Raw genomic sequence first — 72,089 nt, 5'->3', positions numbered from 1 at the left:
AACCTCTATAATTTTCTTAACCAATGTCACCTCAATAAGTTCAATAAAAATGAAAAATAAACAAACTCGTTTCTCCTGTAGGAAACAGACATTACACGAGATAAATAAGCCAACAGCACAGTCATTAAACAAGGATGAAAATGTTCAGTGATGCTGTCTGTTATGAGAATATATTGCTAATAACCTCAAGTGAATTAGCCCCTCATAATCTGCTTCAACCCCCCTCCAGCATACGAAGAAGGCTGCCATTTCAGTAAGCACGGGGACGTACAGGCTCAATGCAAATCAAATAATCTCCACTGTCCACATTACCCGGAGTCTCATAGACACTACTGAGTAAAAGGTGTGATTTTCCTGCCCACCCCCACTCCCTGTCAATCACTGAGTCCCAACACTGTATGCACGCATGCATGTGTGTTTGTATTAGAATCCACCACTAACCTCTTTCCTTTTTAACTAGCCCATATTTGGTGGTCCAAATCCTGTAATTCAACTTGGTGTCTATAAAGTCTTAAATTAGCCAATGCTCTTCAACAAATAACACTTCGGCAGTGTATGAGCTTCTAGTTACCTAAAGAGAAATGCGTGACTGTGCTACTTTCTAACACAGTATCTGATAAGCTGTAACTCCCTGTGAGAGCAAGGCAGAAAGCCAAGACTGTTTGTTTTCCTAGTAAGATGTTTAATGAGATCCTTACTCCTGCAAGTTACAGTGGATCCCAGAGAAAAGCCAACGAATGTGCATTATTCAGTACTGTGAGAAAATAAAAGATGACCTCTGGCGCTACATGTAATTCTGTGTACAGTAAAGGCAGAACTGAAAATACTAGTCTTCTTTCATTGTAATAAGGTTGAAAAGTGATGTTCATAAGAACCCAGATTGTGAGTCAATAAAACTCAGGTCTGGGTAGATATGTTGGTGCAGAACCTATGATTTCTGTCAATGAGCTTGGGAGAATTAAAGGGAAACGGGACTTATTTGGGTTGACAAGTACCCGCAGAGGTAGAATATACATGGAGAGAAGGCAGCCCACTACCCAACCACATGGTCTGGGCAGAGTTAAGAAGCAGCAGATGACCCAGGACACTTCTCAAACCCTCAAAATTCAAGTAAGAAATCTATAAATGCTAATATGAAATATGGAAGTGAAAAATTGTGTTTTATTTTTGCTTCTGAGATCAGAATAATACACACATCTCCACTTTGCTTAAAATATACCCAAATTGAACACGAATTGAAGTTGCAATGAGTATGAGGGGAATTTTTGGTTTTGCCCGATTAAGCACACGGTTGTGAAGCATAAGTGGATCCTCATTACATCATTATGTAAAGGACCTCCTCAGGACCCTTGTGTTGTGTTTGTGCACATTGATCATCCTGGACATACTCACAACTGTCGGATATTTCAAGCTCTTCAGATCTGAAAATGCTCAAGAGCTGTTGATAATAGTGTTGCTTGGTCACTTCCTATTTCTAAATGATGTCATGAAGAAGTTGGTCCTAGTAGAACCATAAGACATGGCTTACTAGTTTTACTATTGGACTTGGTTGCCCTTCTTAATTATAATGGCAAAAATGCTTAGATTTTCTTTTCAAGGCCTAATTCCGATTATTTTAAAAAATTGGCCATGGTGAATGAGGGAGCCACCCTTGTGCGGGGTTGCTGGCTTTGCGATTGTGTGTGGGAGGGGGTCATCAAGCAAGAATGCAGGGGACAAAACTGAGCTCCTGCCTGACATATTCTGCACACAAGTGAGAATGTGTGTGTGTGTGTACATGCTGTATATATAATTTCAAAAATCAGTGCAGTAACTTAATTTAAAATGCCCCATGTTGTTCTTGTTTTTCTAATTTCACCCCAAACCAGTGAATACTTGGTCTGCACAGTGAGGTGGAGTCAGGTGCAGGCGAGTAACCACGCCGGCACTGGGTTTTCAGTGCTGACAGAGAGAGAGGGACCTGACGGCAAGTGACCATGACCCAAGTAGACACTGCAGATCCGTCACATACCACGTCGCACGGGCGGAACTTGTCATCAGTTAACGTGGTTTGCAGGTGTAGCATTTATATATGTTCCTATTGAAACCTCATAGGGTCTGCTATGTATGATAGCGGGAGTGAAACAATGAAGACAATTCTGAGGGAGGGGCGGAAACGTTCCAAAGCACTGGTTTGCCCTCTACCACACCAGGTTTCATCACACTGTTTGCAGTTATACCTGAATGTGTCCATGTTGTTGGGAACGCCATCGTGCACTTACTTCCATTAGAAGTTCCCGACTTTCTCTGCTCTGTTCTGCATGTGTTCGGATGAAAAGACCGCGAGCTGTGTGAACTGCAAAACACCCACGTTCACACAGAGTCCAGTCACAGAAGAGGAATTTTGCCAATTCCTCGAGGCTTGAAACAACCTAAGGTCAAAGGAAAAAGCTAAAGGAACTAATTTATATGAGATTATTTTATTCAAAAGAAAACAAACGAATATAAACAATGAGATGTTTAGTCTATCAAACTTGATGACACCCACTTTCCTTCAGTTTCTTGCAATAATTTCTGGCTTTCTTTTTATTATTTTTTCTTTCTTTTCTATTGTAGCTTCACCAAAGCTCAACACTGACAATCCTTAAAATTGTTAAATCATGATTAAAATGTGGGGGGTTTCATGATGTACGTGGATGCATCACTCTTCTTCCTCGCCAAGAGTTCCTTGATATCTTCAATCGTGCATTAGGGATAGATGGAGATCTAAAAATATTGCATCATTATTTTCTTTTGTAGCAAAGAGGACATATTTGCCCACACATTTTTATAAGATGAAAAATTAGCAAGCCCACATAAGAGAGGGAAGTGTCTGCTAAGCCAGGCCACAAAAAAGCATTTTAAAGATTCATCAGAAATTGGAAACTGTCCTTTTTCTCATAGTCTTAGGATCTATCCTTCTCCAGGATTAATTAATTAAGTTTGCTGTACAGAAAAGATAAAGTTGACAACAAGAATCTGTAGAAAACTGGTTTAAAAGCATTTTTATAAACTGCCTTTTACCCCCTGCCTTGCTCTCAAGAGACGTTCCTCCTGCCTCAGGTGACTCAAGGTTAGCAAATGAAAGCTCAATGGAGAGCGTGGCGCGCAGTCTGTCTTCCCAGCACCAGTGTGTACAGAACGAGCTGCTCCATTGCTGCTGCCGGAAGGAGGAGTTCGCAGGGATTCTAATCGTCAGGAATCCTACAAAGGAGAGGCACTTTTACACATGCAGGGTGTTTTCGTTGTGTATTAAGTCATCTCATGATTTTTCTCATTTCCCCTACTAATTCTTTTCCTAGTCCACATAGTTCTGAGTACCCCAATAGACCAATTAAAATTATATCAAGATATGTACAGATATGTTCTTTTAGAAAGAAACATAACAGTGATAAATATTTAAATTATTAGATGCTTTTTGTATCCTTCAAATTGCCGTCATAATGACTATAATTTCTAAATAACCTTAAAAGTAAGTCCAGTATTAAGAGTATTTTATATTAATAACACTTTAGAGACCATAGACCGATGGAATCAAAATGATCAATGATATTACTACAAAGTTGCCTATGTAAACTCTTTATCAGATAGCAAGTACGGTAAATAGGTGTAAGGTAATGTAACAACAACGCGGTTGTCTAGAGTGCTAAGTTAAAAACGGAATGTGAGGCTGTCTTTTTCTTTAACGAATGAATGCTAAGATCGATTAGCTATACCTGCTATGGGAGAGAAGTAGTAGCACTTCTGCTTCAGATTTGTCATTTCTGATTTAAAGTTATGCTTAGAATGATTTATTATGTAGAAAGTAAACTGTATTTGATCAGCTTCTATTAAAAAGTTTTCTATATTTGTCACAATATTTCCAGTGTGTTCCTTTCACTGAGCTTTTCTCTGTGCCTTCCACTCGTTGTGGATTCAATTCCAGAGAAAACTTCCTTCCCCTATGCCCATGGCCCTATCCTGGTAGTCTTTATTACCTGCACCCCCTCTGCTTTCAGAAAAACACAATGTATCCATCTCAATCATTTCCTACAGCTCTAAAGCAGTCATTTCTGTTTGGCCACGTGAGGGTTCTACATCTGGGTCGCCATGTTTTGTCACACGTATTGGCTTTCTGTGCAAGGCATGCTTTTTCCTATATAGCACAGGTGGTTTCGTCTCTCATTTAAAACGTGATTATGCCACAGAGAATACAGGCTATCTGGAAGGTCAGCTTCCTTCCCCGAGATTCTGTGCCTTACCCCAGTTTCAACATACTGTGTCTTTGTACCCACCCCTACGTCTTGCTCTCCTGACCCAGAGAGAACACACCCATCTTACTCATTACAGCCTGTCTCTCACTGTGCTTCTGCTCCGGTCTCCTCCTGCCTCTCCAGGACTGTGGCGTGGAAAGTTTCCTACTCTTCCCCGTCTCCATTCTACCAAACAGTGCCTTTGGCAAATAAATAGTCTCAAATTGACTCCCTCTTAAAAATCACAGCAACAACCTCAGAAACACCTCCCTAGACTTTAAATTTTATCTAGTGACAGGCCCGTCTCTTCCCCTCCCTTCTCAGGCAAACTTTTCCAAAGTGGGGTTGTATCCTCTGCTTCGCAGGGAGGCAGCCCATCACCATGGGGACAATAATGAGCCTGGAAGTCAGTGTGGGCTGGAATCCCGTGCAACCAATTCCCTCCATATAATATGGGACACGTTATATAAACTGTCTCTGAACGTTTCCATAGCTATAAAAGGAGATAGCACATGCTCAGTTCGGATATGTGAGAACTAAATTGTTTAAGTTATGTAAGGTTTGCCGTATACACAAGAGATGGCTTTTGTGTTATCGAGTTCATTCTTCTTTCTTTTTTTTTCTGCTTCCTCTGTCCGCTCCCAGCAGTGCCTTCAGTCAAACACCCATCATCTCTCACCTAGATTAGTCAACAGCTTCCTAGTTTGTATTATTGTCTATTACCACTTGGTTCTAATGCATTTCTTCACCCAACTACCAATGTGTTTATTATTTTCAAAATAAATCTTCCAACCTGGTGAATAATTTGAAAGGATTCTTATTGCCCAGCCATGTTCCATAAAGTTTTATCTAATTATTTGCATGGGAATCACCTGGGAGTGTTTGCTAAAAATAAAGATGACAAAGCCCCACCCACTGAATCAGGATCTTTGGTCAATTTTTATAAAACACTGCATCACAGGTTGGATTCCCACTTATTCTGCATGCGGCCCATCGTTCTTGGCCACATGATGTTGTACCACACTGAGCTTCCACTGAAGTTTCCCGAACATGGAGCATTCTCTCGTGTTGTATTGTCTTTATACACGACTCTCCAGAAATCTGCAATATTTCCACATTTGTTTACTTAAATTTTTAAGATTCCCCTGCTTCAAGAACTTTCCGTTGACAAAAGGGAAACCTTAGGCACCGTAAAACAGAACAAAACAAAAAAACCCTTCCATCTCTCTCTCTATCCTTGTATGTGTTTAATAGATTAAACACATAAATGCTGCTTATACTTTTGTCTATCATTGTATGTACCTCACTTTAATGTCTTTCCATCAAATTGTAAGAAAACTGCATGGAAGAGTCTTTTATCTTTCCATCCTTAGCACCTAACACTTAGTATTATTCATAATAAAGACTATACATTGATTATCTATCCTCAACCCAGTTATTTAGCCATCCATCCATCTAGGTAATTGTGTATGTATTTATTTACTTTATACCTATTTACTTATTGTTCATGGATTTATTACAGTAAGTAGCAGTTAGTTCAGATAAGTATATAAAATATATGATACATTTATCAGCTATGGAAAAGGCAATGAAGAGAGACAACCTTATTGAAGATAATGTACATTGAAATCTACTACAGTGACTTATACGCCTGTTATGACAAATGAGATTTGTCCTTTACGCAATGACCATGATCCATAAGAAAATCAATATTATCAAGTTGCTCAGTGAGAATCCTCCCGGAGCTCAGCACTACTGAAATCAATAAAGGAAGGACCCCACCTTCCTCCACATGCTCTGCTGTGTTCTAACACAGCCCCAGCCCTCCTGTGTTAGCCAGCAGTCAGACGGAGCTGTCCGAGTTCTTGTCCACGTAATGTAGAAAGGCATATGGTTTATTCAATCCAGGGACAGTCTCTAAAACACCTTTCAGACGATGTCCCCAGCTCGTGCTCCTCCCTCTAGTCCAGGTGGGGAGCAGCCGCTGGGCAGGGGCCTTGGAGGCCCTGGTGCTGAGAAAGCCACTAGACAGAACAGGCCCGAGTCTCTCAATGACCAAGTGGAAGGCTGCCCAGCGAGACTCAGATGAAAGAAATAAGTAAGCTTTATTGACTTAAGTAACTAAAAATTATTTTGTTATGTTTTTTATCTTATAGCAAGTATTCAATTTTAGCTAAAAAGAGTTGTCGCAGTGGATGCCTCAATGAGTTCCTTAGATTTCTGTTTTCATCATCATGTTTGCCATAAAGTAATGACGAAACAAATGCATTTTTTCCTGAAGTGGCAATAAATTACTAATTGTACTGATTTCTAGTGAGCTGGTGCAATCAAAGAATATACTTCAATATGTGGAAGATTTGATGGACTGACTATGCATTTCAATGTAATCATCTCTTAGTAGTATGTCTCTCTTCTTGGCTTTTGATAAATATTCAGTGACTGTGAAGTGGTGGGTATCCCTTAAGTTTAAAAGAAAGAGTGAATTTATTTAATATATCTCAATTTTCTTTCCTGTGGCTCTAGTTAACAGAGTAAACAGAAAATGGTGGAAGCAGAATGGAGGTCAGAAATCTTCCACATATGAAGAAGAAGCACCTGGTTTAAAGTGATTTAGGAACAGAATTTCAGGCATGGTTTTCTTTTACCTTAAAGCTGTAGCAGCAGCCTTTCTGTAATTGTGATTCAAACTGAATCCTTAGTGTCAGCTCCAAAATGCCTTGAGGACATAGGGTGTCGTTAACTACAAATGTATCCAGTAGTTGGTGAAAATCAAGCTCTCTTCTACTAGTAACCCCAGTGCTATTTTCCCCATCTAGATATTGGGTAAAAATCCTAGAAACAGAAATGTCTTTATGTTACTTTCATCTGTGATCGCTTTACAAGATGACTTGTGTATTTTGGAGGTACTGGTGGCTTAAATGTAGAGTCAGGATTCCCAAAGAGTCACTGTAAATGGTCACAGATCAGGAATGAAATCATTGGCAGGTGATCCTTTTATCAGGGCTTAGTGATTCGATTCAATATGGGTGCAGATTACATTTTATATTCTTAAAACATTTTTACTACAACCATCATCTCTTTCACCAAAGTTAATGCTGTGGTTCTCTCGCAGTTCTGAGTCTCTGATGAGATTTTGAACACTTGCTGCTTACAGCTAGTGATCTGAGTGTGTGACAGGGGGCCCTTCCCAGGGTCTCCCCCATTCTCTCTCGTCCACAGAGGCTAAGGAAGGGGGGAGGCATGTGAAAAAAATAAAATAAAAGAAAACATTAATGCAGAAATGAAGTGCTAATAAATATTTACTGTGTTCTGAGTAAAGGATTGGGCCAATTTTCATTTTACTCAATGTACATCTCTCCTTAAATTAAAGGAAGAAAAAATTCAACAGCAGAGAATGTCTGGAATCACAATAAACAATGCGAATTTAGGTGATTGGACCTGAGACCCAGTCACATCCTCCTCACTTACTAATATGCAGGAGGTAGAAGGGGGAGAACCTATAGCCTTTTTTCTTTAAAAAAATGCGATAGCTTCAATTACTTAACTAGGCCACATTTAAGTTGGATATATAAAGTCGTGAGAGCAGTTTCCATAAATCACCCATGGGAAGCAGTTTTTCTACCTCAGTCTCACGACCCTTGCCTTAAGGGAATGAAACCGTAGCTTCCAGTCATTCTCTGCCTTGTCCGTTTTAAGTACCAGGTATGGTCATTACCAGCCTTTCTCTCATTTGCATGCGTCTTGGCCTCCACTTCATTAAGCTGTCACTGTCAGGCTAAAAGAAACTGTTCCTTATCTGAGCTGATAGAAAGCAGTAAGGCTAGTTCCCTTGTGTCTGCATCTTTCAGTGAGAAAGCAAGACTGGGAAACAGATTTATAACAATGCATGGATGCACTTAATTAGAAAAGACAGTTTCAGAGCAATGACATGCCTTTTTCCCCTCCGATGCGCCGTCCACAGAGATAGGTCAAACACACAGTATTAAAGCTTCACAAGTTTTGAAAGCTTTTCCAACTTCTGTCTCTTGTTATTTTTGTTGCTGTTGTTCTTTTCATTTTCCCCTGGGTTGTTTGGTTTCTATTTCCTTTGAATAAGGAACATCCTCTCTAGATTGCTGTGTTGGGAAGAAGGTTCTACATGGTGGTTTCCCCTTACATTCTACCCCTAATTATTAAAAGAGTAATAATAACAATGAAGGATGAAGCTGCAAGAATGAAAATGCTTTGAAAATCATCCCCAAACTGAACTTATTCACTTTCTTGGAGGAAAGGAAAATAAGTTTAGCAGCTTTAAGCTTTCCATCGTTACAGGCAGCATAATGAAGGAATGTGACCCATCATATGTGGTAACCGTTGTTGCCTGAGCCCACAGGTTGTGAGTGTCAGGGTCATTCAATCCGTACCCATAATGAGGCAATAAATGCTCTATTTCCAGATTTTATTCACCAGATATATTTTCCTCAGCAAAATCAAGCTAGGGAATACATTTCTATTTGGTGTCTAGGGATTTTCTTGGGTCCACCATTCCCTCTACTCTACAGACCTTTTCAATAATATCCCAGGAAGAGTGCATGCAGCTGGTCTGCCATTCCCACTATGGAGACTGTTCAACTGGAAGGCAACACAGAACCACAGCATTCAGATGGCTGTCGCGCTGATCATGGCCTTCCTGGGATAGCCGTTGCAGACCCAGTGTATGCTGAAATACTGAGACAACTGCCATGAAGTTCACCACACCTGCAACCCCACATCTTCTCTCTACCCCAAGCACATTTGTTCTGAGACACTTACTTGGGGTCCCCTGTGGTCTAAGAATGTGGTCCGTACCAGGAGCATGCGGGTGAGCAGCACCCGATGTACCCTACCTTTAGGAACCTTGCAGTTCAATTTGGGGTACAAAAATATGTAGGTTATTACCAACTAATGTGAAAATAATGTGATTTGTAATAGGATAATGATATACACAGATGTATGTGAATATACATAAAAATAATGCCTCATTTTGTGCTAGGATTTCTGGGAAGCTTTCCTGAATAAGGAATGATGTGCAATCAGATTGCTAAGTGATGACTAAGAGTTAGGAAAGTTAAGAGGTGACAAAAAAATCAAAAACAAAAAAAGAAAAGGAAGAAAAAAAAACATGGCTGAAATTCAAATTTAACGTGACTGTTCCATTACTGTGCTGAGTACATTACAGTGTTTCTGTATGTATTCATCACAGCAGTCTGGTACAGTAAGAATTCCTAAATTCAGAGACTCAGAGATAGAAGCAGAGTTTCCATGGTCACACAGCCGATAAGTAAAATATCCATGTGATGAACACGTTTCTCCCTCACCGGACTATAATCGCCAGAAACTGTGGAAACACTAAGCATAGTATGCACTCGATTTTTGATTGTTCAATTAATAAATGTGGAATGATTCCAACACCATTCACTTATTGTTATATTGTGCTTTTATTTTACTAGGTAGAGAAAACAGTTTGTATAAATGCCTGCCGGCAAGATAAAACAAGATTGATGCTTTTAGAGATCTGAAGGTACTTTAGCTTAACCCAAACTTTTATTTCTTATTTAAAATTTCCCAAATGTAATACAATACATTGGTTTTTTTGCTCTTAAATTTTATCTACATTGCCTGGTAAGACAGAAGCCTGTTACATATTATTAGGTGTATCTCTGCAAATGTGGTTTTAAAAGAAAAAGTTAGATTTGAGTTTCAGGGGAGACATTTACTAGATGTGTGATCATTGAGCAATAAAAATATGAAAGGTTTCCCATGTGTAAAATGCCATAAAATGCTCTCTCTCCTCCAGCTTATTGTAAGGTTTAAATCGAACTGCCCGTGTACAGTCTCCATCACAGGAGTTGCCAATACTGAGCACTCAGCAAACATTACTATTCTTTCCCGTGCCCAATTTTTGAATTGAAGTTATTACTTTCCATGAGTTGCTACTATTTTGCTACATCAGTCTGTAAATCAGGTGTTTCCAACCTGCACAATCATTAACATAAAGTCTAATTTTGGGGGTGGTAGAAAATTATGTCATGTAAAGTTGATTTTTAAAAAAAATTTTTTTAACTTTTTTTAATTGATGTTTGAATACAGTTGTCTCCATTTTCCCACCACCACTTTCCCCCGCCCCACCCACCCGACCTCCCATGCTCAGTCCCATCCCCACCTTTTTTTTTGGAATGTAAACGTTAACTTTGATATCAATTTCTAGTCATGTGACTTATTAGAAGGGAAGCTCCAAATTTGAGCTTATATTTCTTTTGAAGACAAAGAACACAAATAATAAATATACAGCCTCTGTAAGCCATTTACTTCAACAAGTACATGTCACACTTAATCGGTATAGGTGCCCTGCAGCACAGAACTCTTAAGTTAGGGTTAACTAACTAACTAGGTTAAGTTAGCCTATCACCTGGTAGGGACTGTATAATAACTAGTGTCGTGTTGAAAAGAAATGATAAAGAGAGGGTGGGACAGATGTTTTGGTATTTAGAATCACATTATTTAAATATGGATTCACTGTGGTTGTTTTGAGAGAATAAAGAATTAAATATGTTTGAGGATTTACACCTGAGAATAGGGGGAATGGTGGGTTCATTTGAGGAGGGAGAGAATTGAGAGGATAACCGGTTTCAGGGGTAATGAGGAGCTTAGTTCTGTACATACTGGACTATCCACATGAGATGGCTATTATACAAAATTACACAATATTGTGATGTTAATTATACAAAAAAACCCACGTGGAGTTTGCTCTAGAAATGAGAATACCAATGCTGCTTGAAAAAAGTAATTAAGAAGGAAACGGGATTCCCATGGGAGAAAATAGAGATTAATTGATAGGTAGGTAGGTAGGTAGGTAGGTACATGGATAGATAGATGGATAGATAGAGAGATAGATAGATTTTTTTAAAAGCCAAAGATAGAACAAAAACTAGAGGAATATTTGTACTTTGAACAAAGAAACCTAAAGAGAAAGCATCAAAGAAAGAAAGAGTAATAAAGAAGAAGAAAAGCAAGAGAGGAAAAACGAGGTCAAAATAAAGGATTACTAGAATTAATTAAAGACTAGAAAATTCTCAGTTGCTGAAAACTAAAAAGCGACCATTGGGTTTAGCAAATACATTTTTGTTCATTACATAGTGCTCAATTTTTACTGCTCACCTCATACTGTTTAAATTATTAAACATATCAATATGAGGGACATTCAAAGATGTCTGCAAATAGCAAAGAGTTCATAATCCTCTTTATTAGGTTTTTTTCCCCCCTGTATTTCCTAAGTACAGAGCCATCATTAGAGCAGATACTCCTTACTTTCATTGGTCTAACTTTGGGGAACTTTGAGAAAACTTCAGGGAAAACTTCAAGGATATTTTGCATATATAGAATAAGTTTGCTTGCTAGTGTGAATCCCACTGATATTTTCATATTAATTTATTATGGATGGAATCCTATTTTTATTATAATTTTTTCAATGTAATATCTTAAGTTATGGTAGAATAAAAGAGTAGTAATGTGGGTAAAAATCAGGAGAAATAGTCAAAATTATAATGTTAATCATTATTGAAGCAATATCCCCTTGAATCTTTAATATGTCTCATAATGAAATTGCATCTTGTGTCCAATGTAAGAATTTTTTTTGTTGTTTTAAAAATTAAACTTTATGTAACTTTGGTCTGCAATTACAAATTTTCTCATTCTACTTTATATTGCTTTGGTTGCTTAGCAAGATTTTTCTTTCCAAGATACTTATGTTTTCAAATCTTCCAAAAGAGTTTACTGAACATGATTTTTTTAAAGAAGTCATAGTTTTTAATTTGTTGTCCTATATTATTAATGCTTGAGGAATAATTCAGATAAGCAGTTTAGAGGAATTTTTAGCTAAGTATTTTTCAAAATTATGATTAACTTTAACTACAGTCTTTTGGTTTATATGGCAAATTTCATTGCTAGAAATTATGGTATTTTCCACTGTGAAGAGGCAGGAAAACACCAAGTAAACAAATATAGAGATAAAATACATATAGGCAAGAGGAGGCTGGCTTTAGATGACATGTAATGAGCAGCGTCCTCTCAGATGATGTGATATCTACAAGGAGGTGCCACTGGTGGGAGGGGACAATCAGAGATTGTGGAAGGAACGTTCAAAGGGAACATTTAAAGGAGCCTTGTGTCTTGAATTTCTTCACCTGTTAAAGAGGGGCCATGAAAACCTTTATACTCATTTTTTGAGAATTAAATAAAACACATGCAGGACTAAGCACAGTTGTAGAGACATAAGAGACATTAAATAAAGGTTATAACACTCTCCTAAGCGGTAGTACTATTAAAATAGGAAGTGAGTGCTGTGTTCACATCGCGAGCACTGGTGGGATTTTAGGTGGCGCTCCAGCTAGGAAACCCACACTGTCTGTGTACTATAGACTGGTAGTTGCAGGCCGATTGGTTATTAAGATCATAGAATCTCACATTCCTCTTCTGAAAAATGGGATCAGCCCTCTTAGGGAAGAGATGCTGCGTAATTACTAAGGAGTAGAAGCAGAGTCTAAATCCAAAACCCATGCTACACCATATAACTGCCTGTCATCACCTGTGTCTATGAACACATTAAATTCTGCCTGCAGTAAAATGGAATGCTAAAAACTATGTAGATAACCCTGTGTCCATGTAGGAAACTTAGGAAGTTTATCCGGTTTTGAGATAGAAGTTCACAACCTAGGGTAGTAGCTGGGAGAGGTCTCCCAGGGGACACTTGGCAATATGTAGAGACCCATCTGGTTGTCACAATGAGGGTGAGGAGGGGAAGAGTTATAGAAATTAACATCCAGCGAGTGGATGCCAAGGACACAGCTAAACATCCTATAATACTCAGGATAGCCTCCTACAACAAAGAATTATCCTGCTCGTTACATCACTGGTGTTGAGAAATCCAGGGTGAAGATAATAAAAAGGTATACATTCTATTAATGGTGGAGGAGGTAGTGTATGAAACATCGAAGGTATAAGTATACTGAAAGGGGTGAAATTTAAAAAAAATCAGGGATACACAGAAAGTAGTTTTCTAAGCCACAGCAGATGAGAGTTTTTGCTTTCTCTGGGAACTGCAGTCTGTAAGAATGGCATGAGGGATGGCCTCTATAAATAACTGCTTTTCGATGTAACTCACCCTTGGAAATAGGATATTGCTTTTCAGAAGTTGCAATATGGAGGAAGGAAGCAAGCTTTAAAAACTAGAGTCTTTGCAACCTCACACTCCTCATGTCTAACTTTTGAAGTATGTGATGACAAGTCGATGGAAGATCAATGACTCTGTCTCAGGAATGCGAGATAAAAATTCAGAATACCTCTACTAAATCTTATTGCTATTTATGCTTCTGATTAGGAATTTGAAACTTTTAATAATTCAAAATCTTGTTTCTCTCCTGCAGTGGCTTTTTGTCAGTTGTTTGGTCAGCCAAAAAATGGAAAATTCTTTCGTGCCCTTACATTTTGGCAGGGCCCCTTGTGGCGGATTCCATCTATTTCAAACACGGTGAGCCAGTAAGACAACAACAGGATGGAAGTGAGAGTCGACTGACTCCACTACAACTGTGAGACATGATCGTCTCCTTAGGTGTCTGACAGGAAGTAGGAAGAGCTAACCTTGAACTGGGGCACGGTGAAGAGCATGAACCCTGGAGCCCAACTCCCTGGACTCAAGTCCAAACACAGCCTTTTACTATCTGCTTTTCCTTCAGCAAGTTACTTAATACAGAGCTCCACCTCATTCTATCGAACACTGTCAACGGCCTCAATAGTAGCACTTGCTTCACAAGGTTTTGGTGAGGAAAAACATTCTGTACTATGTGCAAGGTTACTGAAGGAGGGTCTAATATATTTTCGTGTAAGCTTTACACAGGAGTGAATGGTCAGCTAATGAAAAACTAGCAGCTGTATTTCAATTTATTGCATTGTAAAATCACATACTCAAAAGCTATGGAGTATGTTGTTTTAAGAATAGCTAAACAAAATCTGCTGGGATTTGACAATATGCATATTAACAATGCAAAGAGAGAAACTTTTCTAACACATGGACCAAAAAGAAGGACCAAAGGTAATGGGCCTCCAGGACCTAAGGTAAAGTGGCCTCAACTGATTTGAAATACAGGGACCCTGAAAAGAATGATACCACAGGTAAACATGAATAATAGCAACTCTAATATGGGCTCCTCCTTTGTAAATTGTCCTACATACACCATGAAGAGTTCTTCCTTTGGATAGTACTTGGATTTGCCTAAGTAACAGCAATGTTCCAGGAGACACGTTTTGGAAAAGGATAGGACCGTCCTCACTGACAGGGTAGGACATGCTTGGCACAGAGCCGTACAGCTGTGTTATCTCCTGGTGCATGTGCCAAGGAACACATGAGCCAGATAGGGTCAGGGTCTCTTGTCTGTTCTTGAGTTGGGGAGCAATTTCACTATGCTCCTAGTTGAGTTAGAGCAATTGGCTATTTAGGGATTGAAATGGCATTAGTTATCTCTCTCTGTGTTTGGAGAAGGGCACAGAACCTTTGTGAACCCCTTCCATCAGATCTAGCGGCCTGGATCATTTAGGACACAGCTGGAGAGGAGGAGAGAATTCATTATCTTTCTTTGGAAAGGAGTAACACTCCTTGGACCCATTACAGAGCACCGATTCTGCTCTTCGTTTTGCTGCTGGTAATGGAGAATAAGGTTGTACCTAAACTCCAAGATAAGAAAATGGGCTAGCAGCTGGAGAATAGGAGATTAGCAGAGAAGGCAGACAATTGAAACCTGAGAAAGAAGACGGGGTCAGCCAGTGCTGGAGGGGTCCTGCGTAGCCCGTCTGCGGGAATCTCAGCACCACACAGCCAGACTTCTGGATACAGGCCAACCGGGCTACCCGGTTTAATTCAGTGGCTGCCCGGTGCTCACACTCAGGCTGGGATTGCCACAAAGGTTCTGACAACAGTGCAGTAATGAAACTAGCACCAATGCAATAGGAGTTGTTTATTCACTTATTTAGGTTTCCCCTGAAGTAGAAAGAAAATAGGAGTGAGCAGCCACCCGGTGAGGCATACATACAGAACGTCACGAAATCACTTCCCAACTGCTAGCTAAGTAGACAAGTAACAATCATTCTCTTAAATGATAAAAAGAAATGTAGTACATATATCAAGAAAACTCTTTGACTTCTCCTACCAGAAACGTAAGTGCCGGTATTTGTTTACGTTTTAATGTGCTGGAGGGTTTTTTTTTTTTTTTTTTTTTTTTTTTTTTAATATATTTATTGATTATGCTATTACAGTTGTCCCATTTCCCCCCCCACTCCACTCCATCCTGCCCACCCCCCTCCCTCCCACATTCCCCCCCCATAGTTCATGTCCATGGGTCATACTTATAAGTTCTTTGGCTTCTACATTTCCTACACTATTTTTACCCTCCCCCTGTCTATTTTCCACCTATCATCTATGCTACTTATTCTCTGTACCTTTACCCCCCTCTCCCCCTCCCACTCCCTTATTGACAACCCTCATGTTCTAGTTGTTTGCCTAGTTTGCTCTCGTTTTTGTTTTATGTGTGGTCGTTAATAACTGTGAGTTTGGTGTCATTTTTACTGTTCCTATTTTTGATCTTTTTCTTAGGTAACTCCCTTTAACATTTCATATAATAAGGGCTTGGTGATGATGAGCCTCTTCAACTTGACCTTATCTGAGAAGCACTTTATCCTCCCTTCCATTCTAAATGATAGCTTTGCTGGATATAGTAATCTTGGACGTAGGTCCTTGCGTTTAATCTTGGGTAATGTAATTATGATGTGTCTTGTTGTGTTCCTCCTTGGGTCCAGCTTCTTTGGGACTCTCTGAGCTTCCTGGACTTCCCGGAAGTCTATTTCCTTTGCCAGATCGGGGAAGTTCTCCATTATTTGTTCAAATAAGTTTTCAATTTTTTGTTCTTCCTCTTCTCCTTCTGGCACCCCTATAATTCGGATGTTGGAACGTTTCAAGGTGTCCTGGAGGTTCCTAAGCCTCTCCTCATTTTTCCAAGTTCTTGTTTCTTCATTCTTTTCTGGTTGAATGTTTGTTTCTTCCTTCTGGTCCATACCATTGATTTGAGTCCCAGTTTCCTTCTCATCACTATTGGTTCCCTGTACATTTTCCTTTGTTTCTGTTAGCATAGGCTTCATTTTTTCATCTGTTTTTCGAATAGATTCAACCAAGTCTGTGAGCATATTGATAACCAGTGCTTTGAACTGTGCATCCGATAGGTTGGCTATCTCTTCCTCGCTTAGTTGTATTTTTTCTGGAGCTTTGAAGTGTTCTGTCATTTGGGCCATTTTTTTTTGTTTGTTTGTCTTGGCGCGTCTGTTACTTTAAGGGGCGGAGCCTTAGGTGTTCACCGGGGCGGGGTAATGCTGGTCGCTGCGCTGTGATGCTGTACGTGGGGGCGGGGCCGAGAGGGAGCAATGGCGCCCGCTTCACTCTCCTCCGGATTTCAGTCTTTCACTCCGCTACCCACAATCAAACTGGGCCACTCTGGTGCTGGTTCCCGAGTAAGTGGGCCTGTGCACACTCTAGGCCCCTGTGGGTCTCTCCAACAACCTCTCCTGTGAGGCTGGGAGTCTCTCCTGCCGCCCCAACCCCCAGGGGCGCTTTCAATCAGAGGTTTGAGGCTTTATTTCCCCGAGCTGGAGCCCTGGGTTGCGCAGCGGTCTGCTTCTCTGCCCGCTGTTTGTCCGGTTTATCTGTGGGCGAATGTGGTGCCGCAAGGTGCTACCCGCCACTCTGCCTGCCCCACTCTCCGCCACTCTGAGTCCGGCCCTCTGGGTTTATCTGTGCAAATGTGGGACCGCAGGGTCTGCTAGTGCTCGGACTGCCTGCGCCATTTGTCCCACACTCCGCCAGTCTCAGTCCCGCCACAGCCACGCGAGTCCTCTCCACCCCAGTGCCGTCTCCGCCCCTCCTACCAGTCTGGATGAATGATTATTTTCTGTTTCCTTGGTGTCAGTCCCCCTTGCTGTTCGATTCTCTGTCAGTTCTGGTTGTGCGAGGAGGCGCAGTGTGTCTACCTACGCCGCCATCTTGGTTCTCTGCTGGAGGGTTTTGTTTTGTTTTGTAGTGAAATTAAAGCTGAGTTAACATTTAAAAAATGGCACACATCATTGACCAACGGAGACCTTTCGGTTGTGTTCTCACCGTCGCAGTCTCTGGGACAGGCGCCTTCTGACTGATGAAGGCGCCTTTTGTTCATGGTTCCACTGACAAGTATAAGCAATACTACTATTTCTTAAATAAAATACATTAAAAGTTTCACATCATCCCTTTCCTTATGCACAGTATTTAAAAGTCAGATTCATGCAGTTTAATTTACATGGCATTCACCCTTTTCCATTTATAGTTCTATTAGTTAGAGCAAACATAAACAGTAGTGTTTCCTTAAAATTTTAATACTGGTTTCTAGGGTATTTAGGGAGAACTTTGTCAATAAAAGACAAAATCTTAAATTCCCAACTTTTAAAAACTGACTCTGAAGCTTGCTTGAAAATACCTCAGAGAATTTTAAAATTAAACCTTTAAGAGACTGAATATACATATTCAGTCCTCTCATAAAACTGGGGTGAAGAAAAATACATATGTATACACTAACATTAAATATATATCACTGGTACCACAAGCATAATGTGTAGAAAAAAGTCACTGGTTATATTTTGACTTTAAAGTCCTGATAATTTTTAAACTTGTAATAGCACAATTATATATTATTAAACATGTTTATAATATGTCAATAATTTGCTCTCTTAATTTAATAAACACTGACCTAAGAAAATTATCTTGTTTTAATTACATATTGCTTAATTATTTCCCCAGCATACATTAACTTGATATGTTAAATATTCAGTGCCTACATTTATAACTTAAAATAAAATGTGCCTTTCATAGCTTAATATGTTAAGAAAGGAACACACATTCTTTATTAAGATCCACAACTGATAAAATTGATAAATTTTCCCAGTGTTTTAGGTTGGTTGCACGAGAAAATAATAAGGATAATGATATGATGTCAGAATAATGTTATATATTATGGCAAACTAACACCCTCCAGGGAGCTGAACTTCCATAAAACTCATTTCATATCTCATCTATTATGGAGGGTCTGTGAAAAATAGTTTACTCTTCCCCTTCTGAGATATTTGGCAATGCAGGCCTGGCTCCCGGAAGCACAGAGATTAGATATTGTCATTTTCAAAGGGCAAAATCTGTGAAAACTGTTTTCTAATTTAAGAAATGTCTGAGTGATAAAAATCTCTTTATGCAAATAACACGGGAGGAACAAAACCCAGTCATTTTTCTGAGCTCACCAGATAGATATATTCCTTTCGTTTTAAGCAGTATACTTCTCAGAAGGCCTATTTCATACAACACACACAATCAGGGACATATGCTCACATTGGAGATGTTTACTTCTTCAAAGCATCCACCCTTGGAGTTGTCTAGCCCTCATCAAGAGAAGTCTCCGCCCGGCCGAGGAGCTCAGTTGGTTAGAGTCTCAATGCACCAAGGTTGTGGGTTTAGATCCCCGTCAGGACATGTACAAAAATCAACCAATAAATGCATAAACAAGTGGAGCGACAGATAGATATTTCTCTCTCCCATCCCCCCTCTCCCTCTCTCAAATTAATTAATAAAGGAAAAAAGAGAAGGGTTTTAATCATGTCACACCTAGGAAGTACTATGAGAATTTTAAGTTCATGCTGTATCCAGAATTCTAGTTGGTTATGATGAGGTTCACATTGAACAAAGTAATTATTTGTATTTTATCATTTTACTTTCGGGTTGCCATGTAGTTCCCATTGCCTAGTCTCAGAACTTGCTGATGGCTCAAGGGCTTCTGTGAACCCCTGATACGCTGCAGTATCCCCTGAGTGTGCAGGAGAAACAAAAGCTTTCATGGATCCCGGCAAAGGAGACAGTATAATGCAAATGCCTTTTAACAGGTCCTTTAGAAGATCTGAAGACCTTGCAAATTCCCTTTTCTCCTGAATTGACAGGTTTATCCTTCACAAAGACACCTTGCCTGGAAGTTGCCTTCCATCTTAACGTGTCTGGTTTTCTGCTGACTCCCTGGGCTCCCTTCCTCACCTATACAAATTCCACACAATCCTCTGGGTCCAATTTACATACAGCCCATGCGCTAGTCTGTGACATTTCTGAGAAGAATTAACCCTCTCTGCCCTGAGAGCCTCTTTTCCCAACTATGTCCCAATTAACACCTGTGTTTTGCGTTTCTCCCTTACACACATCTCACCCCCCTTTGCTCTAGTGAATGCCTACAAAGCTTTGTTTATTTTGTGTCTCCAAATGTCTGGTTCCTAGTCGTGCACAGAGGAAGTCACATGGATTGAGAGAAATCAAATGGTTTTCAGTTTATTTCAAACCATGTACTCTCCATGAATTCCATGACGAAATGAGGGAAGGAAAAGAATAAAATAAGGACTATTTGATCTGATCAACCCTTGTCTACCAAGCTTCCTTAGATTTTTTTTGTCTTCATCAGGAATTCCTTTTTTTTTTTCTTCTGCTACTTTCTCCTTTGGGCAACACTATTGGAAAGTAAGCATTCACGAATGTTATTACTTTTTCTTATCTTCTAGTATCTTGTGTGGAACAGCACAAATAACTTTTTGATGGAAACTTAACATTTGGCAACATGTTTTTTTCATTCCTTGAATTCGTATTGTAACTACAAGCTCGAACATGCCATCTGTAATGTAGTTTTGTTGATTTTCTTTCAGCAGATGTGAAAATGAAAAGAAAGCAGTACAGAGGTTCTTACTCAGTTGTTACTTTGCTGTAACTTTCATGGCTACAAAGGTAACGCAAGTCCAACTATGTATTTCTACATGTGCTATCACTGTATTTCTGGGCTTTTGGTTCTCTACAGAGTTGGAAACTATTAGGCAAAAGCTAGACCCCTGCTGTGCCAGTAATGGTCCTTCTCTTCCCACGGTGCATGTCTCCCAGAACAGCTCTTTCTCAGTCTCACCACTTCGTGCTGTGAACTCCCTCCTCCACACACTCCTCCATCTCTTACCTCCATTCCAACTGCTGGCAGTTGGGTTCTTACCACCCTCTTTATTGTGGTCTCCTTCCCACTCACAGGTAATGAACCTCAGCTGTTTCATAGGATGATCCCTCAACTTCCTTGGCATACCTAATACTAGCCTCTCCCTTAAAATTGTGGATACTACTACAATCCCTTGAGTCTACAACCCTATTTTTCCTGTGTCTCAGGTATATGTGATTGGGAAGTGATCTTAACGTTCTCTGAGATCTCACAGCCACTTCCTTACCACTAATCTTCCTCTCACAAGCCCTTCTTCTGTGATACTTACTTACTTCACAAATGATTACACACTGTCGCTGCCGTTCCTAGCTGCAAGTGTTCCAATTGCTCCCCATCATCCACTGAAATCTCTGGTGTACAGAACCTGTGATTCTTTTGTAACCAAACTCCTTCCATTACTAGACTCGATGTTCTGTCTGTGTGGAGGTCCTCCCAGTTCTCATTTCAGAGTTCCTTGAATTTCATTAATGTCTACTCCACTTTAACAAACTCTAAGATAGTATGATTCCTGGAACCAGAATGCCTACCATAAAATATTCATAAGATCTTGGCCATTTTACTGAGGATTTACATTTATTGAAAGGGGATATGTATACTTGCTCTGCCCAACTTTTAGGACTTGTGGGATAATCAAAACACACGAAATATGTGAAAATGCCTTGTGCACCATGAAATCTTCATGAATATAAACTACCGTGAGTTTGAAAACTTTCCCTCCGTCCAGTTCCCACCACTGTGGAAGTATGTGATATGCTTGTTGGTGGTCCCTGAAGAAACTTTGATATTTGTATCAATGGTTATGTAAGTCATTTGTTGAATTTACGACCTAGAGAGATTCTTTATGTGCAAATGAGAGCGCTAATGGGAAAATAATGGTGCCCCAGTGCTGAAATGGCACTGGCTGAGAGGGTTTGGCATGCTCGAGGATTCTAAAAATAAAAATTCTGAACAAAGAAATCACCTCGAAAATCCCTCTTTTACCTGAAAAAGCAAACACAGCCTTTCTCTTGAAAAACATAGCAATATCTCAAAAGCCTTGTCTAATTATCATTTGGCTGTTTATCAAATACAAATTTAACATGGTTAGGAGTAAAAAAATGGAGTAAGAGGAGTAAAGGATATGATTATTCTAAATATATACATGATTTATATATGTATATGTATATATGATTTTACCTCCTTATGTTTTCAAAAATATAGCAGAAGTACATTTATTCTTTTATTCACTTATTGAACAAAACATATTCTGCATTTATTGTGGGCTGGGCGTGATACTAGTTGCTACAGACAAAATGATATGCATAATCATTCATAATCACAGCCATCTCAAAACTTAGAAGCTAATGGGAGAGAGAGTAGTCAGATTCACAAAATGAAATGAAAAATCACTATTTTTGGCAAAACTTGTAATAGGGTGATTTGACTTGATCAGAGAGATCAGAGGTGACTTCTTTGAAAAAGCTATAAAGAAGAAATCGTTGCTAACTAGACATAGAGAGGAGAAAAGAGTATCCAGGCAGAGGTAGTGATAAATGCAAAGGCCCCGTGATGAGGAATCATAAGAAGTACAAAGCACAGAATAATATTTAGATTCCTGCAAAACAGAGCGGGGTAGGGGGGGAGCATCATGAAAGAAGAAGCTGGAAGGGTGACTAAGGTATGAACTAGACAGGACTTAGAAAGTCCATGATGGAAGGATATGATTTCATCATTATCTTATTTTTATTTTAAAATAATGGATTGTTTTCATTGGGTGTACATGTTTTTAAATAGATAGCTCATGATTTGGTTTTCCATATTTCTTCTACTACTGTTTATAGTAATAATATAAATTTTCCTTTTTAAAACTTTTAAGGGAAAATAATGAATTGGTTTAAAGAAAATACTATATGGTAAATAAGAATATAGGTGCTGCTCAGATATGGCAGAAACCACACAGGTGTCACAAAAATGACTCACATTTGTGAAACATCGCTTGAGTTTAACGTGTGAATTTTTTGAAGGAAAGAATTGAGTTTGCAGAGACTGTTCATCATCAAGGTTGGGTTTTTTATTATAATCAATCAAATCTTTTAAAGGAAAATGACATGGTAACTATAATGCTGACACCATTGTAAAAATGGTCAGATAATTTGTAAATAGAACTCGTATATTTCAAGACACCTGTTTATTTATGACACATGAAACATCGGGCCAGATATTGATCCCTTTGAGTCTTTAGGGGCACTTTATTATATAACATGTATGTTCCTAGAACAATATTTGAACGATTCTAATCTGAGGGTCCTGGTTTATGGCAAACCTAAAGAGCAAGTTTGATCACTGAGTATGTTACCTCTAGTAGGAGGAAAGTGTTCACAAATTTCTACACTCTTCATTACAAGATTAGTGGTTTGGAAGAGAATTTTTCTGGCTCAATAAAGATCATCCAAGTAAAGGAAGGTAAAACATTGAGAAGAGTCTGTTCTGAATATAATCCTCACCTCCATGCATTCCCAGTGTCTTTCTATATTGTCCTCTGTAATAATTTATTTGTAAAAGTTGGGACATAAATGACTCGTCCTAGTTTACCCGTGGCATCTCTGGCTGTGTGCTGACTGGGTGCCAGGAATTGTGCTAAATAAATTCTGTACATTCACTATCTCAACAGCCACAGCAAAACTATGAGGTTGGGACTTTATTATCCCTATGTTAAGATGAGATGATTGAGAACCAGCGAGTATCAGTCATTTGGCCAAGTGCATGCCTAGTAAATGCCAGAGCCAGCACTGGAACAAACCCCAGGAAAATGTAACTCTTTAGTGTTTGTGCTCTTCATCAGCCTTTGAGATGCCTGCTTTTCTCTCCCTCCCCCACCCACCACACACAATCACACACACACACGTTCCACAAACTGACGTACATACAAATCATGTATACACATAAACATACTCATATAGGCATTTATAAGAATATAAACATCTGGAAATACTATAAAAGGATGTCTGTAAACTCATGACCTTGGGTGATTGAGTGAAACACATGAAGAGGAAGCGTAATTGAAAGTGAATGTGCTTCAGCTATCACTACCGTGTCATTCTCTGGGGCACTAGCTGCTCCGGGACCTGCTCTCCGCCTATTCATCACACACACCAAAGGTTCCTATTTCTACTGACCAGAACCCAAATGTGGGCACCAACGACCCATATTTACTGAAAATTACTGGTCAGCATATAGATCAATAAATATTGTAAATTCAGGTTATAAGTCAGATTCAGGAAGGACGTTGGCCAGAAAGCCACATTGCTTGGAATAATTTCTGAGTTACTGGCACTGGATAGTGCCGTATCGATGTATTGATGAAAACAACAACAATAATCCACAAGCTTAAGTGGCGTCTGAAATAAGGGAGTGAATTCTCAGGCTATTAATTATGCAGGTAGATTTTTTCAAGCATAAAATTACTACCATACATTTAATTATTTTTGCAAAAATTATCTTTTAGGGTGCTTTCCAGGAAAGCTCTAAGAATTGAAGTGATGCTCTTTTTTTGAACTAAATGGATTTTTTTCCATGAAGGCCCTATAATCAAACAATGAACCACAATACCATTGTCACATGTTAAAAATAATTCCTTAATATTCTAAAAATTTCCCAATTGTTTAATTGTTTTAAGTTTACTTTGTTTTCTCAAGAGCAAAAAGGACCATATTTTATGATTAATTAAATATCTTTTAATGCAGAATTTATCATTTCATCTCTTTAATGTTTCTGAATTTTTTTTTGTTATTGGAGATTCATATTATTTTTTCTGTAGCATCTCTCACATTCTGGGGCTAGCTGATTTCCTCCCACCGGTGTTTTTAGCATGATTTTCTTTCCCTGCATGTCCTGGGATTTGGCAGTCCACGGGACTGATCAGATTCCGTTTCCGTGTTTGTGGCAACGTACTCTCTGAGTGGTGGTGTATATTTCCATATGGAGTCCCATAGAGCCTCTTGTCGTTTTGTCCTATTATCAATCATTGATGATCATTGCTTATATCCTTTATTTCATTACAGATTGAAAAATGATGTTTTTCTAATTTTAAAATTTATCTTTCTTCATCAGAGAGAACAGTTCTTAAAAGGAGGGACATCCCCATAAAAAGTCTGCTTACTTAGAAGTTATTTAGAGAAGGCAGAATGAACACCAATTCTTTCCCTTTACAAGATACTTGGTTATTTAGCTTTTTAAAAGGTGACCAATAAAATTTTTGTTTGTCTTTTTTCATTGTTTTGAATTCATGGATTTAAACATTTGTAATGTATTTTAATATATCGCAGTTATCCTTGACATTGCTCAGATGAGTCTGTCTTTGGCTACTGGGGGTCTATTCAAATTTGCTCCTGAGTCCCAAAGACATTATCCTGCTAGGCTTTGGTGACATTTTTATTGCTTTTATGATAAGATGATCCAGGCACGTCTTACACATTTCCTCTCTCAGACCTGGAAGCAACCTTTTCTCCAAGGAACCCTAGATCCTTTCAAATAGCAAAATGGTATTGAAAGACTACAATTAGGACAACAAAGGAACCAATTCCTATTGGATGGTCATTGATTCAAGATCTTCTCAGTGGCAAGAAATAGAAAATATGCATAGGAATGAGTGTGCATGTATTTTTAAAAAATGAAATACATACTATGTTCATTTTACTCTGATGATATTTTTGATTTTTAAATATTTAAAAAAATTATTTCTGTTTTATAATTTAAAAGTTCAAAATATAAGTAGTATATATGCAAAGAAATTCAGCTCATATCATTCTCACCTCCATCCTATTCTCTGCCTCCTCCACTGATGAGTTTTTCTAAACTCTACGAGTTAAACCTTGGAGATAACCTGACACAGAGTCTATATATTTTCCCTCACATTTGAATGGTCATTCCCTAGAACTGGAACTCACTCCAGCTCCATAATCTTACACAAGGGCTATTTTTCATTTTTTACTCAAACAGTACACTATTGATAGGTATTTGAGTTATCTCCACTTTAAGTGCTTTTTTTGTTGTTATTATTATAAACAGTGCTAAAATGCATAACATTAGCCAAATCACTTATGTTGTAGTACTACCATTCAATGACTTTATTTTTTATAATCATCATTTTAAGGTAGGTAATTACTTCACTTAATAAAGACAGAAAGTTATTGGCCAGAAAGTAAAGTGCTAAGAATATAATTTTATTTGATTGACCAGTTGGTTGATTGATCCGTTCAAATAATTGTAATGCATACTGATGGAAGAAATTAGGACAGAGAATGGGTAACCTCTCTTCAGATTTAACTTGTCAGCAGGTCAGTGACAAAGGCTGTGGTAAGGCATACACCCCTCCCCCGCCCCGGTGTGTCCCTTGGACACAGGCTGACACAAGTCTAATTCTCTGATACAGTGCCTCTGACTTCCTGATGTTCACCTATTTTTTTTCTTCACACCTGCCCCTTTCCTGTCCATTGTTTTGTCCATAATATAAAATTTAAGAGAAAAATTAATGTTCAATCATTTCAGTACTTGAGCTATAGAGTAAGGTGTCAATTTCACATTACTCAAGTAACTTGGTGCACGTTTGAGGTAACAATATAGTCTTTCAGGCACTCCCCCACTGTAATGGGAAAAAATCCATCTCTTTCCCTCTTTAAAACTCAGCCACCTTCCATCCCCGTTCACCTGGCCTAGTCTAGGCATCTTTGTCCCTCACTCAGACAAGCAAATCCAGCTGCCTCCAAGACCTTGTTGTGCTTACATACATGTTTCATGGGGCCGTATGGCTCCCCTATTTGCCTCAGAGAGTTCTTATTTGTCCCTTCCTGACATTTAAAATTATTTAGAGTGTCCCCATTTCTCTTTGGGATTGCCTCTGACTAGACAGTTCATTTCTCAGAGAGAGTAAAGGTGATTTTTAAGCCAGAATCAGGGATCTGATTTTCATACTGTTAGAGTGCTTGTATGGAAATAGGACATCATATGTGAAGCTGTGAGTCCTGACTTCTCCTTGCTGAAGCAGCAATTCAGTTCTGCAGAACCACTAAAGAGGTAGGGTTTGTATCCAATTTAATCTTTTCTTTTCTTAATCAGTCCATAGGTCTTGTTCAATGCTGGTGTTTATTATTTTTTCCATCCAAAATATGATCATTTATACATCATTTGTGCTCTATGAGAATCCTAAGAGGATTGTAAGGTAAAGTTGGGCAGAAACATTTTCACTCACCGTACCCTTGCCTCCCGTGCCTCTCCTCTGCTTGGCTCCTTTCCTGCTCTCCTGAAGCCGTTCTCCCCCCACTCCACTTGTCTCCTCACCAGGACTGGGGGCCTTCATGGGCCTCTTCCACCTAGACTCAAATGTAAAGAGGTGTAAATGGTACCCATTTGGTGATCAAATCAGATTGTTTTGCTTGTCTCAATATTTCATGCATAATGCAGACATACTAGTATTCTTTGTAGTCAAATGGCTTGTCTTATTTATTTACTTATTTTTCAAAATGCTTGCTGTTTAGAAAGAGTCTAATGAAGTGATTCTCAGCCTTGACTGCATATTGTTCTACTTGCCTGGGAAACTTTTCCATAACCCAGGAAGGAAGACAGGCCACTTCAGTCAGGATCTCTGAGGGTGCGACCCAGGAATCAGTACTTCGTAAAGCTCTTCAGAGGATTCCAAAGTTTAACCGAGAGGGAAACATTGAAAAATACGTGTCTCCAAGGCTCAGACGTTTGCTGTGGGAAAGGCGTGGCTAACAAGAAACTTTGCCATGACCCTGAACAGAAAAACGTTTTATGAATCAGTGTCATTAACCAGTCTATTGCTTATAATTAAGAATAGATGAGGTAAAATACTTCGTTGAAGAGTAAAATATAAACTGCTCCTATATTCTATTTTTTAAAAGAGTTAAGTGCTAATATTTAAACTACCTCTCCAAGATACAGAATAAAACCCCTAGAAATGATACTCAGCTTACCCAAAGAATTGGACTAGTGTAGCATTCATAATAGTTATCCTCCAAATCTATTTAGACTCCTATATTCCATTTTATAAAGTTTTACTTTTATCCCCATACAAACTTTAATGGAAATTGCCCATATGCCATACAATGCATGGTTGACTTACTTTACACTTGCTTAACAGCCTTATTCCATGATTTACGGGGACTTTTGAAAGGGCAAAACAGTCGAACAGTATCTTAATAACATGATGATTTTAAAAGGGCACTCAAAGGCGCAATGTGAATATGACATTTTCACATTGATTAGTAACATGAGTATAATGCACATACTCCAACTAAAATCTGAATTCAGCACATCAGTTTTGCTAGTGACATAAACAGATTTTTTAAGCAAATGGTAAGACTTTACTTTTAATAAGGAAATGATATTTTCACACATGAAAAATAAGGTAGCATTTGTGTACACTTATGTGCCTGTTCGAGTTTGAAAAGTCAAGTTACTTTCAATTCACATCATGAACATATTAAAATTTTTATATTTTTGAGTTGTAGGAGGTGTTGCAGCTGCTGCATTATGCATTGTGTGTGTTCAGGGACTTAACTCATGTGCCTGGAGCATATGCTTTTTGGAAAACATTTTAGTAAACATTTGGATGTTGTCATACTTATAACTCTGGAGAGAAAATGCACTCTATTGTTCTAATTGTATTTAGCATGTAGCTTATGGTATTATATTTCACTTGAGTCATATTGGTATAAAGCCATTATATATAAGTAAATAATGAATGTATATGTGTATCTATACATATCTACATGTATTCATATGCCCTCAAAATCCTTAGAGAATCTATACCAAAGGTGTTTACGGTAATAGTGACACCCAATTCTTATTTCCTTTAAGAGAGTAATGATTTAATCAACTGTTGAAATGGACTTAGTTGACATATCCTGGTTTATAGATATGGATTTATTTTAGTTACAATTTAAAAAAATGATACCTGAAACATCACTAACATGATTCCCAAAGATAAGACACAGTCTGTTGCTTTTGAAGATCTGTTTTTACACCAAATATGCTTGTGTTCTATTATTTTTAACAATATTCTATACTCTAGACTTCTGCAATATCTGAAATTGAATGTAAGTAGTTGGCACGTGTTCCGTTTCTAAAAATTTCACATTTTCTGTAATGCAGTAACAAACACAATACTGCTAAAATCTCGTTCCTGTTGTGGACATAGGCACCGTGGCAGTCAGGGTCTCGGGGCCCTGCCTGAGGCAAGGCCGTGAGAGGAGAGAATCTGTAGACAAAACCTCCCTCTGCAGCAGAGCAAATGCTCAGGCCTCATCCGGAGCACCAAAAGAGGGTCCAGTGCGGTGGGCAGAATGTCAGATCACAAACCGCCACTCCGAGAGCGCTGGGCAGCATAACGTGAGATGCTTGGGGTTTCATGGGGAGGCGGTGGAGCCAATGAGGATTCAGGGAAGATTCCTGAAGGGGTGTCAGCAGCACAGAACTTCACCAGGTGATAAAGGGGCAACAGCCAAAGAGAGTGTGGAGCAGGACTGAGTAACTCGGATTTGGAATAATAGGAGAATAAAACTAGCAAAATTAAGGAGCGTCTGAAGGTCCACTACTGGAATTGGGACAATAAGTAAGGCTGATGCCATCAGGTATGAGGAAGGATTTAATTAAAGCAAGGGACCCGGCTTAGGGTCAGACTCGCTGGACCATCAATTATTGGTGAGCACCTACATTCATACATATGTCTTAACTCAGAACAAGATTTGGTGCAGATACACTGGGCAGAGCTTTGGGGATATAAGGGGCGGAGTTCAAGTGGTCTGGGATGGGAAAGAAGAGAGATATAAAGGTTGTGAACCAGACAGCATTTCCTATGGATACCAGAATTCAAGAAATGTGGATGCAATTCAACAGTCTGCCACCGCCCTTCTGCAGAGTGCAGAGCAGTCAGGGTTTGGGCCTCCAGCCTTCCTGCCAGAGCCTCCGTGGGTACTGTACCCACCAGCGATGTGTACATTACACCTGAAGCATACAGAAATAACTTCAAACGTTTTGCTCTAAGCCGTCAAGAAATTTTATGCACCTAAAATTTCGTGTTATCACGTATATCAGGACAAGCTATAAAGAACTTACATGCTCACTTTTATTTTGCCTAAGCAGCCTGGGGGCGATGTATTTTCTGCAGATTCAAGTGTACACTACCTATCCTCCAAACATGAATTACAACAAACAATAAGCAGTAAAGTACCTAAAGTTTTGTTCTCCATTCACATGATGGCAAGTTTGAATTATAGCACAACCTAAACATTTGTTTTATTTTCTCTTGTGTTTTACTTTAGAAAATGTGCATGCTGTAAAACAGTATAGAATCATATATAAAATTATCGCATTTATAATAAGAAATTGATAATCTTAAGAAAAATGTTCTTATTCTTAATGCTAAATATAAGATAAATATAAATGAAACTGTATGTTTTAACTGATGGAATTCAAAGGAAAAGCAGTATAACTGGGTTCGATACGATTGGTTTCCATTTCTAAGAAAATATAAAGCTCAATAAATGCAAAATTTTCAACAGCGATATAACAAATGGTATAATTTTCCCCAACTGTAGTCATTAAAGTTATAATTATTGCAGAAAAATAGTTCTGTAAACCTTTCTTCCCCAACTTAAATTTTTCATAAAAGTACAAATAAAACTTCACAGCTTTCATCATATAACACACTGTCCCAGCTTTTAACAGCTGAATCATTCTTTTGTTGTTTCAAACAAAGAAGCCTCCTTCCATTTGAACCAGATTGTTTTGAATGCTTCTTTTTCAAAATTAAGTTTTATCTTTACGAGAAGGTGAAGTTTTTAATCATCATTTACTGAGTAACAAAAGAGGAGGTTTCCTTTTAACCTCTTTGTAGTTAAAATGAAGAACAGACTTCTGCTATTTAGGACACACACAAAAAGTCATACATTATCACCTCATTCCGGACCAACATAAACTTGTTAATAACTGCAGTTTATGAATATTTATCATGAAACAAAGTGCTTAAAGGGGCAGTACAGCTTTGATTTTCAGGTAGCATTTTTAACAACTGATTAATTTGTGTGAATCTTTAAAAATATAAGCTTAACTGACTTTGTCATATCTTTCATGAATCTTTCCCTCCTTTCATTTCAAAATGCCTTAAGAAATCTTTACTGAAAATTACTCAAAACCCTTTCTGCAGACAGATTTTTGGTCCAAAGCATCTGTGGGATGCAAAATTAGGCATCATCGAAGGCAGTTGAAATAACTATTGTTAACCGATCAGACTTCCCTAAGTGAAAATATTGGAAGACCAAACACAGGCCTTTGAAATGTGATACAGTCTTAAGAGATGTTATAAAGTGAAATAAATTTCCACACTCCAGAACCTCAGTTCCTTCTAAGTGTTTGAGTCCTTAGCCATTTTCCAGCTCCTTCTCTTTTCAATTCTAGTGCTTTTCTGTGTGTGATCTATTTCCCTGAGAAAACTTTTCCACTGAGAGGAAAGCCTGAGAACTCTGAAGTTCAGATGAATGATAATGAGCGTTGTCGAAGGGGCCGTAAAATTGAGTCCTTGGTTCTGGCTGCTGAGCCCAGAGCTGCAGGAGTTAATTGTGTGAATGGTAATGAGGCCGAGGAGGCTGCAGATGCTCGCGTGCCTTTACAATCCAAATCCCACCAACCGGCTCCTCCCACAGAAACTTTGAGGGACATCTTGGCACCCTGGAGATGGAACGAGACCCAGCCATAGCCACATGCCACCTGCTAGACCTATTGTTAAAAAAAAAAAAAGAAAAAAGAAAAGCCCATTACAATAACAAAGTTGTTTGCTGTCGTTTGCAATGACTTTATGGCACTGGTTTTACCATACTAGAGGAATGGAAGGAAAAGAGGAAAAGGAACATCTGATTCTTTATAGAGACACATTGGTACCCAAAACAGTTCATGACTTACACAGAAAGACTGATGTTCTGTATATGATGCATGTTCTTCTGGTAAACCAGGCCTGCCTTTCCTCTTGTAGCTCCTCCTAGGCTGTTTATTCTACATCAGATTCACAAGGCTGTGTGGTTTTTGATAACATTAAGAAAAGGGGTCATTTTTATCCCTACAGAAAGACCAAAAGAGGAAAATGTTAGGATGTGGAATTGTAATGCATATTCTTTCCTTAATGAAAATAAAACCCATTGACTTTTTGAATAGTCTTAGCCCAAACAATTTGTTTTATCAAGTCAGAGTTATCACTCCCCAATCATTTAGTTGCTTAGATTTCTTAAATATCTTGGACTAGACAGGTCAGAATGGCTGTTTTAAGAGAATGGATGATCTGAATGGAGGCAGCCAAATCAGAGGTGACTCTCACATCTGGGCACTTTCGGGGGGTGTGGCAATGGTTCCCACGTGGCTACTCAGGACTTCCCAGGATGACCACGACAGGGCAGGGCTGTGACAAACTCTATTACAGGTCAGTTGCTTTCACTCTTGAGGTTGTACGCACCTGCTTTGCTGAAAACTTGATGTTCTGTTCCTTGGAGGAAAAAGGGGACCTGTATCTAGCCTTGGAAAACAGGGTCTAGTTCCACGGTGACTGCAGAGAGGGAAGGCTTGTCACACTCTGCTGCCCTAGGAGGGAGGCTCCAGGTATCTCTGGATGTTAAACAAATGCTGCTGAAGTTCTTGCTTCAGTTTAGCTGGTTGACCCTCATGATTAGAAATGCAGTTCATTAGGCTGGAATTTCTGAATTCACTGTGGACAACCTTGGTGATCTTGCATTAATAATACAGATTTTTGATGGAGATATTTACATGCTTTGTAAGTTTATATCATTATAAGTTCAGGTTTTGACTGTATAAACTCTATGGTGCTGGATTGTGCTGTTTGTAAAGACACAAGATCCTATAGTAAATAAAAAACTGTGTTCTTTTCATAATAATAAAATATGTGCTTTTGACTTACTGAGAAGTCAGATATGGAAGCATGTGGGAGCAATATGTAAATGCCAGGCAAGCTGTTTATACTGGGATATGCTCCTGCATAATAATTATAATCCAATTCCAGCAGAAACCTTTTGAATTTTAAACATTGCAGAGTTACAGCAAAACAGAAAGAACCACAGCAAATGTTGTACTTGCTGATTTTGAAAAAGGCTCAAATATGTTAGTTTTTCTTTTTTCTGCAAATCAGGGGTTTCTATGACTTTAACACGATCCAGCAAAATCACTTTTAAACAATTTTACTCTGTTTTGGTTAACTGCTCTGGATAAAAATGAGGGCATCAGATTTGCTTTTTCATATTCCCAGTGCTGAAAGAACACCTTAACACAGAAATGCGTAGCTCTTTTGTCTAAGAAAATTGGTATTGGAGGTTGTGGAGAAAGAGAACATTATTTTATTATTTCATTCAGTTAAAGCTAGAAATTCTTTACAGACCTAATGATATTGCAGACTAGATATACATCTTAAAATTTAAAGAAAAATATCTCTGTTGTTATTTATTTGGATGATTAAATTCAGTACTTTGGCCGCATAAGAAAAAGCATATTTGCTTGCCTTAAATTATATCACTTTCTTTGCCAGAAATGTTAGTGTCTTTCATTTAGTCTCGCAACAGAAAGCAGAGTTTCTAGAAAAGTGTGTCAAAATGAGTAATATACTCTTGAGTACTCAATGTTAGCAGGATGTCCAGGTGCACTTTTTATGTCTTCTTCCCAAATTGAGGATTCAATACTTTGTACAGAAAGAAATGTTTGTGGAGAGTGACTTATTGCCTGGAAGGCTGGTGATGGTATGAACAATGTTGCAACATCAAAGAGCTGCTGAGTGGGAAGTGGGTATCTTTGATCTCAAGTCAGTATCTCTTGCACTGCATTATGTTACTCCCAGAGCCAGTCCCTGGTTAGCTTTGCTCAAACACTGAAGTGTTTCTAATTAAAAAGAAAAAATAAGGATCTGAATGTCTACTCTCCTTTTCTCAGCTTCCTAGACTTTCTGTTGGCACCTTTTACCTGCAGATGATTCAGTTGTGTTTCTTTTTGGATGGGCCTGGTCTCAAGAGAAATGTCACATGTTAGCTGAAAATGTCATAAGAGATCTGGGATACTTGGAGTCGGAAAAACAACACCTTTACTTTTATGTCCTCTGCTTTCCCCAGATCTCCCTAAGAATCACTTCAGTTAGTCCTGTAGCTTTGGTGTAATATTCGAGGATAACGTCTAAAGGACAAAGCGGCAATGATTTTGTGTTGCATGGGATGCAATATTTTTCCATGATACAATGTCACCTCGATGAGTCCTGGTATCTTTCCCTGTAACTTCATAGTGTTGAAAAAAGGAAGAATTCACGAATGGGACAGCCTTTTTCATTTAATATCTAAGAAACAAGTAGTTATTTCTCTACAGGAAGTAGATTTTAGAGGTAAGATATACGAATTCAATATCAACTGTAAATTAGCCACGTAAAAATGTATTTAAATTTTGCGAGTCTCTCTTTTTCATGAAGTGATTCTGGGACTATTGTGGCAGACAACATGTGCTCTCTACTTAACATTCCCTCTCCACTCCACTTTGTTAACGGGACCCCCGATTTTAGCACTTTGTATGAAGTCAAGGTGCTATTCCTATAACTGAGGGGTAAAAAACTTCCTTAGTCTGGGCCAGTCATGACAATTCCACTCTCCTTGCTAGAGACTGATGAGTGGTCATGTGACACAAATCATGTGACCAAAGAGCTTTCAGTAAATAGCAGTGGAAGGCTTTGAGAATTTTTTTTTTTTTCTGGATGAGGAACCCATGCAAGAAGGTGAAGGCGGCACATCGAAGGGGGCAGAGCAGGAGGATGGCAGAAACCTGGGTCATGGTGGCATTACTGAGTGACTTATTCACACAGTCTCAGAGACATCTTATCTCTGCCTGTCTTGTGTCCTGAGGTAATAAACTCCTTCGTGTTGTCACTGCCTGCATTCTCTGACCTGTATCCCACCTGTTTCTAGTAATTATAAACATTTCATTATTAATGTTATAATAAGAATTAAATGAACAAAATGTAAAGCACTCAGCACATAATGGCTTTCAACTAACTACCTTTATTTTTATTGTGTTCCAAGAACTTAACATTTCATTTCTATGTGAGATGTTACTATTTTAGATAGTATTTTTTAAAAAAATTTTATCAGTAAATCTAAATGTAAAACTCTTAAGTTTTCCCTCTCTACCATATTTTGGAGTAGATATTTGCTACAATGTTTTACTACTCTGGGGGAGGTATTTTCTAAAATGCTTTCCTGTTTAATGGGAATTTTTTTTGAAATTAAATTTCATTGGATAGAGAATATTGGCTATAATTGATTAGTTGATTTAGTTTATAACTAAATTAACTTGCCAAAATTTAAAATAATGTGTAATAAAGAGGCACAATGTTGTCATGAATGGTGTCCCACTGAGTGCCTTGTAGGGGATAGACATTATTTTCAATAAAGGTAGGTCTAGCAACTTTCCTCAGTTTTGTTTCAACTGAAAAATGTTCTATATGATTAATATATATTTATTATGTAAAAAGTATGTAAACTGTTTAATTCCTTTTTACATTGGTGAAGGAATGGAAAATATACACATTTCCGGGACCAGTTTTATAGCTACATACACACACACACATATATTTTAGTAATCATTTATTTACTTTATTTTGTGAAATTTGAATTACTCTTGATAAAATTTCATATTTGACAAAACACTTTGAGCCTTTTATTTTCCTTGTAAAATTAAGCATCCCCCAATTCAATAACATTGCTCTTACTGCTCCGAAAATCCTAGACTATTCTTTGTTGAATGTGTTTCAACCAGCGGATGGTAACTGTGAAGTGAATCATTTCCTACAAACTCTAAGTAAATGAGACTGGGCACTGAAGTTGTGAATAACCTAACTGTATTTACTAATAATAAGTTCTTTGTGCATAATTGATGCTAATTCAATAGACATTTCTTTAAGCTTAACATACCATATTAAAGCTTCCCTTCACAACGTTTTAATATAATCTCAACTATCCTAAAATCGCATTGACTTGATTTTCATTAGTTCAGTGAAGGCTCATAATTCTAAGTCATGTTAGATTCCCTTTATACTTTTAGAAATGTTATCTTAAGGGTATACACCAGCTTATGTATAGTGGAATGCTCCTAGTTGGGAAAAAATGGTTGAATAAATTAGATATTGGTTAGGAGCATCCAGAAATATTGTACATAAAGTGGATTTTAACATGTACCTCAAAGATTTGAGCATCAGCAATGGGCTTTTCATCACACTTCAATTTCTTTTCTAAACCCTAGCTAGAAATAGTTAAGCATAAATGAGCAACATGCTGCAGATTTGCTTTACCACACCACTGAAAGAAATATTGGCGCCGGGAAAACATAAACTCGTCATTTATGTATACTGGACAGATGCAGAGCACTCAACCGGATATTCCTAAGCATACACATATATACAAATGTACATACACATAATGACTACGGAAATATTTTTGCCCGAGGAAATAGCTCCTCGAAAAGAATTAGATTTCTTCCTGAGAAGTACTCCTCTCCTGAACGAAAACTGTACTGCCTCAGTGGATTAGGACAGGGTGATAACTGATATAAAACACTGGACCCAGAGAGAAGCTTTAATTTCGCCTCCCTTTCTACGGATTTAACTAGAGAAGTTTCCTTCTATCAATTCTACTTACACTCTTGAATGAGTGGCATCTAAACCCTGGCCCTTTCTGTGATGATTGATCTTCAGCGTATGCCAATTGTCTTAATTCCCCTGTGGGGCAGGCTCGCACAGCATGTAGGATGTGAGTACCTTCGTGTTAGGTTTCTGCCACTTCGGACAACAGATTACCCTGCATAGCGATGTGTCTGAAACTTGGATGTGCCTAGAAATGAGCGGAGGATATTATTGAAATGCAGAATCTGCTTGGGAGGTCTGAGTGCTGAGCGTCAGCATTTCTCATGGGCTTCCCGGTGACGCCCACACTGCAGCTCTGTGGCCCTTACCAGGTGCAGCAATGCTTTTGAACAAGAGCGAAGACTCAACTCACTTGAGGCCTTACCCTGCCCTCCCAGCAGCAACTTTTGGAACACAGTTTGTAGGCTTAGTTTTCTGCATCAGCATCCTGCCCTGAGGAGAAGGAATTTAAGTGACTCTATAATAGTTCAGATGATTAAATCTGAGAACAGCCTTGCTGCCACCCTGTTTAACTTTGTGATCGGGTCTCAGATTTTGACCAGGCTTCCAGTATGTGCCCATTTTCAGAAAACTGGGTCTTAGGTGCCTGTCTTAATCTCTCATCCCATAACCTGCCTGACTCGAAAGGCCTAAGGTCCTAAAATGCATAGCAGCTCACCTGCCTGCCTTGCATAGGAACTCAGCTTGATTGCCTATTGCCGGAACCAAAGTCACCAGCTGGAACTTGGGGTACTGCCTTTGGCAGGGCATCCCAATTATGACTGCCCACTCAGACAAATTTGACCCAGCACCTGCCACTGTATTTTGTGGACCCTGGCTCTTCCTGGACCCAGAGATACTGCCTCCTGGCACCTGCACAATTGTGCCTCCAGGTGTGGGCCCTCCTGTGGGCGTCTGTCCCATCCAGTTTAGATCAGAATCCTACTGAAGGCTATTTCTATTCTACACATCTAAGGGTAGTTTAAGATCCGTTCTCATTTCCCCACCCTTGATCTTAGGTTGATAATGTTGTTCCAATAAAGGGTTCATATTGTTCAGTGATTTTCCATGATTATATTCTTAAATAGATTAGTAAGTGGAATAATATGTTGTTGGAGAACAACACAAAGAGATGTAGTATGATTGATAAAAGATCTAATAGTGGTTTTTTTTTTAATGAAAATCTTGTATCCTACACCAAATATGAGATAATTAAGCACCTGGTAGACTTCTGTTAGCTGTAGTATTAGATGTGTTCCGATGGTTTAGAGTGTGGCGGTATACTTAGGTAGAGTTGATAAATCTTTTCAAATTTTGTTCAGTGAACCAGCAAGTTTTTGGGATCATCATAGATCAGTGCTATTAGTTTTCTCAATTTGGTTTCAAAGGTGACCTTCATAAATCAAAACTGGAGAGAGATTCATCTTCACAGCATACAATTGTATAAGCATCTAACCCAAAAGTTTAAAAAACAGAAAAGGCCCTGGCTGGTGTGACTCAGTGGATTGAGTGCTGCCCTGTGAACCAAAAGGTTGCTGGTTTGATTCCCAGTCAGAGCACACGCCTGGGTTGTGAGCCAGGTCCCCGGCAGGGGGCGTGCGAGAGGCAACCACACACTGATGTTTCTTTCCCTCTCTTTTTCCTTCCCTTCCCCTCTCTAAAAACAAATAAAATTATTTTTTAAAAAAAGCAAGCAAGGAATATAAATGTAACCCTTTTACTCCCTTCAATGGATGGTAGGGAGAACACAGATACACAGAGGGCAAGGAAAGGAAACCAATGTTTGGTGTATGTTTACTCCGGGCCAACCTCTGCACAAAGCCCCCAATTACAGGCCAACCTCGTTTTACCACTTCGCTTTATTGCACTTTGCAGATATTACATATTACAACAAATGGGGGGGTTATGGCAACCATGTGCGGAGCAAGACTATCAGCACCATTTTTTCAGCAGGCTCAGAAGGTGGTTAGCATTTTATCACAATGAGTTACTTTTTGATTAAGGTATGTACATTTTTTAGACATAATACTCTTGAACACTTAATAGACTATAGTGTAGTGTAAACATACATTTTATAGATGCTGGGGAACCACACGATTTGTGTGACTCGCTTTGTTGAGATATTCACATTATTGTGGTTGTCTGGAACTGCACCCACGTTATTTCTGAGGTGTATCTGTATTTAAATCTTACAAGAATCTGGAGCAGTGAATTATTATTATTCCCAGAGGATCAGACATGTTACATAGTTTGTTCAGTTGCACAGCTCCCAACTGGTGGTGCCTGCATGCACCCGTGTGTCAGACTCACCGGAAAAGTCAAACTTTTTATCTTAAACAGTCCCAGAGTGTTGGGATTCCTTAACTTTACCAACTTGTGTCTGGCCAAACTTTGGCTCTCATCTAATTCCCCAGGACACACAGTGATTATTTAGACTCATTACAGATCTGTGGAGTCAAGCAGGACTGTGAGCACCTCCTACGAGGCATTTCCCAGCAAATCCTCTCAGGACAGATTGTAATGTGATGCTCGTCTACAAGAAGACCTGGCATCCCATTTTTTTCTGTGATGATGAGAAAGATATGATGTGGTCAGATGGAAGGGAATATTTATTCTTCTACCTATTTTGTCTTTCACACATTCCAATAAAAGACAAATTAATAACTAAGAGTTTTAAGACAAAATCCACAACTGTTTAAAAAATGAGTGAATGTAATTATGTATTCCACTACCAAAAAAGATACTGTTCTTTACATCCTGGAGAGACATCTGCACTTTGTGATCCTGTCTTACATTTTCCTTCCTCTTTAGTAGGAAGGAAAACATTAACGGCTTAGAATTATGAAGCTTCATTTTCTTTAAAACAAAAGTAATCCAAGTAAATGGCACAGTGAAAGTGTCGTTAGAGGTGACGGATGTACTGCAAATCCCAGCCGGTGTCTTTTCTCTAGGGTTAGCAATTGTCAGCCGAGCGAGGCTAACGTGGTAAAGGATATTTGTGGATTAAAAAAAAAAACAAAACAGGATGGAATTAGCCAAGATTCTCCTCTAGGAGCTTAATGGTGGCTAATGTCACTCAGAACACCGCAGAGGTGGAACCACTGCCAGACCAGAGGTGGACGAATGTCAAGAGCTCAGTTCTCCATCACTGGATATCTGAGAAGTTGTTTTAGAGGTTCTACTACTTCTTCATGACCCTGTGAAATTCCGGAAGAAGGAGAAAGTTCAGTCAAATCACTACTAGATGACAACCTAGAGGAGTTTATTGGGTTTTCTTCCCTAATTGAAACCCTTCACAAATAGTGGGTGATATGGGAGAGAGTTCTTTCAGAATGTTCTTTTCAGGACTACCAAACAAGGATATTTTGAATTGCTGGAGCCAATTGAAAATGTGAAGGAAACATTTATTTTCTCTTCTGTACTTTTTGAAAACAAGTTTGAAAAACAGAGTAGTGGTATATAGTAAGGAGAAATCAAAATCACACTACTATCGAGTGGGCATATATAATTTTTCAGGGAGAGATTGGCAAGATAAAAATGACATGATATGTGATGAGGATGATATCATAAGTGAAAAATGCCATCCTCCATAAAAAGATTTCAAGTTCTTCAAAGATTTACTCATAGAAAAACATTTTTTATGACTATATATCAACTTACAATCTATTTTAAATATTTCAGTAAGATAATCAGAAGCTCTTTCACATTGACTAATTCTTTTCAAGCTTACTGTCAGAAATAAAAGATTTTTAGAAACTATTTTTACTTTTTGAGCATTAGGGAGAATGTCCTCTGCATGAAGGTAATCAAGTCCATTTGGGGGGGAGTAGACATCAAATCCACAAAGAAAACTCTCCTAGAACAAATGGAATTAGATTACCTTTGAAGTCTTGCCCCAACTTTGAATAGTCACTAATTCCTTTCTTTGCTCTTTTGGAGTTTGCAAAGGGGTTCACGAAAGCCTGAATTGATATAATTATTGGCTCAGATTGTTAGTGATCTAGGCCAGATGGTTATGGGTTTCTAAAGTCCCAGTTGCTTGGGGTAGCTTTCCTGGTCTGCCTATAGGGTTTGGGGAGCTGCAATTTGAAAGGGCTACAAACTTGCAAAACAGTGTTATTCATGGGGCAGAATGTTCATCAGCGTGACCCAGTACTAAATACATTCATTATAGGCATTTCTATTCTGTACAATTTGCCACACAGCACTGGCTTCTGGAGGGGGGAAAAAGACAATGGCTTATAAAATGCCTTTGAATGCCTAAAAAGAAGGCGAGCTCATGCTGAGACTTCTCTGCTTTCTTTTTTGGAAAGAACCTTCTTACTGACTTTAGTTGAGCTCTGCTGGGAGTAAGCAAAGTGGAAAAATCAGAAAATTGCTTTTTTTTATTTGTTTCTGGGGGGCAAACTAGAGAGTGGGAGAAAATAAATAGAAAAAAGTGACAATGCGATTATGTGAACCAGCAGATATGTAAGTGGATGGAGACAGCAGAGGAATAATGCAAGAGGGATGGAAAGAAAGTAGTAAGAATAGAGCCACGGTGATGAACTTAAAAGGAATTGCAGAGCAGAAAGAACACCATAAACAATCACATTTTCAAATAAGAATGCCATATCAGTCCCTGTGACCTGGATAGGGCACTGCCTCCCGTGACACTTCCTAACAAAATGCAGTGTTCAGCTCAGGCATTTTATTCTGCAATGCAAACAAGCACTGGGGTTTTCAAATGCACATCTGAAAAGTGTCTTCATAAATAATACAGACATTACAGCAACTTGTCTTGTGAACTACTGAGCCCATGTTCCCCCAGTACTCACTGTGAAGACCCACCATGGATAGATACATAGTACCTTTTGGTGGAAATTGGCTTGCTAACGTATGAAATGTCCATTCTCCAAGATAACAGGATTTTTTTTTTAAGTACAGGACAAAGAAATAGCATAGCCAATTTTGCCCACTCTCAAAGAGAGAAGTGATGTAAGGTATACTGTTGATTAGTTTAACTCCTCAGGTGTTCCTTTAAATCTTGCTAATGAAGAGAAATCAAGAGTAAAATATAACCCCTTTCTTATCTTCAAAGAATAAAGATGAAAGAAAAACAGAGAATGAAACATCTTCACTGGTTCAGTCCCTTGAAACACAGCCCCAAGAAAATGTGCTTGAGCTCGCGGAGGGAGAAAGACCCCGTATTTACAGAGGGGGAGGGGAAGGAGGCAGGCTGAGAGCATAATTAGAAGCAAGTTTTCAAATTTTATTAAATCCCTCCACCAACAACATGCACTTAGAGGTATTTTAAGTTAAACCAGTACTTAAAGAACATGAAAAGCAAGATGATTACATGTTTGTGGAAGTAGAAAGGGCAATTAAGAAAACCAGAACAATTTAAAATGCCATATAAATACAGGCGACCAGAAGTTGATTTAAAGTTTTTTCTTCTGTAATTTGTCTCCCCTTTGTCGTGGCACGCTCAGAGAAAGTGAATGCAGGGGGTGGGGGGGGGGAGTGGGGAGGGGGAGGGGAGGTGCAGTCCTGGGGCTGCTTCCCACCCTCTGCTCTCTCCCGCGCCCCAGGCCCCCGCCTTCCTCCTCTGAGTCCCCCTCCCTCCGGTGTTGCCCGCCCTCGCTTTGGGGACTCCATCAGCTTTTGATTTGGAAGCACGCTGATTGGCTGGAAGCGGTTCAACACACGCCGGGCCAGAGCGCTTTGTCTGAGTTGAAGTGAAGTTGTACAGATTTTAGACTGGAGTCAGCAATCACGGGTGTTTAGTCTGCAGCTGAGCAGAGAAAGGGAGCAAGAATCGCTGGGGAAGGATCCACTGCAGACCCCGCCGGCACCCTGCTCTGGATGGATTCCGGCGACAGGCAGGGGGAACCGCGGAGGTGACAAGCAGATTCTGCCTGCAAAGCGGACAGACAGCCAAGCAAAGGCGAGGGTTGTTGGACTCCATGCTGATGATATCTGGAAGTCGTGACACGGTGTGTATAAAACAAAAGTTTGCGAGCTGTTAATTGCTGCTGTGTTATTAAGAGGCGCTTTCAAGTTTCAAGTACCAAATGTAGCTTAGCTTTAAGTTGCCAAAGGAAGTTGGGGGAATTGCTTTGCTGTTTTAAGTTGCTTTGTGAGAGGAACCTCATAAACCATCCGATGTACCAAACGAATGCTAAGATGCACTTTAGATTTGTTTTTGCACTCCTGGTGGTATCTTTCAACTCCGATGTATCGGGCAAGAATTTGAAATACAGGATTTATGAGGAGCAGAGGGTTGGATCAGTAATTGCAAGACTATCAGAGGATGTGGCTGATGTTTTAGTGAAGCTACCTTATCCTTCTACTGTGCGTTTTCGAGCTATGCAGAGGGGAAATTCTCCTCTACTCGTAGTAAATGAGGATAATGGGGAAATCAGCATAGGGGCGAAAATTGACCGGGAACAGCTGTGCCAGAAAAACTTGAACTGTTCCATAGAGTTTGATGTGATCACTCTGCCCACTGAGCACCTGCAGCTTTTCCATATTGAAGTTGAAGTGCTGGATATTAATGACAATGCCCCCCAGTTTTCAAGACCTCTCATTCCTATCGAGATCTCAGAGAGTGCAGCGGTTGGGACTCGCATCCCTCTGGACAGTGCATCTGATCCAGATGTTGGGGAAAATTCCCTCCACACGTACTCTCTCTCTGCCAATGCTTTTTTTAATATTGAGGTTCGGACCAGGACTGATGGAGCCAAGTATGCAGAACTCATAGTGGTCAGAGAGCTGGATCGGGAGCTGAAGTCAAGCTATGAGCTTCAGCTCACTGCCTCAGACATGGGGGTGCCTCAGAGGTCTGGCTCATCCATACTGAAAATCAGCATTTCCGACTCCAATGACAACAGCCCGGCTTTTGAGCAGCAGTCTTACATAATTCAGCTCTTAGAAAACTCCCCTGTTGGCACTTTGCTCCTAGATCTGAACGCCACGGATCCAGATGAGGGCGCCAATGGGAAAATTGTGTATTCCTTCAGCAGTCATGTGTCTCCCAAAATTATAGAGACTTTCAAAATCGACTCAGAAAGAGGACATTTGACTCTTTTCAAGCAAGTGGATTATGAAATCACCAAATCCTATGAGATTGATGTTCAGGCTCAAGATATGGGTCCGAATTCAATCCCAGCTCATTGCAAAATTATAATTAAGGTTGTGGATGTTAATGACAATAAACCTGAAATTAGCATAAATCTCATGTACCCTGGGAAAGAGGAAATATCTTATATTTTTGAAGGGGATCCTGTTGATTCATTTGTTGCTTTGGTCAGGGTCCAGGACAAGGACTCTGGGCTGAATGGAGAAGTAGTTTGTAAGCTTCATGGACACGGTCACTTTAAACTTCAGCAGAGTTATGAGAACAACTATGTAATCCTGACAAATGCCACACTGGATAGAGAAAAAAGATCTGAATACAGTTTGACTGTGATTGCTGAGGACAAGGGGACACCCAGTCTCTCCACAGTAAAGCATTTTACTGTTCAAATCAGTGATGTAAATGACAACCCTCCCTACTTCCAGAGAAGTCGATATGAATTAGCAATCTCAGAGAATAACTCGCCAGGGGCATTTATCACTGCTGTTACGGCCTCAGATCCTGATGATGGAGAAAATGGGCAAGTTACATACACTATTTTGGAGAGTTTTATCCTGGGAAATTCCATAACTACCTATGTTACCATTGACCCATCGAATGGACACATCTATGCCCTCAGAATCTTTGATCATGAAGAAGTGAGTCAGATAACTTTTGTGGTTGAAGCAAGAGATGGAGGAAGTCCAAAGCAACTTGTAAGCAACACCACAGTTGTGCTCACCATCATCGATGAGAATGACAACGTCCCTGTGGTCATAGGGCCTGCACTGCGCAATAATACTGCAGAAATCTCCATCCCCAAAGGGGCTGAAAGTGGCTTTCATGTCACAAGAATAAGGGCAATCGACAGAGACTCTGGTGTGAATGCTGAACTCAGCTGCTCCATAGTGGCAGGTAATGAGGATAATATCTTTATAATTGATCCACGATCATGTGACATCCATACCAATGTGAGCATGGAGTCCGTTCCCTACACAGAGTGGGAGCTCTCAGTTGTCATCCAGGACAAAGGCAATCCCCAGCTGCACACCAAAGTCCTTCTGAAGTGTGCGATCTTGGACTACACAGAGTCAGTGACAAGCACAGCGATGACCTCAGTGAGCCAAGAATCTTTGGATGTCTCCATGATTATAATTATTTCCTTAGGAGCAATTTGTGCAGTGTTGCTGGTTATCATGGTGCTGTTTGCAACTAGGTGTAATCGAGACAAGAAAGACACGCGATCCTACAACTGCAGGGTAGCAGAGTCAACGTACCAGCACCACCCCAAAAGACCATCCCGGCAGATCCACAAAGGAGACATTACGTTGGTGCCTACCATAAATGGCACTCTCCCCATCCGATCTCATCACAGGTCGTCTCCGTCTTCATCTCCCACCTTAGAAAGAGGGCAGATGGGCAGCCGGCAGAGTCACAACAGTCACCAGTCCCTCAACAGTTTGGTGACAATCTCATCGAACCACGTGCCAGAAAATTTCTCATTAGAACTCACCCATGCCACTCCTGCAGTTGAGGTAAGATCATACACTGCACCGTTTCACTGACAGAGTAGCTGTTCACAAGTTGTGTTAAGGGCTAGTTCTGCAATTAAGAAGTAACAGTACTAACAACATGCAAATAATGTAAGGTGCAAGTTACATTATGTATATATAGCAAGTATACAAGCCTGAGCATATTGTTTTAAGTTTTTCTGAAAGAATTTACTTGCATGTACCATGTAGAATATTGAAAAATAAGTGTGAAGCTTACAAAGGACTATCTGATTAGAATCCCCATACATCCAAGATTAAGATACTGGAAGCCAAAAATAAAGGGGTTTGTAATATTCTCATAGGTGTGGTCTCTACTTTTAAAAAAAGCCCAAACAAATAAACAAACACACAAAACCCCTCTAGCCTCCAGAATCCTATCTCAGTGCATGTTATTTGTTCCGCTTTGGAAAATTTTCTGATGTTATTTTTACTACATGTGTTAGAATGTTGTGTTTTAGAGAATTTTCTATGTATTTTTATAACAGATCACTTTAATATGAACTATAAAATAAAGGAAATCCACCTGTTATTTATAAAGGAGTCCCCTTTCAAAAAGAAAAAGAAAACTCAGCTGTGTAAGACCACTCGAATCTCTCTGGCATGCATTCAGTTATGCTGGCGGCTAGCTGTAGAGTCTGCCACAGTTCAGCACATGTGGACCTTTAAAGACAGGGAGCATGCTCCTTGTTTTTCCTTGCTGAAAGCTTGGGAGTACTGGGGGCTTTGTTTCCAGGAATCAGTTCTGTCTCTTTGGTTTCCAGCAGGTCTCCCAGCTTCTTTCAATGCTTCACCAGGGGCAATATCAGCCAAGGCCAAGTTTTCGAGGAAACAAATATTCTAGGAGCTATAGGTATGAATTGCACTTGTGTTGCCTATTCAGTCTCAAATTACATGGATGCTAAAGAATAAAAACTCTACATACATTCCCTGATTTATCTTTCTAGATTTGCCCTTCAAGACATGGACAAATTTAGCTTGAAAGACAGTGGCCGTGGTGACAGTGAAGCAGGAGACAGTGATTATGATTTAGGGCGAGACTCTCCAATAGACAGGCTGCTGGGCGAAGGATTCAGCGACCTGTTTCTGACAGATGGAAGAATCCCGGCAGGTAAGGGGGCAGTGAGAGGTGAATCCTTATTGCTCAGATCTGTTACAGCAGTGAAGTGAGCAGTTTCCCCCAGCTCCTATGCTCTTTGTCCTTTGTACTAAGTCTCTGTAATCTTCACACTATTAGCAATGAACATAGCCTGAAACACTTTGCAGTTGTTCTCTTAAAATTCCTATGAAGCAGTTGGTAGAGCAGGAGTAAGCATGAGAGCTTAACAAGCCAAGGAGAAAGGAGTGGGCAGAGGAGGAGAGGAAACCACATTGCTTTCCTCCTCGCACGGCCCCGTGCAGTGCTGGCACAGGACACTCTTGAGCAACTCTTCATAAAATTACTGGGTGGCTGCTTTCACTCAGCAGCCTGTTTTGGTGCATGGTGGTGAACTGGACTATAATTTGGAGGACATATTTCCTGTGATGGAGACCAACTCACAGAAGCAGAGATTAAAATACACTAGAAAATGGTATCCTTTAACCACTAAAAATAGGAGAGAGAACACGTCTTTGTAGGTGGTATGCATAGAACACTTTTTGCCACCTTTCATTTTATGTCTGCAGCAGAGTGGGATAGAAACAGAGTCCAAGAGGGGAATTTGTGAGTATACAATGGATGCAGGAGATCCTAGTAAGTTATGAGGCACTTTTTCCTTAGAATCCCTTCGCTTTAATTGTGCAGGAGAAACTTCCCTGAACCAACTGTGTAAATACTGACTAAACCATTGAAGCGATCCTGTGACTAAAGACTAATATTAAATCAACCCGTAGGAACACATAATGTTCCTTTGGCTACTTATGTTTCTAAATTCTACTGTATGTTGATCTAGTGACTGCTGTTTGGTAGATGAAAGGCGGAAGAAGACTATATATTACCCATCTGAGTCCATCAAACATCTGTTTTCTAAATACAGATCAGAAAGAGAGTTTTGGAACTAGACATGAGGGAGCTTCAGAGGGCCACAGAGAGTCAGGAAAAATCAGTGAACAGAAACTCTAGCTCTCATAGTTGTAGTAGAGGTGGGGGCAGTAGCTGCTAGTATTATCGTATTTGTCAGACTATAAGACTACTTTCCCCCCAAATTTGGGAGGAAAATGGGGGTGTATCTTATAGTCCAAATGTAGCTTACTTGGCTCGCTGGGCTGGGGGCGGGTGTGGTGGAACGGGGTCACAGGAGGCAGGAGCAGGACCACATTTCTTGCTTAAAATTTTTTTTCCTTTTTTCCTCTGCTAAAACTAGGTGCGTCATATGGTCCTGTGCGTCATATAGTGTGAAAACTATGGTAGTCTTGCAGTCACAGTACTAGTTGCCAACAGCGTCCCAATGCTTCCTCCAGGCCCACAAAGCGCTCTGCACTTGCAATCCTTCTCCCAGTGCTGGACGCAGGCATTAGTGGTGGGTGGTGGTAGGAAGTAGTGAGATATACAGAAACCAAAGCTTATAAAGGTTTAAATATGTGTCCAAAATAGGCAATTTGTTCATGGGAAAGGTGAGATTTGAGCCACTCTCATACTCTTACTCTTCTATCAAGAATAATAATCTGAAGTAACAGGTTGTTGCATGTTTTGAAAAAGTAGGTTGACAGTCATATTTATTCTTTATTTTAGAGTCTTACTACCCTCCATGAAACTATTAAATGCTGCTTATTTAATTGTTTACACTGGTAGACACCACATTTCCTGCAGGATGAGGGTAGGGAAGGGCTTCTAGTTACTTGAAGCACCATATATACTTGAGAGGCTGGTTGGCTCGGTCGTCCATGGTGTTTGTGTGTTTTGTTTTGTTTCATTTTTGAATTCATAGATTTCCTCCACCGGTTTAGAGAGAAAGCTCTGCAAATCTGTGGGATGTACATGGCTTTGGACAACTTGATGAAAGAGAATGTTTTATTATTTTTACCCATGAAATGGGGGTGTGTGTGTGTGTGTATGAATGAAATGGCTGGATTTCTATTATCCCATGACACTGACAGAGCTCTACTTCTGAATGCTGGTCCCCAATTTTGAATAACCTGATTTCCCAAGTTACATTATTGCATAAAACAGAAAAATCATGTAATGGGTACAATGTCAATACTTCATTATGTGTCTTTTCTAATTATATGAAGTCTATTCATTGACATTTTAATTTAGCAGCACAGTTAAAAAGAGAATAACTACCCCTACTTACATTGCCTTGCAGGATGTGGGCCTAAATATTGTCTAAAGTCCTTTTCAGTTCTGAAGTTTAAGTCTAGCAGCTAATCATGGTCTAACTCTTTAGAAAAGATCAAGACTTCTCTTTTTGCTCATTCTTGTATTTTCAAAGTTACCAACACTAGATATGTTCAGGGCAGGAGAGTTCACTGATGCTTGATTTAAAAAATAAAATTAAAATAAATGTCAAAGAATAAAGACATTGGGAAAACAATGGGCAGATGTAAAGTGTAGAGTTTAGGGAGTCTCGTTTAGTGAGTTACATTAGACCTCTTCCAAGTTACGTTTCTTTTTAAAGTTAGAGGCTCACTTTACATTATCATTAATAATACCAGTTAATATATAGACAGCCTCTAAGAAACAATTCCGTATTTACACAGTCATACTTAATGCAGGTGTGTAGTGGGAGAGCTCGTTGTTGGTGTGTGGTGTTGTGCGACAACGGGTTGTATTACAGCAGACACATTTCTGCCTGACTAGCGACCTGCCTCGCTGTGGGGTGTGGTGGAAAGGATTTTGCAGGCACAGAGCACCAGAGTATCACCAATGACCCATGAAGTATGTTAAGCTTTACTCGTGTTTGGCTCGTGTAGAAAGAAACGTGCATATTGAGTATCTACACAGATACAACCTTCCTTTGACTATAACCATCATTCCGATGATACTTCCCCAGTTTTCTGGCTAATTCTTCACCCTGGCAGCTTCTGCCAGCACATTAGGGTATAAAAGCCATGCTTTGTAAACTTATATTCCCAGGAAATATCCCAAGTCGAACAAAAATTAAGTCCATATTTGAATGCCATTAACAGAAACCAGTGCAGTTCTCGAAAGCAGGCATATTTTTAGGACTTAAGTATCTTATTCCAACGGTTCTTCTGCATTAAACTGTGATCAAATATAGATTATGTTATGTTGCACTGCCTGCCAACAGGGTCATTTCTGGTCATTCGTTCTATTAATTCCCACAGACTCAGCCTGCATGCTGAGCAGCAAAATCACATGCATTTTTGTCTGTTGGCCCGTGTTTGTCAACATAGTTTCCCCCTTACTCATGTACCTTGGAACCACACGTCCTCCTGCACAACCTCCGTTTTCCCAGGCTGCTAGCTGGGCCAGGGCGACTTGCAACAGAAAGGCTTGAGTTTGTTTCTTGTGATGCTCCTTCCTGGCCCAGCTCATTCCACTTTTCATCAGACTGTCCTCAGTGATGATTTAATTCAAATATTCCTCTTTCATTCTGAGTTCTTCATTCTCATGGCTGGTATCCTAGTTCTGATCTTTCTTCCATGGCTGGTTTTACTGGGCAAGCATGTGAACTGATAATATCTTCTCTCTAGTAACTCCTCCCTTTGCTAACTCTTTCATAGAGCTTAAGCAGCTTTTCATAACATTTTAATGTACTTTTGTTTTTTTTTTGTTTAAAATCAATCAATAAGTGACCTGTTGCCCAACAACACCTGATGAAACCTTCACATCCTGGGATTCTAAGGCAAATGAAATTGGCTCCTAGCTTATGAACTCTCAATTTTGGCTTTTTTGTGTCTTCTGCGATAGACAGGGCCACCTCTTCGTATAACTTAAACCAATTCTTTGCTCATGTGCTTTTCTACCTAAAAAAAATAAAAACAAAACCAAAAAGACACTGGCTGGTCCTCCCTGGGTCTGTCTAAATCCTAGTCATCTCTCAAATCTTGTTTCAGGTTTCTCTTTGATGACTTCAGCCTCCATGCTCACTATTCTTTTTTCTTACATGCGCTCAGCATCATGTGTTGGCACTCTAACCGGCCATAGGGCCTCATTTGCTACCCTTGACTCAGAACTCGGTCTGAAACCATTTGAGGGCAGGGAGCTGGCAGAGACCTCGTATGTGAGAGGCTCTTCCAACATGACTGTTGGATCCCTCATTAACTACCAGCTTGGTAGCAGTTAGGCACACATTTTTCTTCTAATATTTCGTGCTTGCTTCCTGCCCTGCCTGTAAGATTCATAGAGGGTAGTAACAGAATTGATAGTTATGTAGCAGAAAAGAAGAGTTCTCTGTTTCCCTCACACCCTCCCCTCCCCAGGGGAAAGAACTTGGCAGTGCTTTCAAAGAGGGACAGAGGGATCAGCCACTTGCACCACTTGCCTAGTTCCACACATGGGACGTGGTATGGAACCTCTGCGGCCCTGACTTAGGCACACACTAAAAATGTTGCACGTAGTTGAGTCTCCAGGGAAAGGATTGAAAATGTCAATGAAAGAGAGAACTGCCCTCTTCTGCACCCCTGCGCTTCCATCTGCATTATTTTTTGCCATCCCTCTCTCCATGAGTGTTTCCTTATCAATTATTATTTTCTATTTTTGTGTTGATTTTTCTTATTTTAGAATTGCAGTCCCATTTATTTGTTGTGAAATTGTAAAATAGCATTCTCTGTTTAAAAAGTCCCTGTGACCAAAATGACTTCTGAATGTAAATTTTCATTGTAATCACCCAGATTGTGTTTTTGGTGACATGTTCATTCTGTCTGAGGCTCTAGAAATTTGGTCATGCTCAGGATTCTTAGAAGCCTATGCAATTTTTTCCCCCTAACTTTTCTCCCCTAATGTTAATGTCCCTAAACATTAAAATAAAAAGTCAATCGAACAGTTAAGTCTTTCCCACCGAGTTAAATGCCAGAAAATGAATGAAAGATGTCACCAGGCCCATTACCCTTCCTTGTAACAGGATGTGAGAAAGACAACAGAGACAGGTCCTTTCCATTTTCAGAGACTCGGGCAATTAAGAAAAAATTCATTACCACTGTGATAGTTACTGCACTGTTTAGAAAACCTCATTGCGATTAATGTATTCCAGTTACTTTCAACCCCTTTTGGTTTTGTCCCCACCAGCTGATGAACACCACTTGGTATTTCCAAGTTGTGATAATGCATGAAGTCAGCACATCTAAGCATCCCTTTACTCTGAAATCATCCTTCCTCATCTAAACTTTACCTTTCTTCATGGCAAAATGACACAGGGATTCTCAACGCTTGCCCTCTTTCTCCTGCCCCCCAGCGATTCCTGTGGAATCAGTATTCACACTCTTCTGTATTTTCTCTACTCACTTTGTATTTTTAGCTTTTCTAGAATCAGATTTTTTTTTTTCGCTCACAGTACTTGCTTTCATTCTTCTGGATAAATGTCCAGAAGTGAGACTGCTGGATCATATGTCAGTTCTACTTTGAATTTTTTGAGGAAACTTCGTACTCTTTTCCACACTGGTTCCACCCGCTTTTTCCAACACAGTGGAGGAGGGTTCAGGTTCTTCTCATCCTTATCAACACTTGTTATTTTTTGTTCTTTATAACAGCCATCCTGACAGGTTTGAGGTGATACCCCATTGTGATTTTGAGTTGCATTTCCATGATGATTAGAAAATATATAATGAAGGCTTATTCTCTGCAGACACTTTACCTAGTGCTAGGGATACAGCCGTACACACAACAGACAATTTGCTCCCTCTGACAAGGGATTTGGCACTGTTCAAAAGTCATTCTCTTTAGCAGTAGTTTCATAGAAAGAGAAATCTTTCATAAATAGCCAGATCTATAGAATCAGCTCTAAATATGTAGATATGGTTGATATCAAGCCAGTTTTCATTAAAATATAAGATAATTCCTTTAAATTTTATGTATTCTGTGATTTGCTCTAAAATAAAAATTGTGATGTTAAGGAGACCTGATTGTCACTGGGAGAGATGGATGATTTTTGGAGTATAATTTGTATCTTCACATTTCCTGGTTGTTATGTAGTTTAGCACTGTATTTTCCAAATTTAGAGATTTTTCTCTTTAGTTTTCTGCTTTTCTCATATCATCTATTATTTCTATGAGTGTGACCACTCACATTCCAATAAGAGCATCATAACAACTGGAAGAATAGGGTTTTCATGTTCATCTTTTGATACTTTTTCATCTATTTGAATTTCAAATCTTTAAAAAGAAGACTTTTTAACCGAATAACCACAGATGCCTGGTAGTTGAGGATGATCTACATTGCTATTTTAAATAACAACTCCTTAAATAATCCAGAACACCTTTAAGGGAGATTAAGGAGTACAATGACCCGAAAGATTATTATAGTCTCAATGCTTCCATTAAAAGTAAAGTAGGTCGGTTAGATCTCAGTATCTGGAAAGTTACTCAAAGGTAGTACTCCAGGATTATCTGGCAGCATTATAGAGCTACGGATTTCACTTATTGTTCCGGTGTTTCTAGAATTTATGTTCAGTAAATATCTTCTCACCGACACCCTCCTCCTTTTCCAGTCATTCTCGTGTTTCAGTCCCCAATCCCTTTGCCATTCCTTGAGTAGCAGAAATGATATTCCTGACAAGCATGAACCCTAAGTCCCCCTTTCCTTTTTTTGCTGAACAAGAAAAAATAGATATACCAGGTCCATAAAACTAACATGCACATGAAAGCCAGAATCGTGGTTCATCTAATGTGTCCATTAATGGGTTGGTATCAGGATAGTAGTTTTCCCTGTCTCATTCTATGGGTTTTTGTTTTTGTTTTTGTTTTTTGATAAATTACATCCCCCGTCCCCCCGAGCCATGCTGAGTATAACCTCGGATCCCCTTGTTTCCCCGGGCGCAGCCATGAGGCTGTGCACAGAGGAGTGCAGAGTCCTGGGGCACTCGGACCAGTGCTGGATGCCACCGCTGCCCTCGCCCCCCTCCGACTACCGCAGCAACATGTTCATCCCCGGGGAGGAGTTCCCTGCGCAGCCACCTCCGCAGCGCCCACACCCGGGTCTGGAGGACGACGCCCAGCCCTCGGACTCCGCGGAGAAGAAGAAGAGCTTTTCTACCTTTGGGAAGGACTCCCCAAACGAGGAGGACGCGGGGGACAAAAGCGCGTCCTCGCTGCTCTCGGAAATGAGCAGCGTGTTCCAGCGCCTCCTGCCCGCCTCCCTGGACAGCTTCGTGGAGGCCAGCGAGGGGGAGCGCTCCAACTCACTGGAGCGCCGCAAGGGGCCCCCGCCGGCCAAGGCCACGGGCTACCCACCGGGCGTGGCGGCCTGGGCGGCCAGCACGCACTTCCAGAACCCTGCGGCCAGCCCCGCGCCCGCCCTGGGGGCGCACCCGGGAGCGCAGCCCTCCTGCAAGTGGCTGCCGGCCATGGAGGAGATCCCCGAAAACTACGAAGAGGATGATTTTGACAATGTGCTCAACCACCTCAACGATGGGAAACACGAACTCATGGACGCCAGCGAGCTGGTGGCCGAGATTAACAAGCTGCTTCAGGATGTGCGCCAGAGCTAGGAGATGGGAGCGAAGCGTTTTTGTTTCCATATGTGTGGAAATAGGGGACGGAGACAACCCCGAGAGAACGGGCATTGCCAAGTCGTTGCATTTATCGTAAATGTGTCTGTGTATATTGAATATTAAATACTGTATTTTCGTATGTACACAATGCAAGTGTGATTATTTTAATCTGTATTTTAAAAATACATTTGTACCTTATATTTATGTGTAATTTAACAGACAAATTTTATTTTTTTACTCCCATGACAGACATGTCTTTCCTAGTCACGTCGAAAGTAGCCACTGTTCAATTCTGATGTACTATTCAATCATGAAATACAAAGGCACTGCTTATATTAGTTACTTTGGGGAGAAAGGGTTACGCTGTGGGCACAACCCCACGAAAGCATTATAGAAGTCTTACTTCTATTAGGTGATCCAAGTTTTTTTCAATACTTTTAAAATTAAGTACCAATAAAAATGTTAAACTATTTTATTATTGTTGTTGTTATTATTTTTAGTGCTCTCTGCTAGTTCAATTAATTCAACTGTTACAGCAAAATTGAAACACGAGGTGAAATTTTATTTCCGAGCTGGGCAGTCTCTTTCACAGTCAGTGACGAAAATAGGACGAGAGTCATTTTTTCCTAACTCCCAGGCCCCTGCTATTCCAGGAGATCACACTGGCCTGTTCTTGAGAATACTTCTCCTAAAGTATTATTGTCTATTTATAATCAAGGTACACAAAGAACTTCATTCCATCCCTGTAACAGGCGATGTGCTCCGAGGAAATGGACTCTCTCCTTTAAATGGGTAACAGTGTGCATTCTAACAGCATGAAGTATTAATGGACAAAGACAATTATATCAGTATCCCTCCTGGGGTGGTAAATACAATCGATTTATTCTGAGGCCGTTCTAGTCGAACCTTCCCCTCTCCTCTCACAATACTTGAACATTTTTTTTTTCTTTGCAATTTTTTTTTTGTTGCTATAAGTATTCACTTTTAGCTTTTGTCTCCCGTGCATGAGCTCATATTTTTGCTTTTATATTTAGTATAAGAACATTTAGAAAATTACATTTTTGCTATTGCAATTCTGTTTGATTTGTTGTGTGACAAGTGTCAAAGCCTTTATTTATTGTGCTGTTGTCTCTCTGTGTGGAATGCTTTGGTAAAGGAGGTCGTTATTCTGACTGTTCTCATTTATGACCAAGCTTCTATTAATGTTATTTCTATGAATACACTATCTTGATTGTACTCTCCAGAAAATATTACTGTCAATGAAAATAAAAGCAAAATTAAAGCAAAGCTAAAGAACTGTCCATAAATCAATCCTGTTCCTGTACGTGTGTTCAAAAGCTTTTGCATGAAGCGTATCCTTCTTGAAAAGATAATTCAGGGTTAGGTTTTGAATGATAAAGATGGAACATTCAGCTGGCTTGGCAAGCAAGAAAAACACAATGGAGAAGGAATGAATTTGAGGCTTGTAATGAAAATGAACAGAGTCTACAATATTCCTAGGAGATTAAATAATTTAAGTGCATTTGAAGTCTAAAGAACATGGAATAATCAAATAGTAATTGCTTTACCATTTTTTTAAAATAAAAAAAAAAGTTCCTCAGAACATTTTGTATAAAGTTGTATGTTGGGGGAGAAAAGTACTCTTACAATGTTTCTGTTTTCCTCTACCCTCAGTTCTTTTGGCTGGTATAATAACTAAATCTGCATGAGGTCGGTTACCAGGAGAAGATAACCAAATTTAATTACATATGTACGCATGGGAACTCCATACATGTGGTAGGTTCGGAGACAGAGGAGATGCCACATATGTGACATCCCAAGCTCCACATGAGGTCAGGCTCCCTGGGGCTTCAGAGGGTCATTTCAGAAAGATGAGAAAAGCAGGTGTTTTGTAATTAGCAGTTTGCCCTGCCACACAGACAGGTCCCAACACAGGTACTATCTGATCATCTCTTATTATGGGAAAGGCCTCAAGTTCAAATTCTTCCAGGTAGTTGCAGGAGAGGGGTGGGTACACGTTTCTTTTGAGCTCACAGGGTCTCAGTTGCCTTTAGCTAAAAATAATCCAGAAGAGGAGCATCTTGGGGTGACTCCTTCTGAACCTCTGCATCTCCTTGGTTTACTGATGGGGAATTGAAATACTGGGAAAGTAGAATATCCCCAAAGTGGCTAACTCAGATATTTTAATTCTCAAGTGACTACCAGCCACATCAAATAGATGTGGTATGTCTTTCAAAAGGCGCATTTTTCCTTTATTGGAGGGATTGCAGTTTCAAGGGAATCTTTATTCTTCCAGTAGAGTACACAACACATGCTAACCACATTTAAAGACAGCCTGCTTTTCAAATTCACTCTTTAGCTCATATTATCATTAAGAAAAAGACGTCATAATGTCATTGTTCTTAAAGCACCAACAGTAATTTAGGAAGCACAGCCGGAAATCCATGTTTATGTAAAGCACATCAAATGCGATGTTATTTCAACACAAAAACTTCGTATACTGTTTGTATGGTAAGCACTCCATGTCTCAGACTCCTTGCTTCCCCATCTTTCTCGACTTCTGATTAGGCTTTCCAGGCCCACAGGTGGAGGGGTATCAGGGAAAGACTTTTGCGTTTCGCTACTGTTTCTTTCCCACGTAATATTATCTCAGTGAAAGCTGGAAGGTTTGTGCTGTCATAGCAACCTAACCTCTCTTCAAGCTTACATTTCCCCTTTGATATCCGGCCCTTCCTCAGACTCAAACAATCGAAAAGCACTTCAGTGAAAGAGAGTCTTTTCTCCATTCATTATTTCTTAATCCCTTTGTCCCCATTTACTTCCTTTAAATGTTCTTCAATAATAATAATAATCTATTAAGGGAATCATCTTCCCAAAAAATGTAATTCAGCACTACATCTGTTGCTTAGCAAATCTTCCTTTTAAGTGCTTGTTCGTAGGATGATTAGAACTGGCTTTCTTCAAATTCTGACAAGTTATTACCATGGTCATTATTTTACCAGTTCTTTCTTTCTTGGTATTTAGTGGATGGGGCTTATAACTTTATTCATCATTTAAATTCTCCTACTTCCTGTCACAGAGATATCTAATTTACCACTTAGCAACGGATGACTATTAAGACAGAAGACGGTAAGGTACTGTCCTGTTGGTGTGACTGAAGAAGTCTCATTGGTGGAAATCAGCTTAGCTTCTTTGCTTCCTTCTTTTGACACCGACCAATGTCAGAAAATATGCAAACTGAGTATAAATTACCGACACACTGAAGTTCAACAAACTGTGGATCTATTTAAAAATCAGTTGTATGGATGAAAAAATGTATCGCCTGACATAGCAACTTCCAATCCTTCATGAACTCATAGAACTGGCCCATGGCAGTTGAGGCAATTTGCCAAACTATTAAAAAGATTTTTTTTGTATCTATTCTAATTCAACATAGCTTGAATTAGCAGTATCACATCACAGTATCAAAGATTAGAGGCACTGCTCTGAACTCTGAATAGGCAATAAAATGTCATATAAAATTCAATTCAAGCCACACAAAAGTTTAAAAAATTTATGTTGAGTTTTAAAAATATTAAAAACAGTATAGGTATTTCAAAAGAGCCAGTAGATTGACTTCCTTAATTGCAGGCTAAGTGTATCCTACATATAGAAGGTGCCCCATACATTGTGATAGTGTAAGATGCCGTACTGGTTGTAATTCTATTATAAATTAGGATGTCTCTAATTGTGAATGATAGTAATTCTCAATGGCTACATATCCTTTTAATTTCATGAATTAGGCTAACTGGGCCACTGAAGAGTCATCTCATTCCGTTTCATTTATAGTACAAACAGCAAGTTACTTATTTTTTTGAGATAATGATATCTAAAGCGCTACATTGCAATTGTAAAAATGTTACTTCCCAAACTGCTCTTTCCTTCTTCATGTGTGTGTAACTGGGCTCATAGCGAAGTATACACACACTGTATACCAAAATATAGGACCTCTAATATAATCTAAACCCAAAAATTATCGAACAGATAGTCACAGTATAATGGGTATGAATATGAGTGCATACTTTATATTTTTATTATACTCTAGCTTATACAACTTGTGGAACTGTTAAAAAAATTATATGGGGAGCTGGCACTGCAAAAATTGCTACCAAAATTTACATACTTCCTGACTTTTAAAATTGCAATACCTCATTCTACACTGCTACTCTAAAATAATAGTTTTCTATTTCCTTTTATGACTTCTGCAAGTTGCTTCTAATTCTTATTTGCTTTTTTCAGATTTTATCTCTTCAATTTATTTATTTTATGGTACTCCTCCTTGGTCGTTTATCTAACTGTCCACATTTTATAGCATTCCTCTCCAAGTTTTTGCATGTGTACAGTACTTTATATAACCACCTAGATTTTATGATTTTTGGCATATTTTCTTTGTTGTTAGGATAACAGGGATCATATTTTTGAGATCTGAAGCTAAGACCTTTTCAGTCTTACTGCTACTGGATGGGATGTAGAAGATTCAGATGTTTTTTCCTCGTCCAAATGGGGACGGGCTGATATTATAAACTGTATTACATTTCAAAGTGTTTTTATATAAATAAAGACAGGCTTTCTAAAAAGCCCCAGGTACATTTTTGTTTCACTAAAAGGTACTTTCTGCAGCTTAAAACAGCTAACCACAAAATATTATAGGCAGAGGAAGCATAGAATTTCCTTTGGAAGTAGACCTTGGTGTTAGAGTTTTAGGTCCCAAGTAATCTAAAAAACTTCCAGTAAATCTTGTTACATGAGATGCGACATATCCAAAAATGCAGTCAGCAATGTTTCATGAATTCTAAAAAGAAAAACAGTCTGCCAGTCCCTGCCTTCCAGGTTGGATCTCTTCTGCAAACGCATGCCCGGAGGCTGTCAGTGTGGATTTCGGGAACTACCTCTGCAGATTTTCAGTAATTGCTGAGCATGTAGGGTTGCAAATACATGAAAATGAACAAAGTATCATTATAAGAAGAGTTTACAAAAGACCAACCACTACAACTAAGTCCTTCACTACTCTTTCTCCCTGCCCTTTCTCCTTGCTGGCATGTCAGCAGAGGGGCAATGTCTAAACATTCCCTTATTCAACAAATATTTATTGTGCACTCACTATCAGACGCCATAGCAGGCACTGTTACAGGTGTTTGAGATACACTCATGAACAAAACAGACAAAGAAAGAGGTGAAGACCACTATACGACTATTAGCATGGCCGAAATCCTGAACGCTGACAGCACAAAGCAATGACAAGGAGGTGGAGCAACAGGAACTCTCATACATTGCTGGTGGTAATGTAAAATGATACTGCGATTCTGGAATGCATTGGCAGCTTCTTACAAAACTAAATATATGCTTCGCTGGCGACTGGGCTCCTTGGCACTTCCCCAAAGGAGCTGAAAACTTATGTCCACCCAAACACCTGCACATGGGTTTAGAGTAGTACTCGTATTTGCCAAAACTTGGAAGCAACCAAGATGTCCTTCATGAGGCGAATGGGTCAATAAATGGGTGCATCCAGACAATGGAAGGGTACCCACCGCTAAAAAGAAACGAGTTATCAAGCCAAGACAAGACATGGCAGAGGCTTAAATGTGTATTACTAAGTGAAGAAAGCCAATCTGAAAAACTACACACTATATGATTTAAACTACATGTGATTCTGGAAAATGCAAAGCTATGGAGACAGTAAATAGGTCAGTGGCTGTAGGCATTCAGGTGGCAGAGGTGAACAGACAGAGCAGAGAGAACTTTTAGAGCAGTGAAAATACTCCATGTAGTGCTCTGGGAGGGATACGTGTCATTATACATTTCTCCAAACCCAGAGCACGTATGATGCTGAGTGAATCCTAATGGAAACTGGATTTTGAGTCATTATGATGTGTCAAAGTAAACTCATCAACTGTAACAAATATATAATTTTGGCGAGGAATGTTGTTAGCAGGGGAAGTTTCGCATGTGTGGGTTCCGGGGCTATATGGGCAATCTCTGTACCATCCTCTCAGTTTTGCTGTGACCCTAACACTACTCTAAAATCATAAAGGAGGGAGAGAGAGACAGAGAGAGAGCGGAGCAGAACCAGCCCATAACTGTCACGATATCAGTGGAGGTGCCACACAGACACACACCAGGGCGGGCAGACGGTTCACATCAGGTGTAGCGAGCAGCAGGAGGACAGAAATGACAGAGGCCTGCCTTGTTTACCCGTGCACGCCCAGTGCCTGAAACACCGGCTGGCCCGTTCTAGACGCTCAGTGAACATTTGTTGAATACATAGATAATTGCATGTTTCTTCTTGAACCTATATGCTTCCCAGGAAGAGATCCTGATGAAAATACTATATTATTACCATAAAAACTGAGTTACTACCCAAACATGCTTAGTATTAACCCTCAAAGAACAAAGATAACCTTAAATAAAATAAAATTTTAATTTTTTGGTCAGCAGTTGGAATTGAAAATCAAGAAAAACTGAGACCGGATCTGGGCGTGTAAGTCTATTTCCTTTTCACCTTTCTGAGGAACACTGAGACACTTCGGAATAGCTTGCCCTTTTCCTTGGGTATTTTCTTCTAGATCACGTGGTACAGTCACAGTCTCAAAGTAGACGTCCAGTGCCACTCCTTTCTGGCAAGATGACTTTAACTAAAGCCACATAAACGTGAAGAATTGTTTCTTCACACCTGTCCTGCAATGTCCATAATAGTACCATTATTCTCTCCAATCAAAACAAATAGTAAAACCTTTAAATTACAAGAGGAAAATGGGAGAATTTATAACAGGAACAATCTGTTTTCTTTTGTCATTTTTCTGTGGAAGAGCTTGCCAGCTCAGGTGAAGATACAGAAAGTGAAATAGTAAGTTTCTTCCCCACCTGAGATTTTACCAGATGGCTTGAAAAGCAAAAATAATTTTATATGTCAATATATCAAACTATATATCAATATTAGTAGGGGAGGCTAACACTTGCAAACAAAAATAAACTCCAAATGATCCCTTCTCTAATGTAATGGCCAGTCTTAGGTAAAGGTCATCTGAGGACCAGTCTCATGGAGAGCCATCAGTATGAACCTAGCAGGCCTATGGTTACTTGGGGAGGGCTCTCCTTTCCAGCTGGACACCGGGGAAATGGCCTGTTGTAGAACAGTTAAGGAAGTCATTAGGGACCAGGCCTGAAAGTGTCTTGTGTCAATTTCACTGAGAGCTCATTGGCTAGAAACAGTCACATGGCCACCGAAGGAGGCTATGAAGTGCTGCCTTCTGTATTTGGTGAGCGGCACATTCTCTACCACCTGTTCTGCACTCTCAAAATGTCAGTACAAACCATTTAGATAACATCTTCAGTGATTTTCAGCCCATTTGTCAAAGTCTGATACCAGAACCTGGGTACCAGGACAGAAGGGGTATGTATTCTTATATTTGACTTATTTCTGTGTCTCCAGAGACAGGTACAGTTTTGACCTGTCAAAGGTATTCAGACTATAAATAAGTAAAAAGACGAAAAAGGAGTAACATTTGAGTCCTACATGAGAAATTCCTCATGGCTGGGGGTGGGGGCAGGGCAGGGCAGGGCATGTGATGGGGCAGGGTTTTTTTACAATAAATATGGCTACTCTTTCTCATATTCTGATAGATATCAGAAAAGTGTTTCCCTGATGGTGGGAGTGGAGGGGGTGGAGATCCCCTGCAAAGTAGAATGGAGCATGATTTTAGGGTTTGATTGGAAATAATACATTACATTTGTCAAACTCATCAAAATGTATATTTAACATCATACATTTTATTGTTTGTAAACTACACCTCAATAGCATTTTAAAAAATATATATAATTTTAAAAGATAGCTAAGAAGCAAAAATAGAGAAGACAATGAGGACTTTTCACTGAATCAACTCAAATATCTAATTCAACAAGTCAGTTCAGAGAAAGTCCCCAGCAGACTATTCTACAGGATTCTGTACCAGCAGTGACTCAGTTCTGTGATCTAGCTGTTGTCTTCCTGTTACAACTTTAGGTCTTTTAGGGAAGAAAGCCTCTAATCAGATCTAATCATCTAAATCTCTACCAGGGGTGTCCAACCTATGGCCCATGATGGCTATGAATGTAGCTCAACACAAAACCATAAATTTACTTAAAACCTTTTTTTTTTTTGCTCATCAGTTTTTGTTAGTGTTTGTGTATTTAATGTCTGGCCCAAGACAACTCTTCTTCCAGTGTGGCCCAGAGACGCCAAAGGTTGGACCCCCTTGCTGACACCGTCAGCTACGACGAGCATCGGCAGCAGGGTGAAGAAACCGCTGTGAATACTGAAGACCAAACTCATCTAAGGAGCCTTCCCCAATTTAGAAAAAACCCTTGCGATTTTGCTTTGTTTGGATGGAAACTCAAATTGTCACACAGGGGACAAATCCGTGTGCATTACCAGGGTAGAAATATTGCGGGAAACTATGTGTGGTATATTGTATAATATATTTAATATGTATAATGGAATTCTTACCATGTTTTCTGAAAATACTTTTGGACTATTAAATATCAGCTATACTGTAAGAAAAATCTGAGACTTACCCAGAACTATCACATGAAGATTTTGAGAAACAACAAGACTGTTGCTACAAAATTAGAATAACGAAACAGCCAGAGAAGCTTCCAGAAGGAACATGAGACCTCCCTCCTCCCCAACCACAGCCTGCCAGTAGAGAGCTCACACTATGAGTCAGGCATCCAGCCAGACCACAGAGGACTAGGGATAGACACGAAGTTAACAGAGATGCTACTCTCCCTGGGAAGTGTTTGCAGAACCCTTGTTCTCCTGGTGAGTGAGTCATGGTTATTGGTTTGTGGTCTCCCCCCCTTCCCCAACAAACATTACCTCTTTTTACAAAAACAAACAAGCAAACAAGTGGCAAAGCCAAACAAAACAAAATCATAATCTCCTCTGTATTCCTCACTTTTATGGTAGTGTAGCTAGTGTGATAAAGGTAAAGCCATGCCATACATTCTTGTCCCAGAAGAAAACAAATTGTAAAAGATGAACAGAGTAGCTTCCCTTCCACAGGAAGAATCTCAACTCCACAATGTCTTCCAATGTGAAGGGACACCATCTCCTCATTTAGCACGAAGAATCTCCGTTGATATTTAACTCTGAGTTTCAATGACAATATTCAAATTCAAAAGAACATACTACATAATTACTCAAGGTCGTGATGGTGGTTTAGACTGTGAGTCAGAATAATTCATTTTATTCCATAACAGACCGACTTTTCTTAATGAAATTAATTTCTGTTCTGAGTGTTTTTTCTTTTTTTTGCTCACATGCCTTCCAAAAGTTAACCACTCTTCAGGATATCATGCCCTGAATATCGCCCCCTCCTATGAGAAGAACATTTGATTTAATCTCATCTCACCTCCACTCCTCACCCTTTCCTCCTTTTTATTTGGTTGGAGTTCAGGCGGATAAATGTTCTCCTTCAATTTGTATAATGTATATATTTTTTATAGCGCTCTCAACTGTGTTTTTCATTTAAAAAATCTTTCGACCAAAACCATAAAAAGTGAATCACATGATATCAAGGAATTGATTAGTTTCAATTAAAAAAATAAAACACAACCATAGGAAAATGTCAGTGCTTGTGCTTAAGCATTGCCTTTCTTCACGGTGTCGTGCTGTTTCCATTGTGGTAAGTTTAAGCTGATAGAGCTAGAGAAACATAATTCTCTCTTTCTTTTTTTGCCTCTATTTTTAGGATATTTCTGACTATTTTATTCCTGTTTCAACTTTGAAAATAGTCTATCTAGTTTCCAAAAATATGCTGTTGCTATTTTTACTGGGATCATGTTAAATTTATAGGTTACTTTCAGGGAGAACCGACATTCTTATGATGTTGCATTTTCTTTTCCAAGGATGTGTCTTTCCTTATGTGCCTGCTCTTGCGCTTCTCAGGGGCCTGTACAGGTTTCCTCAAAGATTTTATGTTTCTTGGTAAACCCTGTATTTTACCTTTTAGTGTTGTATTTTCATAGTTAGCTATCGTGCATACGAGAAACCTGTTTCTTCCCGTGTAGCAACTTTGTTGCCCAGCACTATAACGGCTTTGTCTTTTTATAATAGTCTTCCAACTCATCTTTCTAGATTTTTTCCAAGGAAAAAATATATTATTCTCAAGGAAAATAACTTGAAATTCTGCTTTCCAGTTTTTGTTTCTAAATTCATTCTCTAATATCATTGGCTAATATTGCAGAAAAATTTATAATCAAAATGTGATAGCAAATGCTGCTGCCTTATTATTGATTTTAAAGAGATTGTTTCTGTGGTTTCCTCAATAAGCACATATATACTTTTTTGCATATGTATAGCCATATAGATACTACCCTACATCATTATGCTTTAAAAATCAAGATTAGATGTTGGATTTGGTGAAAAGCAATTTATTACATTTAGTGAGATTTATATGACTGTCTTTTAAACAACAAATATGATAATTTATATTTATATCTATCCTATTTAACCACATTATCATGCCAGAAATAACTGCACTTGCTTTACTATTTATTAAATAAACAGCTGAAGCTTTTTAGTTATTTTTAAAATGTCCTATTTTAATATGTTTGAATGTTCTGTAGTTTTCTTTTATGCGTATCTTTAATGGGATTTGGTATGAATGCGAATGTGATGCAAACATTCTAAAATGGGTTGGAAATTTTCCTTTCTTTCCCCCTATCTCCGAACAATTGAAGTGTAATTGCAGTTTTCTATTCCTTGGAGTTTTGGAAGAATTCCCTAGTGAGGCCCTCTGGGCAAGAACAGTGAGACAAGTTTTTCTCTTGGATGGGAAATAATGTGTGTGGTTTTCCAGATCTGCTTTCAAGGGTCAGTTTTGGTAGCTTATATTTTCTTTTTTAAAAAATAATATTTCATTTATTTTTAGAGGGGAAGGGAGGGAGGAAGAGAGGGAGAGAAACATCAATGTGTGGTTGCCTCTCACGTGCCCCCTACTGGGGACCCAGCCTGCAACCCAGGCATGTGCCCTGACTGATAGAAGCAGCGACCCCTTGCTTCACAGGCAGGCACTCAATCCACTGAGCCACACCAGCCAGGGCGGTAGCTTATATTTTCCAAAAAGAAATAAAAACATTCATTTCATTCATGGTCTTAAACTGATTTGCAAAGATTTGATAAAATTTGTTGTTTTGAATTTTACTAATTTCTACCATGCCTCTGATTTTTCTTTGCTGTTATTAACAAAGTTAGATAACTGTCCTTTTTATTCACATTATTAATTTTGTTCATGAAAAAGAGGAATAGGATTTACTTATTGATTCTAACATTTAACTGTTCAGGCTAAATTAATTTTTGCTCTTTATTACTCTCTTCTTTCCTCATACTTGGCTTGTCTTTTTCTAAACATTAAAATTGGATGTATGCTGCTTTTAATATTATATATTACATTGCCTGTTTGCAGTATCTTAACTGTGTACTTCACAGGTTTAGAAATTTATATTTTAACAAAACAAGCAAGCAAAATAGAACCAGAGACATTGAAGTAAAGAACAAACTGACAGTAACCAGAGGGGAGGGGAGAGGGGGGCAATGGGGAAAAGAAGGGGAAGGGTTGTCAAAGAACATGTATAATGGACCCATGGACAAAGACAATGGGGCGTGTGGGGGGAGGTCGAAGGTGGGAAGTGGGGTAGGTAAGGTGGGGAAGAAAAATGGGAGTGGGGACAAGTATAATTGAAGAACAATAAAAAAGAAAATTATATTCTAACTGACATAATTTAAAAAATCCTTTTAGTTTGATTTCCTGTGTCATACGAGATGTACAATAGAAAATTGTTATATTTCCCGGGTTCTCCCAGAGCTGTTTTCAGGCGTGGACGGCGGTCTAATTGTTCTTTGTGGGGGGGAGGGTAGAGGCTATGGACTCCAATTCTACCATATTAGTGACATTATTCCCTCTCTCATTACTTTTTGTTGATTTTGGGGTGACAAGCCAAAAGGGGCAGCCTTCTGTATTTATGCCACTATTTAAAAACTGCTAGTGTCCATTTTTTAAATGTGTAGTTCACCTTTACTGAGGTAATATAGTCAATGAAATAGACAGACTAAACTTTTGCATGCAAATTTATCTCCATCTGCAATCATGATTTATACTCCCTTTATATTAAGAATGAATAGATATGTCCCGCCATTTTTCTGTAATCTTCTGTCTCCAGAGATATTGTCCCGTCTTTTTTTCCTGCTGTTTGCAGACCCTTTACCCTCTCCGCCTGCCAATCCTACACTATAAATATATTCTCTTGTCCGTCTCATCTTGCATAACCCTATCACAGGTGCAGCTCCATTCCAGCCCTGCTTCCCACTGCACTCCACAAGCAAGTTTTTAAATCCATTTTTCATGCTCACCTCCCCCATTCTCTAACTGTGTACCTCCTGATGGGCTCCTGCCTTTCATTCCCACTTTTCTTTGAAACTGACCAAGGCTATAAGTAGTCTCAAAGTGGATGAAGCCAGTGGATGCTTTTTGGTCCTCATTTGACATCACGTTGTGTCACATTTGACATTGTCTACCATGTCATCTCTCTTTGAATCTTATTGTTCTCTTGGATCTTATAATAACTGTACATTGTGTATAACAACTTATTCCCCCAAATTACTGGCTTATAGCAACAGACATTTATTATCTCTGTATGGGTTAGGAAATCAGGAGGGTCTCCAGTGGTGGTTCTGGCTCAGCATTTCTCCTGAGGTTGCAGCAGGGTACAGGGGCTTCAGTAGGCTGAAGGCTTAACCAGGGCTGGGTGAGTTGCTTCCAAGATGCATGGTTATTGGATGGAACCACAAGCCTTACTCTGTGGACCTGTCCACACAGCACGGTGGCTGGCTGCTCTCAGAGTGAGTGATTCAAGAGAGAGTGAGTGACGAGGGGGCCACAGTAGCTTTTATGACTGATTCTCCCAAATCACACCACGTGGCCTCAGCTTTCTTCTAGTCATTGGAAGGAAGTGACAAAGTCCAGCCGCACTTAAGAGGAGGGAAACTAGGTTCTACCCCATGAAGGGAGGAGCATCAAAGAATCTGCGGACTTATTTTAAATGCACTGCAGCCCTCTGATCATGACATTCCAAAGGCTCTGTTGTGGATTCTCTGGTTGCTTCTTTTCTATAAAGACCTTTGTTTGTTCGTTTGTTTGTTTGTTTCATTTCTTTGCTACTCACTAATGCAGTGTTGGAGCACCTCAGAGGTTTACTCCAGGTGCTCTTTGAGTATCTGGAGTCCATTCCACAGACTCTAGCCTGCTACTATGATACATAGATATCTAAACTGAGGAAAACACAAGTTATCATCATACTTTAAATGTGTATACCTAAAATAAGCAACCCAGGCAAATAGTATTCTCACAGTGATTCTCACCCTGGGGAGCTAGGTTGGGGTAGACAAGAAAAATTGGGGCGACTGGGAGGCTGGAATATAACAGATTTTTGATTTAACAGAAAAGGCATGTATCAAAGACACATTCCACCATTTATTTCCCTTTATTTGTTTGTAGTCAGAACATTTACTCTAATTAGAAATTTCAAAGCTTTATAAGAGAGACTAGGTTCTACTTTTTAATTTTTGTTGTCTGTTTTTCAGAATGAGACATGGACTAGAATAGCTTGAAAAGCACTGAGTTAAAGAATGTTGCTTGCCAAGGCTAATTGCTTTTTGAGAACACTACACATTATGTCAGCAGCAGTATGTTGAAGGACATCATAACAAATATTATGCATGTTCCTATTTTTTGCCTAAAGAAAATGGGTAGCGCTTAATGAATTTAGCCTTCAGAGTTGGACAGGAAATGTCTGAAGAATACAAATTGTCTAATAGTAGAGAACAGGGTGGTTGGCAATTATTGTTAAAACCTTTGCCTCCCTGCTCTCATATGTTCATGCTAAGGCATCTGGAAAATTTAACCTTCTCTCCTTGGGCAATATTTTGTCTTGATATTCTGGATCCCTGAAACTTCGTGAAAAGATCACTATCCATTTATCTCAGTTCAATGAATTTTCCAAGAACACATGTCTCAGATTTATACTGCAGCCCTGGCCTCCGTTCTTTAGCTTGCATGCCCAAGCTGCTGCACTTCATCGCTCAAACCACAGGCTCCCACGTTGCTTATCTGAACATGTTACTTATTTTCTTCTGGCATCCATACCAAGGCAAAAAGGTTGACTCTGTGTGCACTAATCATTATTTTTAACTTTCTCCAGGTAAAAGAAATAGTCAAGATATATGCCAAAGGAGCTCAGGCATATAAAAACCAAAACGTTCCCTTAACTGGTGTAGCAATATATGGTCAATGCATTTTGTTCTCATTTGTAAGATCCACCATGGGAATCTTAGCTTTTTAATTTTATTTCAGGTATAGGATAAAAATGGCAAGAGGTTATTTCAGGGCAGAATTTTGGAGAATAATTTGAGTTAGCATAAAGTTAACATTTCCTAAGTGGTTATTTCAGAAACTAGACCATTAACCTTTAAGAAAGAAAAAAACAATGTACTGGAATTTTGTTCTAGTATTATTGGCTTCAGACAGACCTTGGAAAATGAAGCATATCTCTTGGACTTACTAAAAGTAGTATGGTTATCAGAAGCTAATAAATCATAGTAATAAAACACCCCTACCTGTAACTTAGCCCCACTCAATACAATTTATTAAAAAGTATTAAAAAGCTATGAAATAAAATGAAATACAAAGTTAAAGATAGTTATTTTTCAAGTTTCTATTCAAATTAGAATATTTCTAGAAGAAATTGTAGAGCCTGATAAAAGGGATAGAATGAATGTAAAGAAAAAGTATAAAATTTAGGTAATTAACACATTTATAGAGAACAATAAAAACCTTTACATTAAAATATTCTTCCATAAGAGAATGGTATAGAAGAAATATAGACCACATGGAATCTTCTAAACATGACCTAAATAATCTGCTTCTAAAATGAACTCAGCCTCATGGTATCAATGAGGATAATGCCGCCCATGATAGTGAGTAGAAATGGTAAGGGCTGTTGATGGAATGGGAAACATAGAGGCCATCCTTTGGAATGTGGGGTGTTGGCTGAGAGTGAGGGATTAGCATGTCTAATCCCTCTTAGCATGTTGGCTGAGAGGGAATCGGCCTCTTGCAGAATGGTTGGGAACTGACATCTGTTCTATGGAAGCCAGCTGTAGACTGAAGAGCTAGTACAATCCACTCCAGTAAAGTGCTGTGGTGATGGATGTGGGCTGGAAGCAGTGGTCCAGCCCATCTTGGAGCTGCAAGCTCAAGGCGTGATGTCACTCCTGACCAAGCGGGTGGACTTGCTGGCACTTCCTCTAACATGAAGTGGCCTAAACCCCTAGCCCACGGGACTGACTCTCTCTTCCAGAGCCTAGATTCTAGTTCCCCTCTGTCACACAGCTGTAGGGTATGATGGGCACCAGGGACCCTGTCATTGCTGCTCCTGACTCTGTATTTTCTTTCCCCATTAATACTCTCCCAGGTCCCATGTCCCTATTCGCTAATTCAGATCTCTCTGCTTAACAGCGTTTGGGATGAGTAAGGAGGTATACTCGTGCGGCCCAGCCCCGCAGAGACCTCGCCTGTCATGCACAAATGGAATGAGAGCGCACCAGTCTGTGAGATGTGTGGCTAAGATGTTGCAATAGTTACTGCTCATTGTCATGTTTCCATTACTAGGTTTTAAACTCTTAAAAGAAAAAAGGGAACTGCGTTATTCATTGAAGGAAGTTATTCATTTTCACGTGGTCACCGTGTTTACATTCTGGTGGGCGACTTCAAGGTGGCTCCCCTGCACCGTGGCTTTCTGTCCTGTTTGCACTGTGCGACGCCCTTGCCCCGAGGGTCATGGAATCTGTGCTTTGTCGCTAACCGATAGAATACGGGAAAGCTCACGACAAGTTATTAACTGTACCATGGCTTGGCTGCTTCTGGCTCCCTTTCCTGCTTCTTCCTCTCCCTTAGTAAATTTTCTCGGGACAATTTCCTTAAGAGATTACTTGATGTAGGACACAAACCACAACTAGATTATTCTCCTTTGGCAGGGTCTGTGCCATGTCTCTGGATTTAGGTGTGTACAGCTGTAGAGTGAAAGGAGGAACTATATTTCTACCAAATTAGCAAGCAAGCTCTGTCACAGCAGGGCTTTGGACTGTCTCCTTTAGCACCACGTCCTAAGAGGCTACCACAGGCCTAGTGCACAGAAATTGCTAAAGAAATAGTTCTTGAATGCATTAAAGGCTGTAATGGAAACCTGATCAAAAACAGCAATGAGTTAAAAGACAAACTAATATGTAATATGGGGAAAAGGGCACGGGTGACATGTTCCTCTAATGCAGTGTAATAACTTATCCCAAAATGTAGCAGCTTAAAATAACAATGATCCTGGTTCTGTGGTTCAGGAACTTATCTGTCTGAGAGAAAATGAAACCTGAGGCTGGCATTATCTGAAGACTTTAGAAAGTATGTTTAATGTTGATGTCTGATAGTTGATTGCTGCCTGAAAGGAAGAGAGAGATGGAGAGATAAGAGGAAGGAAAGGTGGGAGGGAGGGAGATAGAGAAAAAGAAAAAGAGAAAGGAAGAGTAATAGTACAAGCTGTATTGCCTTTAGGCTTAGCTTCAAAACTCACACCTCATCATTTTTGTCACAGTGGTTGAGACAGAAGTTTCACTCAGGCTCAGGAGAGGGACCATTGATCCCACCCCTTGATGGGACATGTTAATGTCCCATTATACATTTGAGGTTATACATATTGGTTAAGTTGTATTTGGGGCAAAAAAGTTTGCCACATTTCCTCTAACTCTAAAAAAGTATTTTTTTCCCTTTTCTTTCTTTCTTTCTTTTTGTTTTTATTTAGAAAATATTAAGAGAAAGAAAACCAGCTTCTAAATCAGGCTGGAGATTGATTTCTCTAGAATTTCTAATTTACTCTGTAACTTTCATTAACTTAGGGCTCTGCTTTTGTAAAAATTTCTTTCTCCATCTATAATAAAATGACACTTCCAGCTCTGGATTCTAATATATTTCAGTACTACCTATAGTTGACATATAGCGGCTAATTCTCAAGGTAAAGTTTAATGAAGGTATTATGATCTTAGTCTTTATGGATTTTGGATATCTGAATATATAAAGAGGAATAAGGTTTTTTTCCTAGACAATCTTCAAGCTACATTACATGAAAGACTACAAAATATAGATGTTAACTTAAGAGTAAGTGTTCAGAAGTCAGCTGGCTTGGATTCAAACCACAGCTTTTCACCTGTGTAAATTGGACAACTCACTTTACCTCTTGTGTCTATATTTCCTGATCTGGGAAATTGGTGTAATAACACCTAATTTATGCAGTTGCTATGAGGAGAAAATAATTAAGAAACAGTATTCTGCACACAATGAAATTCAATCTATATTAACTACTGTAGTTATTATTGTTATCTTTAAATGATTTACTTGCATGTACCACTGCATTAGAGACGACAGACAGGTAGCCATTTAAAAAAATGTAATGACTACTAAATGCATGTATTGCACTGTATAACAACATGGCTAGTAGTTGCATTGGGCTCCCAAATATATGGCCCTCTCCTAACCCCTGGAAGCCATAAATGCGAACTTACTGAAGAGTCTTTGCAGGTACAATTAAGTGAAGGATTTTGATGCGAGATCATCTTGGATTATTTGTGTGGACCCTGAATCCAATGGCAAGTGTCCTTATAAGAGAGAGAAGAAGAGCAGACACAGAGAAGAGGAAGAGGCCGTGTGAAGGCAGAGGCAGAGACTGGAGCTCTGCAGCTAGGAGCTAGGGACTGCCTGGAGTCACCAGAAGTCAAAGATGCAAGGAAGGACTCTCCTCCGGAACGTTTGGAGGGAGTATATCCTGGGTGGCACACTGAGCCTGGACTTCTGCTCTCCCAAGTGAGGAGTGTTTGCTGATTTAAGCCACTGAGTTTGCAGGAGTCGCTTTGCTGTTCCCCTAGGAAACGAATACAGGAGTAGATTTGGCAGTGCCTCCTGTTAGTACGCAGGATACATTCCGTTTTGTTCTCTGCTTTTTGCGCTGATGGCAGGCAACAGCCAACATTCAATTTCACAGACTAGTAGCTGTATCTGCTAAATGTTTTTGATTAAATTGCTATGTGTGGCTATCATTGGGCCCAATTTAAAAAGTAGAACTGGGGGTATTTGTTTGGCCTACAACACAGCCTCTAAATTGTTCTTGGTTCAGTAAGTCAACAATTATAGGCAGTGAAGCGGGCATAGTGCAGTGGGGGATGCAGGTCGCCGTGAATGTGATCTGCTTAAGACGTTTTAATACCCCTAGAGAACTGGTGCTTTTATTCAAAGATTTTCATTTTCCCATAAGGGAGCCAAGCATTTGTAAATATATTTTTAAACTGTTCTTGATCATTCTTTCCTTCCCAATATAAATTATTCTGCTAAGAATACATGACATCTTTAGTTTGAAATTGGCTCCTAATGTTGCTAGAAAATGTGTTTCAGAAGCTTATTTGGATGGATCATCCTTCATATTAATATTTGTAATACATGTACATTACTCCCTCAATGTTCAAAATTAGAAGAAAAATCAATATATGTCTCTCCTACACTCACACAACTTGTAGTTTCATTTACCCAGATGCATTATTTACAGAGGTTATTTGTAGAGTTAGGAACTCTGTTTTCTACAGCTCTGATCAATT

General features: G+C 39.4%; 1 protein-coding gene across 2 annotated transcripts; it reads left to right on the top strand.

Annotated features, from left to right (window-relative positions):
- The first annotated feature begins 41,799 nt into the window (after window positions 1–41,799).
- Window positions 41,800–53,474, top strand: PCDH18 (protocadherin 18). Of its 2 annotated transcripts, none has more exons than XM_024568935.3 (4): window positions 41,800–44,723; window positions 45,506–45,591; window positions 45,686–45,849; window positions 52,656–53,474. In XM_024568935.3, exons 1-4 carry the CDS (start codon window positions 42,237–42,239, stop codon window positions 53,321–53,323), a joined length of 3,405 nt encoding a protein of 1,134 aa, XP_024424703.2. In that variant the 5' UTR covers window positions 41,800–42,236; the 3' UTR covers window positions 53,324–53,474. The 2 variants fall into 2 exon arrangements, with proteins under 2 accessions (XP_024424703.2, XP_024424702.2); XM_024568934.3 differs by having other exon boundaries at window positions 45,503–45,591.
- The last annotated feature ends 18,615 nt before the right edge of the window (window positions 53,475–72,089 follow it).

The sequence above is a fragment of the Desmodus rotundus genome, chromosome 9 (genome assembly GCF_022682495.2).
Source record: "Desmodus rotundus isolate HL8 chromosome 9, HLdesRot8A.1, whole genome shotgun sequence".
Lineage (NCBI taxonomy): Eukaryota > Metazoa > Chordata > Mammalia > Chiroptera > Phyllostomidae > Desmodus > Desmodus rotundus.
Note: the sequence above shows the minus strand (reverse complement) of the source record. Positions and strands in the feature narration are given on the sequence as shown.

Bases quoted from the DNA above. Each gene is read 5' to 3' on its own strand.
- PCDH18 (XM_024568934.3), top strand. From the start codon at position 42,237: ATGTACCAAACGAATGCTAAGATGCACTTTAGATTTGTTTTTGCACTC. The intron at 44,724-45,502 runs GTAAGATCATAC...TTTGGTTTCCAG, and splicing joins ATGCCACTCCTGCAGTTGAG to CAGGTCTCCCAGCTTCTTTC. The intron at 45,592-45,685 runs GTATGAATTGCA...TTATCTTTCTAG, and splicing joins AAATATTCTAGGAGCTATAG to ATTTGCCCTTCAAGACATGG.